The following is a 72,089-nucleotide window of genomic DNA, read 5'->3' as shown; positions in this document are numbered from 1 at the left end:
ATAAGCTCATTTGGTACATTCATTTCAGCTACGCACATTTTGGTCCACGAAAATGTTATCATATTCTTCGAACGACTTGTTATTTTAACAATATGGAAAAGAGAATTCGAAGAGTCTTGTCTATTTGTAAACTTTGTCAAAAGGCGAAACCATCTACTGTCTCCCATCGTGCTCCGCTGTTTCCTATCATTCCTTCTAAATTAAAAGAATTTGCTGCTGTTGATCTCTTGGGACCGCTTGTCAGAACATCTAATGGATTTGCGTACGTTCTAGTCGCTGTTGAACTTACTTCAAAATTTGTTTCTTTCACTCCGTTACGTAAAGCCACTGGACGGTCTGTATCCAACGCCTTTGTTAAAAATTTCTTACGTGAAGTTGGACACGTTAGTAAAGTCATTTCAGATAACGGACCGCAATTCAGATCTGCTGTTTGGTCACGCATGCTTCGGAATCATAAAATCAAACCTGTTTTTATTTCATTGTATTCACCACATTGTAACCCGTCTGAACGGATTATGAAAGAAATCAATAAGCTTTGCAGACTTTATTGTCACAGAAAGCATCAGCATTGGGACATATATTTACACTTATTTCAAAATGTGCTGAATGAAATGCCTCATGATTCCACTGCTTTACCACCTACTCTTGTACTGAAGAATGTAGAACCTCCGAACATAATCAGAGAGCTTGTACCTTTCCCGAATACACGTAAACTTCGACACAAAGACATAATTGATTTGGCTCTTAAAAATATAAAATCTGCAGCAGACAAAAGGAGAAAACTAAACGGTAAAGCAAATGCAAAGAAATTATGTACTGGTCAGAAAGTTCTCATTAAAGCTCATTCATTGTCACATAAGAAGAAACACTTGAGTCACAAATTCTTTCTAGTTTACAATGGACCTTACAGAATCCGACGTATACCACATGATAATTGCGTTGAAGTTGAAACTCTGCGTACTAGGAAGAGTAAAGGTTTACACCACATTTCACATGTAAAACCATTTATTGACAGATAATCTGCTTTTTAACTTAGCTTTGCAATTTTCACTTCACGCTACTTGTACAATTTGTCACACTGAGAAACATGCAACAATGTTTGAAGTTAAATATCCAGTCAAGAACCAAGAGAACTTATTTAAACAGAAATTACGAATGCATTGTTATGGTGAACAGGCGACACAGTGTTATTGTGTGTGTGCATTCTTGCTTGTCAGTTGCACGATTATGTAACGACTATAAGGCTCACATACTTGGAACATATACCAGCACTGCTATTGAAATTTTCATGCAACATTTTGGTTTGCTTGAGAGTGGATTCTGGATTTAAGGTACTTTCAGTGAGATACCAGATGAGACAGTGGTTAGTTTATGTGACAGCTACACTATTTTATCACGACGCTACTAATGAGCGACAATTTACAATGTTGCTTTTGCGATGTTTCTGTTTTATATCTGCACAGTTTTTCTGTATTATTCTGGAAAGTAAAACATGTTTTAGTAGTAACTTTTGTGGTATAGCTACAAGGAGACAGCCTTTTCTGTAGCACAACAATACGTTACAGCACAGTACTTTCTTCATCACGGCAATAAGTGTAATAAGTATGATATCTATACGCAAAGCATTTCACTTTGTTTATCATGAGGTCAGTACATTGACTTCTGCAGAACTTAGCTTTTGGAGGACGATAACTACGACACTTCCACAGAGATTATCTTACAGCAAGACGCATATATAGCGCTACAGGACACGTATTTGAGTGATTAATTTTGTACTAAAAACATTTATTTTCAAAGATATTTGAAATACTATGATACAAAGGTTTTCCGTAATACATTTCATTCCATTCTTGTAATCTGTAACACCTGAAGGTATAATTACAATAATCCTCAGGGGGGTACACGCTTACTTTGTGTACCATGTGTTTGGCAAGCACAAGGAGCCCTAGCTAATATGGTATTTGCTTATACAACTTTACACATCGGTACCATATTTCTCCAACACAGAATTATATAGCTGTCTGATCATTTAACTGAGAGAGACAAACATTTCTTTTTTACTACATCAGTGACAGATGTTTACGTAATTACACCGTTGGATAACTTCACACTTACGAAATTGTATTTTGTCTGTACTGTGTGAACTGTTCATATTTTTTCGGAACCATTGTGATACTATGAGAGCTTTGAATGATGTATTTGGTATGAGATCATGATTTGTAAAGTACGTTGGAGGCAGATGACACTATTGAAATGAGCAGAGAATATTTTTTATGGTTTGAAATTATTGCAGAAAGCTACGGCTTTTTTGAGATTTGACTGAGGTGTTATGATGTTATTTTTAAGACGACGATGTGTATTATGCTGTTGAGGTATGTTTATGTCAATAAGATGATGCTACCATATATGAGGAATGTGATTACGTGTTTATATGTATATGAATAATGAATAGAAGTTAGGGACTCTTGACTTGTGAAAAAGGATGTTGGAAACCAAGAATCGTACTTTAAGAGTTATGAAATGTGTGTGTAAATGCGTGAACGTATCACAATGCCGGCGAAGAATTTTTTGGACACTGTTATATTCATAGGATTTTGTTTCTACACATTTGCAACGTAAATTCTCGACCTGTGAAATTTTTATATGAGACTGTCACTGTAGCGGAAACTGCTGTCGTAAATATTTCCATAAGAAAGTTAAGTGACCACCTGCACGTGCGTCGTTGGCACACAGCTGTGTCAGACACCTGGAGAACAAGCCATTAGTGTGAGTGCCTCGTCAGAAGCACAGGTAGAAAAAAAAGAAAGGGGAGGCCATTGTCAGCGCTACTGACATTTCCTTGTTGAAAGCATACTGTGGAGCTTGTAATTTATGATATTTACTGCAATGCCTAATGAAATGACGAGAAATATTTTTACATCTGCACATCTGATTACGACAAGCGTCTTTCTACGAGAGTTGAGAGAATTTCCACTAACTTATGAAATGTCACATGACTATTGAATGATATTTTTATGCTTTGGTTTGCGTAATTGCTTACTTCATTTGATATCTGGTTTCCAGCTGTGTTGCAGCATTGCTTTTATAAAATAAAATGCATTTGCTAATGTGAACACTTTCTGTCAACAGATCCATTAAATAATAATTTTGTAATCCACATTCTTTAAAAAAGGAGCACTTGGAAAGGAAAGAACAATAAGAAGGGACTAGTAACAGTAACTGGACACATAATATTCTTTTCAAGTACATGGTAATATTTCTTTTCACAATAAGTTGTTGTGGTGCACCACTTTAATTACATAGACATTAAGATGTGAATATACATTTTCCTTTTCTGCATTGTTGTTTTTACTGTAATATTTTTTCTGCTTGAGCTATGTCATGTTTAGGTATAAGTTACTGCTGTTTGCCAGGCAATAGTGTGTTACTGAATTTGACTTTGTGTTACTCTTCTAAGCTTATTTTTATTGTTTGCTGCGCATTGCCTTATATTAGTTGTAATATTGCACTTGCTTTGCTAATTTATGCTGCTAGCTTTGCCAATTTGAATTTTTTGTCATTGCTGTTTGTGATAATTTGTTATGTGATGCTGCATTGCCTCGTCCCTTGGTATACATATCTGAGCTCAGTAGATTTAAGTTAGCTTAAGAGGGGTAGACTATATAAGAAACTAACTATGATGACTTGGAAGAAATGTATTGAGAAGCTATATGAAAATGGTTTGGGCAACAAAAAAAAAGGATACTGTACAGTGGAGAAAAACTATTTTTGACAGTGGATGTGAACAGGATACAGAAAGCAGGCTTAGATAGGACTTTTGGGAATAATGATGAACGAAGGGAGATCTCCATGCAAAATACTGCAGTAAAACAAACCCTGTCCTTTCCTTTTGTATTATCCCACTATGTGTTTGTGTATCCTTGTGTATTTGTTTTCTTCCTGTCTTTGTGTAGTTTCATAGAATTTTTTCTTCTTCTAATACTAAGCTATATTCACTATGATGAGGAATACTGTTATCCTCAAATATAATTGGCATTAATAATATGTTATTTACCTTATAAATATGCTTAGACATTATTTATTCTGTTTTGTTTTAATGCTCATGTGTGAAGTTGATGTTTCAAAAGTGATTCTGATCATTTATTTTTGTACTCATGTCATAATTCCTGTAACACTGATGTATATGTTTATTTCTATTCTGTTGTAAAGCCTGTACTACAAAATGTTATCTGTATTGTTATGTTTTTAATGATGTATTTTGTACCTTTGTAATTGTATTCTCATGTTATAAAATGGTAATTGACACCAGTTCATCATATTAGTAACTTGTAAGTTCCATTTCACTGCACACGTTTCTGTTGGTCATAGTATATGGACAATATGTGAGAAGTAGGGACTGTTAGTGTTTGCATGTGTGTTAATAATTCAGCAAGGGACTGGATAACAGTATTGCTGGTTCTAAGGACAAATCCCAAAAACTTTGTGCGTGCACAAGTGGTGGTTTATGGACTTGCTATATTAACTGCAAGACTCTTCACTGGTGATTGTGCACCCGCACAGTCACAACAGATGGCTGCTGGTCATCTCTACCAGGACTACAGTGTGCCTGTCCACACTTTCTACAAGGACTGCAGTGGGTCTGCACCTCTGGTGGCCCACCAATACCATACTCTCTACCAGGACTACAGTGGGTCTGCTCTGTGATGACCTACCTACCAATATTCATCAACTTCGACTGACTCTGCTGTGGGTTTAGAGTGTTGTGGCCCATTACCTGTCTGCATGTCAAGAGTCAGCACTGTCTTTCCGTTGGAAGGACAACACTACTTCTTCAAGACTGCATGGAAATCCACTACTTCTGTGTGCAATTTCTTTTACTAATGAGACTTTGTGAAAAACAAAAACTGTAATTACTATTATGATGAACAATCTGGACTCTCTTTATGGACTGTGAGAAAATTTTAGCTTTTGACCAACATTGTATATATAAGTGTGTGAATTGGATATCTTTGTTAGTGTAATTATGAAAAATTTTATCAAATCATTATTGGCCACTGGCCAAAAAAAATTGTAAAATTTTTTGTGGGGAGCATGGGGGCTATGTAAGTAGGCTGTTTATGTTTTCTCTATGTAAGTAGGCTGTTTATGTTTTCTTTATGTAAGTAGGCTGTTTATATTTTCTTATTGGCAACGTTACGTAGCGCTCTGTATGAAAATCACTGGCTGTGCTGTGTGCAGCCTGTGGCTAGTTTGCATTGTTGTCTGCCATTGTAGTGTTAGGCAGCGGCAGCTGGATGTGAACAGCGCGTAGCGTTGCACAGTTGGAGGTGAGCCGCCAGCAGTGGTGGATGTGGGAAGAGAGATGGCGAAGTTTTGTAATTTGTCATGAACTGCTACATATATTATGACTATTAAGGTAAATACATTGTTTGTTCTCTATTAAAATCTTTCATTTGATAACTATCCCTATCAGTAGTTAGTGCCATCAGTAGTTTGAATCTTCTATTTAGCTGGCAGTAGTGGCGCTCGCTGTATTGCAGTAGTTCCAGTAACGAAGATTTTTGTGAGGTAAGTTATTTGTGAAAGGTATAGTTTAATGTTAGTCAGGGCCATTCTTTTGTAGGGATTTTTGAAAGTCAGATTGCATTGCGCTAAATAATATTGTGTGTCAGGTTAAGCATAGTCTTGTACAATTGTTATAAGGGGACGTTTCAAGATGTGATTTCTGCTACAAGATTTCTGTTTTACCATGCTGAAATTCAACTGGTGCACTGAGTTAAATCAGCTTCATATAATCATGAGAATTGTTGGCACTAAATGCATTGACAATTGTAAATTTCTGTGTGTTGCTTGTCTGTTTACTTTCATTTGTTGTTTTGCTCTGTGTGTCACTTGTTGATTGTTCCTGACGAGAATGGCGTTCTGTTACTGTGGGGATGGTAGATTATTTGTTGCTCTTGCATGTTATCATCAATTAGGTTTTTTTATATTTTATGCATTTTCAGGGGTTTAGAATTCATGACTTTCCAAAGCAAATTTCAGGGTAGAAATTGAACAGTTGAAATCTCTCAGGAGTAGAAACCTGAATGCATGCTCACTAGAAGCAAGGCACATTTGCTCCGAAGTATCAGAATATTCGAAGTTCGTCACAAATGGATCAGTGTCAGATTGGTAGCACTGATCAAGTGTAAGTTGCGGAGAATTCTCAGTCGAATGTAGTAGCTGACCTTGCTGATATGTCGAACGCGGAAATTTCTAATTATGACGAGGATGTTCAGTCAAACAACGAGTGCGAAGGTGAAACCACAGCAGAGAGCCATGTAGAATCTGCAGGCTTGGCAAGACGTACCGTTTGAGTGGCAGATCAGACTCATGAACCAAGCGTTTCAGAACGATAGAATCGCGTTCGTCTAGTCCTGGAGATATTAACGGAGAATCTCAATTTGAGGCCTTCATGCGACTTATGCAGGAAGCGGAGAAGAAGAGGCAGGAGAGAGAGAAGAGAGCCATGAAGGAGATGGGGGATGTAATCACTAAGGAGACAAAGGAGGTACGGATTGTAGCTGAACAGCTTGTTGAAAGTATAGACTAGGTTACAAAGGAAGTCACATGCGTTAAAGAAGAGACATAAAGCCTCAAGAAAATGTCGACAGAGACGCAAGAGGTCGCGAACGACGCAAATTGCGAGGCCAGGGCCGCATGATAAGTAACCCAAGGTGCACGCAAGGACGTTTTGTTAGCTAAAGGATAAGTAAAACAGGTTAACACCGGAATGTGCAGAATCAAAAAGGTTGTTGCCCAGCTCCATAAACGGGGAAGCAAGAACAGGCACTATGTGACCCTAACAGCACTGATACGAAGGACGACACAGAAAAGTTTGAAATACTAAATGTTTTTCCCAAAACTGTTCCACAGAGGACGATCGAACGGTAGTACCTCCTTTAAATGGTTGCACGAAATAAGTCATTAAGGGATAGAAAAGCAACATAAGTACGATTCTACGTAGCGTAGGGGAAGGAACTTGACCGTCTGCTAGCAGCAGTGTACAGCAGATCTTTGGAGGAACGAAGTTTCCCTGATGGTTGGGAAAAGTACTGCTTATTCCAGCTTTTAGGAAGGGTCATGGAACAGATGTACAAAATTATAGGCCTATATCTTTGACATCTAACCGACGTTGTAGAGTTGTGGAACGTGTTTTATGCTCACATGTTATGACATTTCTAAAGGTTGAAAATGTTCTCTCTAGGAACCAAATTGATTCCGAAAAGAACGATCTCATGATCCCCAGCTCGTTCTGTTCGTCCACGACACCCAGAAAGCAGTAGACATCCGCGCCCAGCTAATGCCGTGTTCCTCTATTTTCAGAAGGCATTCGATTCAGCTCTTGCACTGCCACCTAATGAACGAAATACGAGCGTACTGATTACGAGACCAAGTGTGTGTTTGGACTGAATACTTTCTAGCAAACAGAACACAGCCCGTCATTCTAAACGGAGAGGAGTCTTCATATACAAAAGTAACTTCATGGGTGCCACAAGGAGTGTTGTAGAAACATTACTTTCCACAATATGTACACTATGTGATCAAAAGTATCCGGACACACGCAAAAACATACGTTTTTCATATTAGGTACATTGTGCTGCCACCTAATGCCGGTTGCTCCATATTAGCGACCTCAGTAGTCATTAGGCGTCGTGAGAGAGCAGAATGGGTCCCTCCGCAGAACTCATGGACTTCGAACGTGGTCCATTGATTGGGTGTCACTTGCGTCGTACGTCTGCACGCGACATTTCCACACTCCTAAAAAACCCTGTATCCATTGTTTCCGATGTGATAGTGAAGTGGAAACGCGAAGGGACACGTACAGCACAAAAGCGTACAGGCCGACCTCGTCTGTTGACTGACAGAGACCGCCGACATTTGAAGAGAAGTGTGTAATAGGTGGACATCTATCCAGACTATCACTCAGGAATACCAAACTGCATCAGGATCCACTACAAGTACTATGAAAGTTAGGCGGGAGGTGAGGAAACTTTAATTTCATGGTCGAGTGGCTGCTCATAAGCCACACATCACGCCGGTAAATGCGAAATAACGCGTAAACATTGGACGATAGAATAGTGGAAAAACGTTGTGTGGAGTGACGAATCACGGTACACAATGTGGCGATTCGGTGGCAGGATGTGGGTATCGCGAATTCCCGGTGAACGTCATCTGCCAGCGTGTGTAGTACTAACAGTAAAATTCGGAGGCGGTGGTGTTATGGTGTGGTTGTGTTTTCCATGGAGGGGGCTTACACCCCTTGTTGTTTTGCATGGCAGTATCACAGCACAGACCTACATTGATGTTTTAAGCACCTTCGTGCTTCCAACTGTTGAAGAGCAATTCGGGGATGGCGATTACATCTTTCGATACGATCGAACATCTGTTCATTATGCACGGCCTGTGTCGGAATCGTTACACTATAATACGATCCCTGTAATGGACTGGCCTGCACAGAGTCCTGACCTGAATCTACAGAACATCTTTCGGATGTTTTGTAACGTCGACTTCGTGCCAGGCCTCACCGACCGACATCGATACTTCTCGTCAATACAGCACTCCGTGAAGAGTGGGCTGCCATTCCCCAAGCAACCTTCCAGCACCTGATTGAACATATGCCTGCGAGAGTGCGAGCTGTCATCAAGGCTAAGGGTGGGCCAACACCATACTGAATTCCAGCATTACCGATGGAGGGCGCCACGAATTTGTAACTCATTTTCAGACAGGAATTCGGATACTTTTGATCACATAGTGTATAAATGACCTTGTAGATAACGTCGGAAGTTGCATGAGGCTATCGCGGATGATGCTGTTGCTTATGTTACCGGTATTGTGTGAAATCCGGCTTTCTATAGAATCGTTAGGTAATGTATAGAATGCCTAAAATCGAACGTCAAATTATGAAAAGAGTGATATTTTATACATTGCATAGGCTTTGTATACTTTGCCGGATTGTCTGCTGGCAAAGTATATAGTACGCCTGATCACACCATTTCAACCCGCCACCACTGTTCGCGGTGGCGTTCCGGTCTTCGTTCAATGGTTGCGAAGACGGTGTATTGTTGTACGACGTTCAACGACCACGCTACGGATATCACTGAAATAGTTCTTCAGTGAATAGCATCCGGCTGAAGTTCCACAGACGCTCTCCCGTCATCCTTTCCTGTTGTTCTTGTTCACCATGTCGGAAATACCAAACAAGGAATCACGCAATGACGATATGCAGCGACGGTTTTGTGATGAATTAGCTCATGTAAGAGCCAATGCTGCTAAAAACTGTCTTTTCCTAACCGAAACCAACTATCAAATGTTAGTCAACGATGTAAAAAAGGCTACGACGACCATGATGAAGCAACCACGGGACCACTGTCTGCTAAAACACTACGACGTAAAGATGGTCGAGAATAAGACTAAGTTGATCTATCCCGTTAAGGAAGGTACGATAGTTATTCAATTTTACATCGCGGACTCCGAAACTCGATAAGGCCCATTTGGCTGTTGATCATGGAGGGTGGGACAGTATGTTGAAAGAAATTTCACCCAAGTATTTCAACATTACCCGTCATGATACTGAGCTGTACATTCACCTTTGTGAGCCTTGCCAGAAGAAGCAAAAAGGTGTTACAAAAAGGTATTACAAAAAGGTATTATGGTCAATCCAACGGTTTTTACGGAATTCAGTTCCCGTTGTTAGGTCAATGTCAACGATTTTCAGTCCAATCCTGGTAGACGGCACAAGTTTATAATGGTCTACCAAGCTCATCTCACTAAGTTTGTAGCTCTCAGGGCTTTGAAATCAAAGAGAACAGAAGAAATAGCCCACAGCCTCATCGATTTATTTAGGGTGCTTGGTGATCCAACGATTCTACAACCCGATAACGGCCTAGAATTTTCAAACATTGTGGTAAGCAGTCTATAGGAGTACTAGCCTACCTCGAAGATTGTCCATGGCAAGCCGTGCCACTCACTTCAGAGGAGCGTCGAAAGAGCAAATCAGAACGTTGAAAATATGCGGTTTGCTTGGATGCAAGATGGAAAAACTAGCTGCTGGAATGACGACTGCGGCTGGTCCAACTTACGAAAATCAGAGCTTTTGATTATGGCATTGGAAGGTCACCATACGAAGCTATGTTCGGCTGCAAAACTAGAATAGGTCTCTGAACGCCGTCCCTGCCTACTCGTTTTATAAGACATAGAGACAGAGGATGAGCTGGAAAAAATACAGAAAGCGTACAAACAACACAACAGCAGGAACAAAAATGAAATGAATGACTGCAAGAGGTAAAGCTCCCTGCAAAAGACGTAGATGAAAATGCAATCCATGATGGAGGAAACTAAAACAGTGGAGAAGCCATCGTTATCGAAGAGTCTTCCGTTTCTCTGCTTATAGAAAATCCTTCTTTTGCGACTGCTTAAAAGAAACCAGCTTTGTCCATACATGTAAAAAGTGTGGTCGAAACGTTCATACTATCTGTGGACAGTCTTCTGTAGACCATGACGGCAACTAAGTAGAAGTTTATGGGGTTAGGATTTAGGCCAGAAAAATGAAAAGGGATTCTGACAACAACAAAAAATTCCTCCTGTGTCTCTAAGCGCGACAGTGCGAGTTCCAATTCTCGAAGTCGACAAAGTGCGGGGTGACTCACGCAATCTGTTATGAACGTGACGAAAGATGGCTTTTACCGACTTGCAACTGCAGAAGGAATCTTGAAGTAGCTTTACGCAAGATCAGAATTCACCGCATGTCCAAAGAACTTAATGAGAATCGAAGACTTTCCTGACCAAGAGCCGGCCAAGAGCCGGCCTCTGTGGCCGAGCGGTTCTAGGCGCTTCAGTCTGGATCCGCACTGCTGCTACGGTCGCAGGTTCGAATCCTGCCTCAGGCATGGATGTGTGTGATGTCCTTAGGTTAGTTAGGTTTAAGTAGTTCTAAGTCTCGGAGACTGATGACTTCAGATGTTACGTCCCTTAGTGCTTAGTGCCCTTTGAACCATCTGAACCACACCAAGAAACACCTCTCCGATCTGCAGCTACTTCTCTGTCCACAGGAAGCGGCCACCGATTCGTCAAGTGCATGTGCTACGCGAAATGCCAAAATATGAGGTGGTTTGTGTGAAAAAGAATACTGAGTGTCAAAATGCTTCTCTAGCCTTCCCTGCTACAACAAGTAGGTCATGGCAGTTCTGCTTTGTGTTTTACCGCTAACAATATTCTATTCGCATTCTTCTTCAAGTCGTGAAGTGTATGTACAAGACTAAACTGACAAAACGAAAAGTGTTTTTTTTGTGAAGAAGGAAAGTGAGTACTTGCTGTAACAAGTACTTCAGTTTCAGTTCTGCTTTCATTCTTTCCCGGTAAGAATATACTGTGCTTTATTTCGTAGTTTTGTTCATTCAGTTTCAAATACGTATTAATTAATAAAGGCTACTCATCTTGTGCGCTTTTAACACTTTGCGTAAATAGTCATGGTCATTCTAGCAGTCGTATAGAATGCCTAGGAAAAGTATGTAACATTTTCATAAGAGACTTACATAACTTACCTAAAACCACCAGGCATTCTATACATTACCCAGTCATTCTATAGAAGACCGGGATTTTACACAATGGCGGTAACATATACAGAGAAATGGTGACGCTGGAGAATTGTAGCGAAATGCAAGAAGACCTGCACAAGATCGACGCTGCGTGCAGAGAGTGGCAATTAACCCTCAACATAAGGAAACGTAACATACTGTGAATACATAGAGAGAAAGACCCTTTACTGTGAGATTATGCAACTGCACAACTATCACTGGAGGCAGTTCCTTCCATAAAAATCTAGGAGTATGTGTACGGAGGTGTTTGAAAGGGAAAGACCACATAAAATTAATCGCGAGTAAGGCAGACGCCAGACTGGGATGCATTGGAAAAATCCTCAGAAACGTAATTCATCAGCAAAGAAAATAGCTTACAAAACACTCATTCGACCAGTACTTGAATATTGCTCGATTATCCGATCCATATCAGAAGGGGCTGACAAGGGAAATAGAGAAGATAAAAAGAAAAGCAGCCGGTTTCGTTACAGATTCATTTAATATGCACGAAGGCGTCACAGAGATGATCGATCAACTCGTGTCGCAAACACTGCATTAGAACCATTCTACATCACGGTGTGATTTATTGTTAAATTTCCGAGAACGTACTTTCCTAGAAGAGTCAACGAATATCGTATTAACTTCCTCCTACGCATATATCTAAATTAAACAGATTCGAGCTCATACGGAGGCGTACCCACAATAGTTCTTTTAGCGAACTGTTAGCAAATGGAACAGGAAAGGTGGAAAGTGACAGGGCCTCACAAAATACCCTCCGCCACACACCACAAGGTGGCTTGTGGAGTATAGATGTAGATGTAGAACGATGTGCTTTGAAACATTTGCGCCTGCACCAGCATTTTAGTCTGTCGTCACAAGTGCCAAAGATCACCAGCAGTCCTAGTATATAGACCTGCCAAGCCACCGATCTCTAAGTCCCTGAGGAGGAGTGGATGTCCAACTTCGTGTCACCTACTCGTGTTTTCACCGTACTTCAGTCACTTTCCATAGAAGCTCACAACAGTAGCACGCTAGCAGCCGACCAACTTCGCCGTTCATAAGATGCTCGTTCGCAAGAACCGGTCCGTTGCAATATGCCCTTTGTCAAAGTTGCTTTTGTCAGTGGATTCCCCTATTTGCGGATCGTATCGTCCCTAGAATGATTTCCCATTCTTTTCTTTACTGTTATTTCAATTAACCACAAAGGGGAGGGGCTGGCAGTGGACAAATGTGCTCTTCAGCCAAAGGTTACATAAACCGTATTTAAAAGAGCTTAAAATATGTAGAAAGATGACAATAACAGATGATTTTGCAAAAAAACACATTGGTGGGCAATATTTACGATTTTTACATAAAAACAAGTGAGAAGAAACAAGGTTTCTTGTTAAATAGACATAAATGAAGAAATCTGAGGATTTTTGAAACTAGTTTCACGATTTTATGTCACAGTTAAAATATAGTCACTGATGAATGTGACTGATGCCATAGTGTACTGGTGGTAGTAGGTGGCACATAAAAAAATAATCATGATGAAGGTGCGTTGATGAGTACGACTATGGGGCCCTGTAGAACGGCAGGTAGCGACTAGAAGTCAGCAAGCTGGAAAAGAGGGAAGGATTAAATACAAGGATGGCGTGACATGGAGAGTTGTGATTAGGGTTGGAAAGAGGAGTACATATTGGGACGGATTTCACTGTTAGCGAGTGGGAGTTAGTTAAAATTCCGGCGGCAAAGGACGGATCAGGCATGGAGGTGCATAGAGGATGGAATACGGATGCAGCGGTGTACCTGGACTGGTTATTAGTGGGTGGGAAATAGAGTGCTGGGGCTGGGTTTTACGTTTAATGTATTAGGTCCGAAGGTGCTCTTAGAAGAGAAGAAGGTGTGGGCAGTGGATGAGTTCATACAAGATGCGATTTGGGGGAAGTAGGCGGATGTGGAAGGTAAGGCGCAATGCATGTCTTTCCAGGATTTCACGTGACTTACAGAACTTAGGCGATACAGATCTAGGCAGCGGTGGCTAAGATTAGGATGGGGCGAATGGGGGACTCATAGATGAGGATAATGGTAGAAGAATGTAGACCACAGGTGCGACCTGCTGTACGGTTAGTAGTTTTAGTCGGTTTCAGGCTTTGTGTTGGATGGTGAGAAGATGTGCGTTCCATGTTAGTTTTCTGTCGAGAGTTGGTGCTAAATACTTTATTGTCAAAGAGGGATGGGTCGGTTGTAGTTAGACAGATGGAAATCTGGACGACGGTAACGCCGAGTCGTGTGACCAAAGCTGGTGGCTTGGCTTTCCTGTAAATTTACTTGAAGTTTCCACTATTACACCACTCGTCTAGGAGATTTAGGTGGCGTTGGAAGGAGGCACGGGAGACTTGAAGAGTGTGGTGAATGGTTGGGTAGGCGGTGTCGTCAGTGTACTGCAGGAGATACGTTGAGGGCGGCGGTTTGGGAATGTCTGCAGTGTACACCATGTAAAGGAGGGATGAGAGGACAGAGCCTTGAGGCACACCTGCAGCAGGGTGAAAGATGCGTGAGCGAGTATGGTTGATTGTGACATATGTAGGAAAGTGTTGAAGGAAGGATGCTGTAAGAAGGACGTAGTTGACTGAGAGTGCATAGATTTGGAGCTTAAAGAGCAGTCCAGAATGCCATACCCAGTCGAAGGCGCTTTGGATATCAAGGGAGTCAAGTAAGATGGACTTTCGTTTATTCAGTTGCTGGAAGATTAGGTGGGAAAGGTAAAGTAGTTAGTTGTCTTTGGAATAGTTGGGACGAAAGCTGCGTTGGGTACTGGGACAGGGTAGGTGGGCTGACAGGTGCTGACGGATTCGTTACATAGTACTCTCAATGGTAATGCCGAAAAAACTTCCCTACTCGTCTCTGCTCCACTCATGTACCACGCCACGTACACCAACGTCATGTACAGCGGTAGTGACAATGTTTTGGCTCATATGTGTTTATCGTTTTATACCATTTTTTTATTAAATCTACAAATATTACCAACATTCTTTAGAGTAAGCAATGTTTTTCTGGAGTAAATCTGTCGACTTTTTCCTATCTGATCTTATTTTTGTGTTTCCCTCCCAGATACTATTACCATGCTTTTTCTTGTCCTCACCTCTCACCAGCTTATTAAATAGTAATGAAAAGTTATAAAAATTGGCCGGGTGAGAGTATGACCCGCGCTCTGAAGCTTTCATTCAAACTTAATTATGTGTACTGGTTTAATCACCTGAAACCTGCACATAATGAAAAGTTATAAAAATTGGCCATGTGAGAGTATGAACCGCGCTCTGAAGCTTTCATTCAAACTTAATTATGTGTACTGGTTTAATCACCTGAAACCTGCACAGCAAATATTGCGGAAATGGGAAGTGCTATTGATGTGCGGTTTTCACAGAATGGATTGGGCTGAACAGCCATCATGTTGGTACCACTGGTTTCTCATAGTCTGCAGAGGAACGTCTTCTAGCATCTGTGGAACATGGCCTGTTACGAGACTGCGATACGAGTTCGTTTCCAGTCTATGGAAAACGGGCCTAGGAACTGATGGTTCGCTATCCCACATCACACGTTTACACTCCATGTACGCTCATGTTCCACCTGATGAAGCTAACGGGTATTATCAACAGGCCAATAGTACGTGTTCCGGTGGTTTACCCGGCCATGAATGGTAAATGTGGCTTCATCACATAACAAGACAGATCTGGAGTATCCTGTCTTAATGCCTATGTAGACAAGTTAATACGGCTCTCGTAAACTTTACACGCAACTCTTGACGTGGGAGATGTGATAGGGATAGAACCTGTGTCGATGGAGAATGCTTAGGACACTAGCCTGACTCATGCCACTTCCTCGTGCGATTGCGAGGGAGCTAACGTGCAGATCAACTGCAGCAGCAGCAAGAATATCCATTTCCGCCTCATCTGTCGTCTTTTTTACCTTCTGTTACGTTGTCTAGATGTTACACTACGGCTTTCACGTAACTGGTTGAAGAGGCTGATAGATAACTGCCGAGATGGTTGACGTCTATTGGGATATCTCGCCACACCGTACAAGAACGAAGTGCATTCTTCCTAACCTCTCCACACACCATCAACAAGTCGGCTTTTTCTGTGTTGGTAAATCCCGTCATCCACTCACGGCCTACTGCTTTGACTGTCACTCACTAACTGAGTAACAAATCACAACGCTCTCAGAGAACACACAAGCACACTCTAAACAAACATAACATCGTAGCTAGCGAGCTAATAGGTTGAATGGCACAGGCAAGTGTCGGTGTGAAAACTTCTCAAAATACGATATCTCGTAAACGTCTCGCACTAGAATCCTGCAACAGACATCACTCACATTCTAATTTACCCTAATTTTGATTTGTTAATTTCAGTAGGCATTTTTCTGTTTAAAAAGTCTATTTTTGCCAAAAGACACACTTCCTAAGTATTATTACAAAATTTTTATTGGCTAATAGTACGAGCCCTTGAGTACCAATCCAGCCTGTGAAAATCGCACATCAATAGTAGTTTCCATTCGTGCAATATTTGTAGTGCAAATTTTAGGTGATCCGTTCTGTACAAATACACTCCTGGAAATTGAAATAAGAACACCGTGAATTCATTGTCCCAGGAAGGGGAAACTTTATTGACACATTCCTGGGGTCAGATACATCACATGATCACACTGACAGAACCACAGGCACATAGACACAGGCAACAGAGCATGCACAATGTCGGCACTAGTACAGTGTATATCCACCTTTCGCAGCAATGCAGGCTGCTATTCTCCCATGGAGACGATCGTAGAGATGCTGGATGTAGTCCTGTGGAACGGCTTGCCATGCCATTTCCACCTGGCGCCTCAGTTGGACCAGCGTTCGTGCTGGACGTGCAGACCGCGTGAGACGACGCTTCATCCAGTCCCAAACATGCTCAATGGGGGACAGATCCGGAGATCTTGCTGGCCAGGGCAGTTGACTTACACCTTCCAGAGCACGTTGGGTGGCACGGGACACATGTGGACGTGCATTGTCCTGTTGGAACAGCAAGTTCCCTTGCCGGTCTAGGAATGGTAGAACGATGGGTTCGATGACGGTTTGGATGTACCGTGCACTATTCAGTGTCCCCTCGACGATCACCAGTGATGTACGGCCAGTGTGGGAGATCGCTCCCCACACCATGATGCCGGCTGTTGGCCCTGTGTGCCTCGGTCGTATGCAGTCCTGATTGTGGCGCTCACCTGCACGGCGCCAAACACGCATACGACCATCATTGGCACCAAGGCAGAAGCGACTCTCATCGCTGAAGACGACACGTCTCCATTTGTTCCTCCATTCACGCCTGTCGCAACACCACTGGAGGCGGGCTGCACGATGTCACGATGTTGGGGCAAGAGCGGAAGACGGCCTAACGGTGTGCGGGACCGTAGCCCAGCTTCATGGAGACGGTTGCGAATGGTCCTCGCCGATACCCCAGGAGCAACAGTGTCCCTAATTTGCTGGGAAGTGGCGGTGCGGTCCCCTACGGCACCGCGTAGGATCCTACGGTCTTGGCGTGCATCCGTGCGTCGCTGCGGTCCGGTCCCAGGTCGACGGGCACGTGCACCTTCCGCCGACCACTGGCGACAACATCGATGTACTGTGGAGACCTCACGCCCCACGTGTTGAGCAATTCGGCGGTACGTCCACCCGGCCTCCCGCATGCCCACTATACGCCCTCGCTCAAAGTCCGTCAACTGCACATACGGTTCACGTCCACGCTGTCGCGGCATGCTACCAGTGTTAAAGACTGCGATGGAGCTCCGTATGCCACGGCAAACTGGCTGACACTGACGGCGGCGGTGCACAAATGCTGCGCAGCTAGCGCCATTCGACGGCCAACACCGCGGTTCCTGGTGTGTCCGCTGTGCCGTGCGTGTGATCATTGCTTGTATAGCCCTCTCGTAGTGTCCGGAGCAAGTATGGTGGGTCTGACACACCGGTGTCAATGTGTTCTTTTTTCCATTTCCAGGAGTGTAGTTCACCCCTCCTGGGAATCCATAATCTAGAGGATTTTTGCCTGTTATCCATACTGATACTGGCAAGAGGTCGGTTCCAAGAATTCCAAGACTTCCCAGAATGTTACACGATTTAAGTCGATAACAAATGACAATTTTCTTTAATTTGATTTAATTAATAATTACCGATTTTCAAATTTTTGCTTTACTGTTGCTGCGAAACCGTACTCGTTGCCAAATTTCGTGATCTAGGCCAACGGGAAGTATCCTATAGGTTTTGATGAATGAGTTTTCGAGTATCAATATACAGGACATAAATGGTCCTGTCTTTTCATTACACTGACTAAGACGCTTCATATTTTACATTCCAAGGGACCGTGGACCTTAGTATGAGACATAAATTTCAGCTTGAAACATAACCCTACCTGAGAAAAAGGGTTCCTAATAGTCGAACAGGCGGACGGACGGCGATCTTATAAGGGTTCCGTTGTTACAGACTGAGGTACGGAGCTCTTAAAAAGTGATAGATATCTCCCCTCTTCCTTTAACCACAGCTTCAGTCAACACTTTAAGTGAAAATAAAGAAAATCAATGTTATAAAAATAATAAATTCTAAATCAAAAATCAGTGTCAAACTGAAGACATAGCAGAAACTACGGAAGAATGTAGATGTATAGACAAAAATTACAGGAGACGATTTCGAAGTCAGACGATTAATACATACGAGAAGACACGTCAGATGGAAAATCTACATCAGTAAAGTTGACAATAAGAGACGTTTTTAAAGGTATCCTTGTTCAAACACTCAGTTTGGAGAGGTCATATTTTCCATCACGGTTGGACAGAGGTAACGTTGAAACGTCCCCTTAAAAAAATTATAAATGACTGTGCTTAAACTGACACACGATATTTTTAGCGCAACGCAATCTGACTTTCAAAAATCCATAGAAAAGAATGGCCGTGACTAACAATAACCTATACCTTTCATCAATTACTTACCTCACAAAAACCTTCGTTACTCGAACTACTGCAATACAGCGAGCGCCAATACTGCCAGCTAAATAAAAGATGCTAAGTACTGAAGGGACTAACTACTGATAGGCATAGTTAGCAAATGAAAGATTTTGATAAAGAACAAACAATGTATTTACCTAAATAGTGTTCAAAAGTCATAATATATATATCAGTTCATGACATCCAGTCTTACAAATTTACTGTCTCTGATGGACACACGTCCAGATCATCCGCTCTCAAAATTCCGCCATCTCTCTCTCCACATCCACCACAGCTGGCGGCTCACCTCCAACTGTGCAACGCTACGCGCTGTTCACAGCCAACTGCCCAACTCTACAATAGCGAATATTACAACAATGCCAACCAGCCACAGACTGCACACAGCACAGCCAGTGATTTTCATACAGAGTGCTACGTGGCGTTACCAATGTAAAAACCTAAACAGCTTACTTACAACGTTAACTTAAAAAAGAGTCGTTAAACATCAAACGGCATGCGGAATCGCACGACATCAATAAAAAAATGGCGCAATGCGAAACTGCGAAGCTAATGTTGTTGGAGATCAGTTCACAGTTTCAGGAATTGAAAAGCAAGAATGGAATATTCTTAAGAAAATATATGGCACACACAAGAAAACTGAAACTGATTGAACAAAACATCTGACCTCTACTCTGTAACAGACAGGTTCACTGATACTGTGCGTATGAAACGCTTGACATTTCGTGGCGATATTTGTAGAATAGAAATAATAGACTCTCAACATTATTTATTCAAATAAGGTAAAAATGAATTGGTTGGAACAAATTATGGAATATTTACGAGACATGAATATCAAAGGAGGAATCACAAAAATTTACCTAGCGTTTTGAATGCTGGTAAGGAACCACAGAAACACAAAAAAGCCGAAGAAGAAATCCAAGGAGACACGATCAGAAGAGCGGAAGAAAATATGCCTTGAAGTTACGAAATGATTTTGGGAGAATAAGAAGGGAAGAACCATAATGCTCCCCCATCAGTTTTAAGTGTTTTTTAACTGGGCGAAACAAAGAAAGAAGGATAGAAGACAAAAATCCTTTACGGTGACACCTCGTATTTACAACACGCATATGTTCAGTTTTTCCTCCACCGCTGATTCAAGTTTTTGCTGAGTGGCTGTGGGTACCTGACGGTTCGTTCGGAGAATTATGACCCCACAACTCTGTCCGCGACTACACCCACGTCGCTCACGGCGTCCCGCGCGCCGCAGCGTGATTGGCCAATAATTCCCGCGGCGCCCTCCCCCCACCCCTCCCCCTTCCCACCGCCGCCCCCGCCCCCAACCCTCCACGGCGACAGGCGCCGCGACGCCCAGCGTGGCCATATAAAAGCGCGCCGGCCGGCGTCCGACCGCAGACAGCGGCGAATCGGCATCTCGTCAACACTCCGCAGCCTCTCCAGCACAGCCCAAACATGGTCGCAAGGTACGTGTGCGTCCGCAAGCTGCTCACCGTGCTGCTACTCACGCTCTGGGGATTAGGGACGTTTGAAAGACTTCCACTCTGACCGAACGAAGTTATTACATTTCCTCCAACTACGAAATGCTCCCCTCTGCTTAACTCATGACTTTGTCTGTGTTAACGAGATCAAGTCCTTGATGTCTGGGGCTTCCAGTTAATATACACTCGAGATGAAGTAATTATCACTACACCTATATGATGTTCGTATGGCCATGTAAAACTTTGGTCCCATACTGTCATTTCATGTAAATACAGTAGAAGTTTCCCATGCGATACACGAGTACAGGAACTATTACACGACTTTTAACAAATGCAGAGACGCGAACATTAGGACTTCTTTTTTCAATTATTATCCGTTAACAATCGTCTCACGTTTTCCTTCCTGTCCTTATTATTAACTGTGCAGGACGTTCCGTACCCATGTCCTGAAATGTAATCCAACGATCCTACAGAGCGTCAAAGCTACAGACCCTGGCGCCTGTAAATGTATGTATATAAATGGTGATTCCGTGATAATGTTATACATTTTCTAGTATGTTTCAATTTGATGCGAGGGTCCCTGTACTGGAAACTAACGAGTCGAAAATTATTAGTGAAAACCGTTCTGATACCTCGGACAGTGAAGAACATGCTTTGGTAATGTTGTTGCTAAGATTGTAGGACAGGCGACTTTCAGAGGTGATATTATCGACCAAGAGAAGAAAAAATGTCTAGTAAATATGGGCACTAAAATGCGTACCTTTAGAGCATGAGCACTTGTACAGTAGCGGGGATGTTTTTCGCACTAGCGAAGATTAACACTTGCTCATAGCTCCTCAGGTAAGCATTTTAGAGTCCATGTTTACTGAACACTTTTTCTTTGCTTTGGTCCAACTACGAAAGTTGTCTGCCCTACTGTCTAAGCAACGACAGTATCGGTACGTGTATTCCACGGTCAGAGGCATGAGAACGGTGTCCTTTTATGACTTCCGATTCGTTGGTTTCCGGTGCAGGGAACCTTACCTCAGACTGATACATTTATCTTTCGCTATCAACCTAAAAAGTCTGTGACACCATTACGGAATCACCCTGTGTATACATACGGTTACATGCGTCGAAGCCTATAACTTTGACGATCTGATGATGTTTCCAGAGATGGGTTCATATGTAAAACTTAATCTACTAAGTCCCCTCTGCAGCCTCTAGAAAAATGTAACATTAATTGTGAAATGTCCTGTACAACACTTAGAAATTCTGTTGTGAAACGAAGTTATCACTATTGATAATAAATTTTAGTTAGATAGGTGTGAGATCGATTAGTACCTACAGTAAGGGCGTAGTACCCTGACAAAGTACGTATTTACACCACCCATCGAAGAGTTATCGCAGAAATACCTGCAATGCGAAAACTAAGTGCTTAAAATCTGAAATTTTTTATCTCTTGTTTTACCAGTTCGTTTTGTAATTTTGTTCTCGCAGTAAACTTTGATGTCTAGCAGCACGAGCTGCGAAAAATGTAAATTTTTACAAGAAGTTAAACTGCTACATGCTTCTTTCCTAAACGATTGTAGATGAGAGGCATTTATCCTCCGGCTATGTTACGTCAGTCAAGCTTATTGATATCACAGAAGAGAATCTTTTTAAAAATCTTCACTCCTCTAAGGGAAGTTTATCAGTTTGCCTATATGTTACCTCCTTTTCAATCACTTTCCTCATAAAAATTTATTTTGTATGCTTTGTATAGGCGACAGTACCCTGTATGTAGATTTATAACGCTCCACACTTGTAGTCTGACAAAAAATGTATACAATCGAAGCTCCAGTTACCGATTACAGGTAAAAAGAGTTGTGGATACAGCCAAAGTCCATTTTCTTATTTCGTTACGGATGTAACGGGGGCTACGTCAGTCTGTATTTCTACTTCAAAAATAAAAATATCTTTAGATTTGACATCACATTTTCACATTACTTCTGTTTTGAAATATTGTTCAAAATGGCTGCAACCTTGCAGGCACGTACACACTTAGCGACAAAATCGAACGACATTGTATATGCACAGTCGCAGTACGCTGCATAGCGACAGCGGCTATACAAAGTTCCGTGTCCAGACCTTCCGAGTCAGTTGCATTATAAAAATCAAAAAGCGATATTCCAAGAAATTGGTGTCTGAGCTTTTAATGTTACTGGAGGAAAACTCAATTTTCAGGAGGCGTTACTTTTGCATGAATCTTCTCGAAGACTTAAAACTGAAAGATGCTATGGTTTTCAGAATTTTTTTTTTAAGAATGTGCCTTGACGATTTCAAAACGCTTCTTCAGGTGGTTGGAGAAAAGAATTCTTAAGATTCCACTTCGTTTAGGGTAACCCTTCCATCCTCGGTCGTAGCTGTCATGCTCCAATTCCTTGCTAGTGGAGAATATTTCATCAGCTTGACGTACACATTTAGAATTTCATTACAAACGATCTCATATATCGTCCCAGAAAATCCTTGAAGCCATAAATACTTCGTTGAAAGGCTTTGTGAAGACAGGAAATTATACTATTTTTATTGACAGTATAATCTACTTTGACAATGATTGTTTTTAAATATAACTTTAGCAACTACATTTATTTTATTGCTTAAATTTGTCTAACAATACTTGTACAGTTTGGTTACAGGTGGTCTCTGAATTTTGGATGGGAATTTCACAATAGCAATGTATAAAGAAAGGAAGAGTCAGAAAAGAATGAGTGATTGCTATTTGCACTGTGGGATGTTGATGGCGGGGAATGGATTGGAGGTACTGTTATCTCAAATGATGTGGTACTCTGCCTTTGGAATCCGCCATCCTTACAGAATACTCCAATTCTCATTTTCGAAAAAAAATATCATCAATTTCTCGATGCGAGTTCTTCTGCTGTTTCTTAATTTAAATGCTGCGTGTTCTCAGTAAACTGCAAACTCATCGCTACTGCGAACTGCCTCTGTTTACGCCTTCATGGAGTGTACGGTTTACCACTCGATAGAATCCTTATCTCTGCTTTCCCTCCTTAAAAATGATACATATCTACGCCCATATAATTAATATTTCTCAGTACAGTGCACGCAAAAGCATGTGTACCGTACTGTATAAGCTATGAAATAAAATAAAATATGCCTACTAGAGTCTCCTTCGTCGCAGTCTGTATGCTGGCATCCCCTGGATTACATGCACTGCGGTTTAAACAGTAAGGGGGGGGGGGGGGGGTAACCATGCTTGTATGTCAAGACATAAATCCTCTTAAACTCAAATAATACTTATAATCTATTAATTATACAGTCTGCATAATCTTGACACATCCATGTTTTTGACGATATCATTGGGCATGTAAAATTTAAATCCGGTTAGATTGTACTTTTATCATTTGGACGTTGTTTCTCTACAGCGTAATGTAAGTTTTATACATATCTGTACTTACATTGTACATACGTAAGCCTTATTTTTTCACTTTTTATTATGTACGTCTATATATATTTACGGCAGTTTTCAGAACCACTTGAAATGGCCTATACAAAGACCAAACCGTTAGTGGCCTTAGTAAAGTTCTCAGCGACAGGTGGAGCGGTTTTTCATTAATTAAACAAACCTGTTTGACTTGTTTGGGGAAGAACCACTTGTTTTGACTCGTGTAACCTCTTGTGTTTCCTCTCAAAATGTGGTTTTAGTTGTGTAGTTTTGCCATGTCGTGTTGTGACATTTCCTGTTTTTTGGCCAAATACTCCGTAGCACCGTCCTTTTGCTTCCGTTTTTGTAGTCTTGGGATGTCACATTCCAAAGACGTGGCACAGCTAGAAAATTTTCTGTTATTTTCAATGTTGTCTTTGTGGCAACAAGTAGAAACTGACTCAGTAAACGTACTTGCTACAAGTAGTCGAACAAGATTGTCGCCTTTATCCCGTTTAGATGAGGAACTAGACAGACACGAAACATGAGAAAAATGTTGCGGAGCAGCCCTAAAACGTATGCCTCGACTTCGTCGCTAGGTGTGTATGCGGTTTTAGGATGTCTGCATGTTCTTGGCACTACCTTCATCCGTTCACCTTAAGTTCTCTGCCCCAGCTCTTCCACTCCAAAGCCCACCTTCACTGTATTTGCACCCAACTTCATATGAGAGTATGAATCAACAACAGTGTTACCAGGCTCACGAAAGCATAAGCTACAGATTTTATTTTTGGATTTTAAACAGCAATGTGCCCGGTCCTAAAACTGTCAGTGACTAAGAGCTAAAGCAATAAGTTGTTCCAGTTGTCGTTTTCGGAACTGTCAGTAAGCATCTTAATGGAAAAAAAAACTTTATGCTCTGATTTTCAGGCACGACACAAGCTGTCCCTAGACATGCCCCGCCGAATAACATTCACTAAACACGGTTCGACATAGAACTGACATAATCACACACATGAAAACATTTTTAAAATTTACTTATCTGCACGGTTAATTTTATGGTTGTTTGTACGATGAAAACAAATTATTCTGAAGATTGCGTAATTCTCTTTGCAGTGGCTGGGTTTAGGCTTACCAAAGTTGTCTGTGGTAGTTTACGTTAGTACAGGGATTTGAACTGCATGTTGACTGTCGTGCGTCAGGTGCATACTGGACCTGTTTACAATAGTTCTCTGTACGATGGCAGTGATCGTTTCTGTCAATTTAGCAACTATTGTTGCATTAAAAACCGGTCTACGAAATTACTTTGCTTTTCGAAGGTAGGAAGCTCTTTGATAACTGGTTCACTGAAGACGGAGAACAAAGTCGAAATGGGCAAGGATCGATAAAGATTTCGGTGATGTTCGTTCCGAAGGGATTAATCGATGCAGAAAAACCTAAATACGGATGTTGAAAAGCTTCTGAACCCCGACGCCAATTTTTACCCACTACGTTTAAATCTACAGTTGTTGCTATACTTGACAAACCTCTGAACAGTGCACTGTGGAAGGTACTCTGTGCCATTATTAGCGATTTTCTGTCCTGTTCCATAAGCGTATGAAGCGAAAGCAAAATATCAGTGGTCCTCTGTACGTCCCCTAATTCTCTTATCTCTTTGTCATGATCTCTACGCGAAATATATGATGGATAACTGTAGTGCTATATTCGTCAAATATACACTCCTGGAAATGGAAAAAAGAACACATTGACACCGGTGTGTCAGACCCACCATACTTGCTCCGGACACTGCGAGAGGGCTGTACAAGCAATGATCACACGCACGGCACAGCGGACACACCAGGAACCGCGGTGTTGGCCGTCGAATGGCGCTAGCTGCGCAGCATTTGTGCACCGCCGCCGTCAGTGTCAGCCAATTTGCCGTGGCATACGGAGCTCCATCGCAGTCTTTAACACTGGTAGCATGCCGCGACAGCGTGGACGTGAACCGTATGTGCAGTTGACGGACTTTGAGCGAGGGCGTATAGTGGGCATGCGGGAGGCCGGGTGGACGTACCACCGAATTGCTCAACACGTGGGGCGTGAGGTCTCCACAGTACATCGATGTTGTCGCCAGTGGTCGGCGGAAGGTGCACGTGCCCCTCGACCTGGGACCGGACCGCAGCGACGCACGCCAAGACCGTAGGATCCTACGCAGTGCCGTAGGGGACCGCACCGCCACTTACCAGCAAATTAGGGACACTGTTGCTCCTGGGGTATCGGCGAGGACCATTCGCAACCGTCTCCATGAAGCTGGGCTACGGTCCCGCACACCGTTAGGCCGTCTTCCGCTCACGCCCCAACATCGTGCAGCCCGCCTCCAGTGGTGTCGCGACAGGCGTGAATGGAGGGACGAATGGAGACGTGTCGTCTTCAGCGATGAGAGTCGCTTCTGCCTTGGTGCCAATGATGGTCGTATGGGTGTTTGGCGCCGTGCAGGTGAGCGCCACAATCAGGACTGCATACGACCGAGGCACACAGGGCCAACACCCGGCATCATGGTGTGGGGAGCGATCTCCTACACTGGCCGTACACCACTGGTGATCGTCGAGGGGACACTGAATAGTGCACGGTACATCCAAACCGTCATCGAACCCATCGTTCTACCATTCCTAGACCAGCAAGGGAACTTGCTGTTCCAACAGGACAATGCACGTACGCATGTATCCCGTGCCACCCAACGTGCTCTAGAAGGTGTAAGTCAACTACCCTGGCCAGCAAGATCTCCGGATCTGTCCCCCATTGAGCATGTTTGGGACTGGATGAAGCGTCGTCTCACGCGGTCTGCACGTCCAGCACGAACGCTGGTCCAACTGAGGCACCAGGTGGAAATGGCATGGCAAGCCGTTCCACAGGACCACATCCAGCATCTCTACGATCGTCTCCATGGGAGAATAGCAGCCTGCATTGCTGCGAAAGGTGGATATACACTGTACTAGTGCCGACATTCTGCAAGCTCTGTTGCCTGTGTCTATGTGCCTGTGGTTCTGTCAGTGTGATCATGTGATGTATCTGACCCCAGGAGTGTGTCAATAAAGTTTCCCCTTCCTGGGACAATGAATTCACGGTGTTCTTATTTCAATTTCCAGGAAGTTTTTCCGACAACAGGGTCGGCTTTCTTCCAGAGATTTCTCCTTAAATTCTCCGAGCACATATTACGCACTCGTATTTGGCTAAATCGGCCTGTTACCATCATAGCAACGCGTTTCTAAAATCGTTCGATATCTACTATCTGCTGTTGTGTCTACTTGATAAGGCCACCAAACGCTCGAGCAGCACTCCAGAATTGGAACTGAGGTTCCTCCTTAAAACAGTCGCACGAACATCAAAATGGCACATATCGTATAAATATTTGCGGGATAGAAAACATATATATTATTCCTCAAGTCAAAATCCCTTTTTCTCAACTCGTACTAAACATACATGGACGAATGAGCAATCGTTATAAAGGTTTCTTAGCCGTCTTCTGACACCGCAATTTTGCGCTAACACTTCCTGTTTTTGGAAAATATTAACATAAAAGAGGCTTTTAACTATCATAAGCAAAAGGGCATCAGCTTCGTACCTGCATTTTACGAAGCTAACTTATTAATCTCGAATAAGAGGCTTTCCTTTCAAATTATTTTATTACAAATATAATTTTATTTGTTTTAAAGCACTTATTAAGTGGATAATTTGTATACAGTATTGTTAGAGATAATAACCGTAATCCTGCGGTAATCCATTATCTCTGCCAGTCGTACAAGTTGACTTTTCTAAACGAATGTACTTTCCGAAACGTCAAACATATTAGTTATTATCGACTTGAACTGTGGTTTACCTATTGTTACTAAGGCCTACCGTGCTTACATACAGTACGAAGTGCAATTAAAATCTCTGTACAGATAGAGATTATCGTGGCCTTAGTGTTAGTTAGTTGGTTGCGTGTTCCATTGATCAATCCCACGGTACGGTAGCCGTTATGATGTGGAACGTGTCACGCAAGAAGCGAACACTACGTTCTAACCTATACATTTCACACTTATTTACTTCTTTGTATTTTATATTCGCTTTTATCATTGCACTTCTCTACAACAACACGTAAATGTAAACATTATGGTCTCAAGTCAGAGTTACAAGCAACTGATGACGATCAAGTATTGTCATGAGCAGTGAATCACACTTCTTTACTTCTTTAATTGTATGTTTGTATTTGCTCATTATTTATTAACTTTTGTCAACGACAGGGTGGTGGAAATACTAGTCATAAACAGTAAATAACAAGTTTACGATGCCAAGAAAAACAACGTTGGGAACTGTCGATGAGAAGCGTTGCTCCAAACGGGTGGCTGCAGCTCAAACACATGCTGAGAGAGAAGGGAACCTCGCTACCCTACGAAAATTATGTACACGGCGATGTGTATACAAGGATGTATCATAAATTCATCATTATTATTTCATGTCGTTCGGTTCATTTTTAACGATGTTTTCTCTTCATTCCCACAACTACCCTTGTCCCAACGACTTTACTTATTCCAAACACCCTCATTATTTAAAACTATAAAAATACGAGTTTCGCACGGATCTCCTGGTAAACTGGAAACGCTCAACAGAGGAAAGGCATGGACCTGGTGGGAAACCCCTACGTACAGTATGCAAAATTATTCGTTCTTATTCTAACGGCATTCTGTAGTAGGTCGCTGGATGAACGAAACCTTCCGGGTAATTGGAAAAACAGGCAGGTCATTCCCGTTCCCGAGAAGAGCCATCGAACACATGCATGAAGTTATAGGATCACATCGATGACGTCAATTTTTTGTAGAATTCCGATGCACATATTGTACTTACCTATCATGGATACTGAAAATACGAGTATCTTGTGTAAGAATCAACATGGATTCCGTACGCCCACGAGACCCACAAGGCAGCAGATACCGGCGAACAGGCTGACTTCCGGAAAACAGTTCTGCATTGCCATCCAATGAGCAGAATACTGGCGTACTGAATATCAGGCCAGCTTCGTCATTGCATAAAAGAGTTTTTATCAAACAGAACACAGCATTTTGTTCTTTGACGGAGGGCGTACTGTTCAAAGAGTACATAAAGTACGAGTGGAAAACTTTAGAAGCTCCGTGACTATTCGCAGATGCCGCTTTTGTGTATAGAAAAGTTGCAAGAATAGAAAAGTGTAAAGAAACATAGGAAGATCTCCAGATAATGGACTTGTGCTGTCAAGAATGACGATTTACCATGGATATAAACAAATATAACATACAATGTTTCAGTGCCTGCGTTGTTCAGAAGTACGGTGCAATGTTCCTTAGGACATGCATGTATGTTTGAAAGAAAATTGCGCCGCACTTCTGAGCAACACAGCCACTGCCATATCGTATTTATCCGCCGACACCTACACGGATGTACATAAAATGAATGTACGACTGCAGGCTGCGGACACACGGTTGATGATATATGGAAGTTTGCCAGTGAGTCGTGCTCGGATAGCCTAATGCTAAGGCGACCGCTCGCGAATAGCGGGAAATCCGGATTCGACTCCCAGTCGGGCACAAATTTTCATTGTCAGTCATTCCACTATACAGCTGATGGTTGTCCATTTTCGCACATGTGAATACATTTCATGTAAATATAATATGACTCCTATAAATAGGCAGAAAGACACATCAGCCAATGAATCCCTGGAAAGAGTCACAACTGTTATTATCTAAGAATATGCGTACGGATCGATTTAAAGCGGGACGAATACATGAAATTAATCATAGAAAAGACAGATACCAGATCGAGATTCACTGGTAATATCCTCAGAACGTGTAGTCTACCCACTACGGAGATAGCTCTAAACTCCTCGTTCGCTTAATGCTTTGGTATTGCTCCTGAGTTTGGAATCCTTAACAGATAGGACTGATAAACGAAATACACAAGATACAAAGGACAACAGCTGGTTTCGTCAAGGGTTCGTTTAGTAAGGGTAAAAGAGTCGCAGTGATGCTTATTCAGCTTCAGTGGCAGACGTCACAAGAGAGCAATTTACTGTTAAAATACTCAAAGCGTACATTCGTAGAAAAATCAATCAACATTTAGCTTTGCTCTAAATGTATCTCAAGAAAAGACCGTGAAAGTAAAATCAGAGATAATACGTAGGATTACCAACAGTCGTTCTCTCAAAGACTACAACAGGAAAGTGGGGAAGCGAAAGTGTATACGCAAAATACCCTCTGCCGTACACCATAAGGTAACTTATGGAGTGCAGATGTACGCACTGAACTTTGACAGAACTTACCAATAAATGGAAGTCTGCTATTGCTCTCTCCTACAACTGATTTTACCTATTCATCGCATTTCATACAGTTTGTTATTAATAAAAAAAATAAAGCAGCGCCGAACACAACGAACTGTTTCAACACCGCAGCAGTTTACTGGCTATGGTGCTATTGCATGTGGTACTTGCCTTCACCCAACTTCTGAAATGATTTACCCAGCCAGTTGTAGAGGAACCTACAGTTCAGTATGGACTCTGAATCACGATGCAATTCGGCATTTGTCATATTAACAGATGGTCATCATTGTGAACAAAGCGATAAATGAAAGGAAATAATATTCCTCTTCTTTCTCTTGTACCTGTGTCCCGAATAGGTTCAGGGTCGGCAAGGTTCGGGAACGGATTTGGCGTGGTTAATGTAATGGATGGCCGAATGCCCTTTATGCCGCCACCCGTTACCCCGTAAGGCGGATTAGGCGTACTCCACCCTTCCGCTTGTAGTGTTAATGTTGAGGCGAGCGAAAATTTTCTAAATGTTGCGAATCGTGTAACTGAGGCGAACATTGGGTACTAGCCTTCTATTCACAAAGTGGGAAGTGGGAAACCGTCCTCGAAGCGGCGCCTTAACATAAACGGATATCCGGGCGGGTGAATGTAAGGAAATAACCGTAGGACTGGTTTTTCAACCTTTCCTTGGGAAATAAGTATGAAAAGTGTTCATTTGAAACAGCACTTTGTTGATGACTCAGGACGTCCACGCAAAGACGCCACCTCTTTTCCACTACTGCAGGGTATTGCATTTACTGGACATTCTGAATGTTGGAAAATTACTGAGCAGCTCGGTTTCAAAACTGACTCCTATGGCACTACCAAAGTATAAATGTCATATCGTGTAACATTTTATGGTTGACAGCAAAGCCCATATCTGGCGATATAAACTAAGGAGGAGTGAATGCTGTTAAAAGGTTTATGCATCGACATCGTATACAAGGCACCATGTCATTTAGAAAAAAAAGGGGGGGAGGGGGGAAGGACGCAGACGTGACCTATTTAAGGAAACACTGTCATCCACCTGAAGTGAGATAGGCAGGGAGGACTAGGAGAAACACGAATAGAAATAGCTGGATGGCCATCTGAAATCTGCTCGTTCCAAATATGGATAAGTTAATAGAAATAGGTGATATGTGATGTGTAATAGCACCAAATGGTCTTGCATTCGACAAGAGATGGCTCTAATTCCCCGGGCTGTTGCCTTTTTCTGTTTTCATAGTCTCTCAAGATTTCTTTGAGACAATGTCCTCACAGTTCCTTCGACTAAGGCACAGCCAATTTCTTCCTAGATTCCTGCCAGACTGGGCTATCATAGTCTCTGAGGCTCTTGACGTCGAATGACTCCTACTTCCACAAACTTGCTTTTCAATCCTATCCCCCTTCTCTTCATGACAATCTCATCTAGCGAAGTACACAGATTTTATTGAAAAGTAATCTACATCACTAAGTTTTCTGGGAGTCTTTAATCTATTGTGACTCTTTCCCTTGATCTACAACACTGTTTATGTATTAAGGTAGAAGCTTGAGTGAAACAGGCGTCGCTTGCCGACGAGGTAGAAAAGGATCAAACGACCTTTGAGGCGTTTTATGTACGAGGTATTAGGTGTGGGAGAAAAGTAATGACATTGGCAACACTACGAGCGATCTAGTAACGCCGGCCGGATTGGCCGAGCGGTTCTAGGCGCTACAGTCTGGAACCGCGCGACCGCTGCGGTCGCAGGTTCGAATCCTGCCTCGGGCATGGATGTGTGTTATGTCCTTAGGTTAGTTAGGTTTAAGTAGTTCTGAGTTCTAGGGGACTGATGACCACAGCAGTTAAGTCCCATAGTGCTCAGAGCCATTTGAACCATTTTGATCTAGTAACGCTGTTTGGTCTACTTGAATAGATCCTTGTGTTCATATCTTCAGGATGCTCAGTCCGACTTTCAGCTCCGTACATAGTCTCTAATCACATCACATCACGTGATTTTTCAGAGCACCATTAGTAAAACTGTGTTTTTGTTAAATTACGAAAATGGGACAGCGGAATTTAGAGCAACGTGGTATCATCAGGTTTTGTGTTACACTTGGGGAAGCCGCGAGTGTTACTTTTGAAAGACTGGAAAAGGCCTATGGGGAACATGATTATCTAGAGCACAAGTTTTTCGTTGCCAGAAATATTTTTGGAAGGCCGAAAACACGTTGAAGACGAACCTCGCCCAGGGAGCCCAAAAACCGACGTAAACGTCGAGCATGTACGCGAGTTGTCCTTGAAAGGATCGGGAGACCGAACATAGCAGAGAAGTGGATGCTGCCTTATGACAACGCTTCATGTCATATGGCCATTTCTATCATGAAATTTTTGACCTCCTGTTGTTCTGTTCACCAGATCTCAGTCCTTGTGACTTTTCTCTTTCCCCGGAATTGAAAAATGCCTGAAGAGGACGTCACTTTAGGACTGTGGAGATCATGCAGGAAATGTGACCGATATGTTAAAGGCCTTTCAGCGCTGCTACCACGATTAGGAACAACTGCTCCGCCGATGTACAGCTTCCGAAGGGAACTGCTTTGAAGGGGACAATATTGTTGTTTGAAAAAGATAAAAACTTTGGGAGATAAAAAAAGTCAGTCTCATATTACTTTTCTCACACACCTCGTATAGGATTACTTTCTTTATTAGTTGCACACAGGAAGAGATACGGAACATAGGCCAACAGAACAACACGACAATAACATGACTACGCGTAGCATAAGACAAAAAGTTTGAAACGAAATCTGATAGATGATTCACAGTTGTTCGATTACATGATTGGCTGTCACTCATCACCACTGTCAAAAAGTGCGCGTCTGGAGTGCTTTAAAATGGAAAGACGATATACAAGTAGTAACCCAAAACACGGATGCCAAATGAAATTAACTGAAAGGATTCTCAGGATTTAGACTCTAAGTCCTGAGAATCCTTTCAGTGAATTTCACCTGGCATCCGTCTAAGTCTTAGAGGGTGTTAAGAGAAAGCATTTCCCTATTTTCAGAGGATGCGGCATGGATCAAAGCAAGACAAAAATGTCCAGTAAACAAGGATTCTAATGCATAGGGGAGAACGCTGTTCCTTCGAACACTTTTGAGACTTTGAAACCTGGCCAGCCCTGTAATAGAAGTTAAATGTATTTTCTTATTCCATTTTATTTGTTCACTTTATCTGTGCAGCAGTCTTTTTGTACAATTATAAAAGTTGCTGTGGAAAAGTAACGGTCTTCCGAATGTGAAAATCTGCTCCAAGGTCCACGTCATGTACCTAGGAACAAATATTCATTCGAATCTAAAAGTGTTAAGATCAAGAAAATCTTGTCAATAAAGCATTTAACAGTCTGTGTGTTACATTATTACTCTACTACTTACCAATAATCAGTGAATAAAATAAATTATATTATCAAATACCAGTTACGTTTTCAAATAGAAGCTATTTGCAACTAATACACCTTTCCATTATCATGACAGAAAAAATTGTTAAGACATTAAAGAAACTCACTTCATTTCCAGATATCATGTATTCAGCAATAGAAGACCTCGTTTTGAAGGTTAAGATGATACACAACCTACGAAGTACAGCTTAACGAGCCACATGTCGTATAATAAGTTTTAAAAATAGGTAGCATTTTACTCACCATAAAATTTTGTAACTGAAGAATTAATGATATCTTCCAAATAGCTGAAACATATCATACATTGCTTATATGTGTGGAACTCGTAATATCAACAAACGCCACACAAAAAACAACCTCATATCTCACAACAACAAACACAGTGGAAAATATCTGAAACTGCTAATGGCACTTTTTAGCGCGGATTCGTTCATGTGATTCTAAAATCAGTCACTAAATGTTAGCACCAACCGGGGAACGTCATGTTTTCCTAGATACAATATCATCTACACCTGAAGAGCTATGAGCATTTACTCATTTCGCTACTGTGAATCACATCGCGTCTACTGCAAGCTCTTTGCTGTTAAGAACGACCTACAGAATGCAGTAAACAAATGAAGACATATTCCTCTGTTATTGTCCATGGATACAGCATGCAGCAACCATCTGTCAGTGTTGTTACTGTAATGCGCATTTACAGTTCTGGCTAAGTGCATTAACTACAGCAGAACTAGGTTGTGTACAATGGAACTAGGTCGTGCTGGGATAAGTTTGTGAAATGCTTTTACATTGTAGTTTTATCTTTGCACTTACCAGCATTATGGAAGCCTATAGTTCCACACGGGAAATGACAGATCTGTTGTGACCTGGCAAATGAAAGCAATCGCCTATTCAGTGTCTTGTACGTTGAAAGATATCAAGAGTGCTGGATGCCATCTGCACAGTTATTCAGCCGTCTTTTCAAACAACTGGTTGTCTTTAGCTTCGTAACTCCAACGGCTAATCTTGACAGACTCGCACCTCGTACCACACACACTCCTGTACTGGTGGAGCGAGTATTGAAACGAGCAGGAGAGGATCATGGAACAAGTGTGCGCAGCATCTATCAGAGTCAGCCATCGTCTTGTCTTGGCTGTCTCGCGTGGACAGTTGTCGCACTCATATCGTGTAAAGCATGTCCAAGCTCTTCGGTCAGGAGACCAACCTGGTAGAAACCTGTTCCGCCAGTGGCAAAGATGTGGCGAAGGTACACTTTTCACAACGAAGATACTGTTCACAGGCCACGCTAGCTTCACGCGAGATGGGATTGTCGATTTTCGTAATGCAAATTCACACGCAGCTGAAGAAGCAAGGCACCAGCGCCGATTTTCATTTAATGTATGGACAGGAATTCTTGGCAGTAGACTAATAGGTTTACTGGTGTAAGGTGTCGTCAGTTCCTATCAAATGACTTGCCTGTCCTGCTACAGTAAGTATCAATCCAACAACAGTTAGATAAATGGAGCGCAAACCAGTTTTTTTCCGAAATGTCCGAAGACTCCGCCCACAGACATTTAATGGACAATGGATTCGTCTTGGCCGTCTAGTACGTTGACCAGTTCGATCCCCAGACCTTAATGCATTGGATTTTTTATTGTGGGGACACCTGGTATCTTTGGTGTTTGCAAGTCCTATTATTGATGCACAAACACAATGGGAACACGTTATCTATGCCTGCCAGCGCACCCGTAACCAAGCTGAAGTTTTTCAGAGAGCGCAAGATTCCCTAATATGTCGGATGGAAACATGCCTTACTATGAAAGGACTCCACAATGATTATCTTCCCTTAGCGATGGTTCACAAGTACAGGTCGTTTGGAATAGCAAACAGATTACATTAGAAGCTCTGCTTTTTCAAAGTCACATAATAATGTCTTCTCGTTAGTTTACTGCGTTCTATAAGTCGTTCATAATAGCAAAGAGCTTGCAGTTAAGGAGATCTGTTTTACAGAAACGAATATGAATAACCGGTTATAGCTCTTAAGATATGTTTATTGGAATTTTATTCTAGTCTTGGTGCTAATACTACCTCCATAATATGGAATAACTTCTTTTTAACACCCTTAAAGGGGTAGGTTTTCAAAAAAAAATTGACCGATTCCTATTTCCTTTTTGTCAGTCTGAAACCCTCACCAATTGGGATTAAGAGTGCAGATAGTGAAGATGCAAAGAAGAGCAGCAATTTTCGCCACTGGTTCATTCAGCCCCTGTGTCAGGCACTTAAACAGGAGTGTTACGTAACATGCAGATCTTTACTGTTAGAATTCTGAGATCGAATACCGCCCCACATGTACTCCAAAGGGGCCATGAATGTAATAGCAGAAAACTTTTAGTTCTCAGGGGTGCAATGATAGTGGTATGCAAAACACTCCCTCCTCCTCATACCATATAACCGTTCCTCTTAAATATATTTATAATGGACAAAATCACTCAGTAAAGTTGTCAGGCATCTACCAAGAAGTAAATTATGCTGGAACAAATACACACAAAAGCTCTGCAGTACATTGGCAACTGTTTCATGTCCTTAAGGAAACTGAAGGATTTTGTGAGTAAAGAGCTCATACTTATGGCATAATATGCCTTTTCCATACACAAGTTATGGGATACTATTAAGCGATATTTCTTTGGAGAAACTCTGCTGGGGCCATCAGATATATATTCAGCTTCAGTGAATTAACTTCTTGAAAACAATACTTTGTTGAACATAAGATACTCACAGTCCCCAGGGTACTTATGCATCATAAACAGAATGTCCATGAATATGAAAGTAGGTCAGATGTGCATTTATATGGTACCAGAAACAAGAACTTACTAGACATTTCTTGGACTCAATTGAGTAAGGTAAAAAATAATTTTCAAGATGCTGGCAAAACGTTTTTCAACTGAATACCTTGTAACACAAGGGAATTACATTGAAAATAAATTTAAAATGGTGGAAGAGACATGGCTGATAGAAAAAGCGTTTTATAACACAAACGAATTTATATACACTGAAAAAATAATGAACTTTTATTAATTTGACTGTAAATACAACCTTATATGTGGCCTGCATAAGCTATGTAACAAAACATGTGATAGTCTAAATTATTTCACAAGCCTGTCAAGAAATAACTGTAGAGAAATACATTTAAAAATTTCTGTTCTTGTGTTTTTTTGAAATACCATCTGAATGTTTCTGTTACTCTACACAGAACTTTTTTTCGACATGTTTCATTTTCTTCCACTAAGAAGAAAGTGACCTATTCAAGATTTGATCCAGTGTAGATGGAACTATCCATTGCCAAAATAAGAAATTGCTCATTGGTCGTGCACTTTGGTAGCTGTAACTGGTGTGCACTGATGTTACTGTCTAGGCAGATCAAGCTCTTGTGACTATTGAATTTACGTTGCCTGGATCTTTTTATAGTGGCATCTTCTGTCACAGACTGTTTCTCGCACTGACGGTGACGGCATGGTGTTGCTACCTGGTGGCATCCCAGGTGACCTTCTCAAGGGACTGGAGTCCAGGAAAGCGCAGTCCCGAACCTACTTGTGCCAAACATGCTGCCTCCATCTGCCAGATCCTCGTGGTGAGTTCTCCATAATCTTTTTTTCTTTTTTCAATATAGTAAAATTTCAGTACGCCAGTTTGTTAGCATAGCATTTCTTATTTATCATCACATCAATGATCCATTGTCTCCACAAGGAGGAGCAAGAAGAATAAGAAGGAAAATATCAGTATCATCAACTCTATGATATCCACTGCTGGATGAAGACTTCCTCTAGACACTTCCATGGGTCACTTTCAGTAGCTACAGGCACTTATGTTAATTCTGCATCTTCTCTAGTGTCATCTACTTGCTTTCCATGAGGTCACCATTTTGGTCTTCCCCTAACTGTAATCCAGCAACAAACTTTCTCAGTTCATCTACCACCCATTAGTTTGACCACAATTCTGCACACATCCATGTAATATTCATTGATGTCACAATCACGTATTTCATACCAGCGTGTTTCCTGACCCATTTGTGTGTTTTTTTCCATCTCTTCTAGCGATTTCCAACAAGCATCTCACCAACACACAATGAGCAAATACCATTTTTTAAATTGTTTCCTCAATAAAAATCCATCCTCACTACCATAAGTCAAAACTAGCAACACATTCTGAATGTGAACTTTCCACACATTGGATACTTAGTTAAGAAAACCCTATTTAGTTTTCCAAAGATACTATAGGTCCATTTTGCTACTGAATTAATTTAATTGGCTGTCAATACAGTTCCTGTCTTCAAAAACAAAACTTTTCAATATGATAGTTAAACAATAGTTTAGTCTTAATTCGACTGTTTTAAGACCTACTGTCACAGTTACTTTATTACTTTTTCCATTCATTACTGACATTTATCTGTAGCAAAGGCAAAGAATATCTGGTCTTTAGTAATATGGAAATGGTAATAAATGTTCATTAACTCGTATTCCTGCTTCATGTACACTGTGTGAGAAATGAACACTTTCCATCTGATTTCTGAGAATGCTTTTGATGAGATGAATCTCTTTGTCTGTCTCCTCTTCTAGTTCTGAATTTATCACTATCCTTGTGAAATATATTCTATGCTGTAGCATTTATGTATACATTCTTCAGTATACTAACATAAGTTGAATATGTGCTAGTTTCTCATTGCTGTTGATACATATTTTGTTGAAGCTGAGACAATATGTTTTATTAATCTCCATGAATCCTACCAAATACCACTGAAATACTGCAATTCATCCACAATATACACGACAGTTAATTTGCTAAAACTTAGAAGCAGTTTAGTTTTGTGTCTCACAGCAGATCTTCAGTCTGAACGTTTGCTCTTGCAGTACATTGCACACAGCTCCACTCTGTCATGTTCTCTGTTTACAGTAAACTCTTGGTATGGAAGTTCACTTTTAATAAATTAGCAATTTGTTTTTATTGTTGTAGGGACTTCAGTAGTCACCTGAGGCTGTAAAAATATTGCATGCAATGTGCTGTAGATATAAGCATCTATTCAACAAATCTACAATCTCTAAAATATAGAATATGTTATGCTGCTGATCACTAATTACAATACTTTACAATAATGCATAAACTTCTATTGCAACATTTTTATACAAAATCAGAAATTCGTCAACTCCATAATCAATCTGTTTTAGCAGGAATTGTTTATTCTTCTTTTTGAATTACTAGGCTTCTGGTATGCTTAAGTATGACATAAACTGTCCTGTAATGTAGTCTTCTTGTGAAAACCAATTTATTTGTCAAGATCGCAATGTTAACACAATTACTGGATTACTAGTTTCTGCAATGTGTATTGCCATCTTCAGATCCATGAAACTGGGCAGTGGTAGTTACATCATACAATACTTATATCACTCTGTCAAATTAGGATTAATCAATATGCATAATTAAGTTGAGGCATTGCAATAACATTCCATGAGTGCTATCAAAAGCTACATAAAAATTGGAATATGAATGACAACATGTACATACATTCTAATAACACACCTGACATATCATTGTAATGGCTCAGTTTTCTTTTGCATATGTATAGTCGTAATGTGACAAAGTGGTTTAAGCATTGTGTGATGTATCTATCACTGCCTGACATTATGAATCTGAATATGGCAATATATGTTACTGAAACTAGTACATAAGCCAGTAATTGTCTTAAAATAGCGATCTTGGCAAATAAATTGGTTTTCACAAGAAGACTACAGTACAAATTCGTGTATCACCTCCTGCACTGACTGACCATGTCAGGTAACAACAATAGAGGATTTTATTGAATTGTCCATAAAACACTTCTGCAATTTTGTATGAATATAATTTCATTGTTTTAGGTCATGTTAGTTCCTGGAATTGTGCTTGTAGGACATGTCATACTGTTGGTAGTTGTCATAGTTCTCATTGATGTGAAATACACAGTGCAAAATAAAATTCATTAGGCAAAGTCATAATTTTAACTTTTTTATAGCTAAGTAAACAATGACCTCTGTGTGCCATCTGTATGTTTTCCTAATTGTCTTCTTCTGTGATTGGTTACACTGCTTTAGTGACTCTACAGAATGATATATTGTATACAGCTGTGTGTCAAGGCATAATAAGCCACTCTGAGAACAGAAATACAAACACTGAAGTATAGACGATAAACCATTACTAATGTTCCATACTAATTTCTTCATATGACTATCTCAGGCTGGTATGGATCAGTTGTTATCCCAAGAAAATTAACAGCATTTGTATATGAATTAACCTCCCAACATATTTTACTTATTTTCACTCAATAATGTCTTATAGAATAATTTTCTGGGGTAGCTCATCACTTATAAACAAAGTACTGTTTGTACAAAACTGAGCAGTAAGAGTAATATATAGTATTCACCCAAGGACTTCATGTAGGTACCTCTTCAAAGACCTAGGCATTTTAACTGCACTGTCACAGTACATATACACTAAACTCTCGCTAATTCGACCTTCAATAATCCAGCCTGTAAGTAATTAAGTAATCCAGCCCACAGCCAACCTCTAGCCGCTCAAGCAAAAACGATACATACAGTAATGAATTCTCAAGTGCAACAATATTGTTAGTTAATTACAATGTTAAACAGTGTCATAAGAGTGAATCAGCGTTCCCTACTGATGGATTTTAGGCAAACCGCAATATATTCAAATACCACACATGAGATATTCATATTCTGTCAGTGCTGCATGCAAAACATTAGTCCTATAGAAAAAATAAACAGGACATTTTTGTAGGAAATTTAATGTAGTTAAATTTTGTACTGAAATACGTTTTCGCTAGGGGCCATAGCTTTTGAGCTACTCAAGAAAAACGCACAAAAGTGACCTTCATACACACCACCACTCCAACATTCAGTCCCCACCAGTCAGGATTTCCGGTATGTTGTTTATGGCACTCACTCCTACCACTGTACAAAAACTTGAGACTGCACGAATTATTTTCCACATTCGCTGTTTTTTGCTCTTCGCTTACTGGCTTTGTTATCCACCAACTTACTTGAGCACTTAGAAAATGTAAAACTGACATTTGTGAAAATTTTACCTGATAATTTTGTGAATTTTTCAGTACAAAACAAAGAATTACTTTTTTGTGTACATCAGACCTTCTGACTACGAAACTACTGTGCTTGAAGGGATTTACATACTAGAAATTTTGACTGGTGAGGGATGAGTATGGGGGTGGAGATGCAGCTGAAGGTTTCTTTTAAATGTTTGTCTTGAATAACTCGAAACCTGTGACCTCCGGCAATTATGTATCCCAGTACAAAACTTAAAAATATTAAATTTCCTCCAGAAAGGTACTGTAATTTTTTTCTGTAGGGCTAATGTGCATAATGAGTGAGAGAATATGAAAATCTCACATATGGTTTTTGCAGAGGGGTTGCAGGTTGCATAAAGCCCATCGGTAAGGGCAACTGAATACTGCAGTATATATGTTTGAAATTGAGGCTTTCTTCATGGTTCAATGTCATGACTTCTAAATGGAAATACGCTATACTGAACCTGAAGCAGATACTCGAATTTAAGACGAGTGTGTCTTGGGTACTTCATAGAAAGCTATTAGCTGCTGAGTACAATGTTGGATGAGCAACTATTTATGACCAAACTTTAACACACGAAGAGATAATCAAAAGCATGCAGGAAAGTTACAATGAGAGTGATAATGATCCTTGTGTGATAAAACATACTGTAATCATATATCGCCATTGCAACAGCTAAAAATTTAGACATATTTCATAGTGAGTGATACTACTGCACATGTACACACCAAGGACGAAGTTTTCTATGAAAATGAATATTTTCTTTGAATTTAGTAAAACATAATACCTCTATTTTTACTTAATTTAAGACTCTCAATAATCTGGTATTTCCGCTAATATGTGCAAGGAATAGCTGGATTAACAAGACCTAGTGTATTCATTAATAAAATTCGCCATAAACAATCCATCAGGATTTGAGAAGAATAACCATGTCTATACCTAAAATGCAAGAGGGAAAATGAGCTTTGTTACTGGTATCCATTACAGAAGGCTCACAAACGATTTCTATACGCAGCAACAAAAATGTTTGATCATTTGCCCAGTTCCATAAAATATCTGACAGGCAGCAAAGCAAGATATATATCTAAATTAAAATCATATTCCTGGACTTGTTTTCAAATGTAGTTGCATGAGTAGGACTAAAAAATAATGTGTTCATTAATGTTAATATTAATCATGCAGTATACGTATCCTTGTAAACTAATCTGTTCCACATCATTTCTATAAAGGAATAGTTCAAACGATCTATGGAACATCATGAAACTCATTAAGTAACTGACATTTTTCGTAGATAGAAGCTGTTCACGCATTTTTGGCTTTTTTGTGTAAACTTCAAGGGCACAGCCAGCGAGAGGCAGGAGAAAGCAGCTGTTGTCCCTGTCCCCTTCTCACATACAGAAAAAAATAGTAAAAAAAATTTTCACAAACCGAACTCGCTTTCTGCCCCACCACAAGGGTATGGGTACCTTCTCCGAAGTTCCAAATTATTTTGTTTCTAGACCTTACCTGGACCAAAGTAAGAGGTAATTTGTTCTCGTGACATGACGAAGATCAGTGCAAAGCGATGTCAATAATGTGTACCATATTCCTAATTTAAAACTGTAAGTTTCGCTTTTCACAATATATTCTACATATTGCTTTAATGTGTGCAGGCCCAGGTGTATGGGGTGGCAAACTGGGGTATATGCCCTGGGTGTCAATTTCAGGGCACGCCGGATACATATCCTTGAAGGAAAAAAAAAAAAAAAAACATCTTTCACGAAGTGCATAGCATCCAGCCCATGTTGATCTATTGATAATTCATATGATTTTGAAACGTATACCTGTTCGTTTTTTTAACATTTTTGAACACATTCTAAGTTGATTTCTGAACGAATCATAAGTTGATTTTTGAATGCGTGCATGGTGTACCTGATGTCTCTGCCAGGGGAATTCCCGTCATACCAAGTAATAAAAAGAAATTTCCCTGCAGACATAAGGGAAGAGGGCTATTCGAGCTGAGCCGAATAAACCCGAACAGGTGGATACCAAAGCCATATGTGGCTTAATGGGTGTGTGAAAGACAGGTGTTATAACTGTTAGCGATATCCATGAATTCGGACCACCAGAGTGGAAATAAACGACTAACAGGAATAATAGGTAAGAAAGATTACAAACTATCTTCTCGGTGTACCCAAGAAAATGAAATTTTGACAAAATTTTTGCCAGATCGCTACACTACTAAGATACAGGTATACCGCCCCCTGTTAGCAGCCGCAGTAAGTTTTATTCTCGCAATAGCGCGGAAAGCACTTTGTACGGAGAATAAACGTGAGATAACTAAAGCGGTGTTTCTGGCAGTGTTACTGAAGTTAACCTGAGAAGAAAGTTTTGACAGTGGCAGGAAAACTTACAGAATTAGTGAAGACAAAATTGTTTGTGAGTTCGAGATAAGAAAACCTCACCCAGAATTGTATGTGAGGTGTATTTATTTTTTTAGAAGGAGGTGGTTGTATGCTAGCGTGTCAAACCGGCCGAATGGGAGCTGTAGAGGCGCCACAGGACATTTTAATTTCCATTGCACTGAATATAGGTTTGATGGCTTCCATTACAAAATATACACGTTTTAATTCAATAGAACGAAATACAGTGACTTGCGATAGAAGAATGCTGTGTGAAGAGGCGTGGTACTGTACTTTGTCACACTGAAGACCAAGTAATATGTCTTACATTTCCTCGAACATACATGTTTTTATATATCAACGTCTTCAAGAAGATGTACGTTACAAAATCAATATTTTTGAAAGATAGATTTTTTAAAAATGTTTGACTTCCGATCTCAAGCATTCGAATAGGCGAGGGGCACCACTATCAAGTGTCTGCTGCAGTTCAGAAATATCGTAGATCCAGTGCTGAATTTATGTGTATTTTTCAATTTTACGCTCAACTTCGTCTTTGAATCAATAGAGCATTGTTAAACAATGACCAAAGTAAAAAAAAAAAATACTAAAATGTCATCATTGTTCGATGGTATCCGAAGGATGCATAATGTTATGATGATCAAACTTCTATTTTCACTTATAATATTCAGCAAAATGGCTACAGGTAAAAACAAAGCAAAGCGACGTAAGCTAGTGTGTTATATTAATGAATATATAAGTTAATTGGAAATGCATTTTTTTCTTATCAGCTGTGTACTGTTTTGAGTAATATTACTACCATTGTGGCACATCTGTGTATTTTTATGATTTTTTGACCCGGGTGGACGTACAAATTATTATGTGGTGCACGAAATTCATCATTTTGAACGTTTAACGACAACCAACACTGTGACGTAATGCAATACCTTCGAAAATTCAATGTATTTGCGAGTGCCTGATCGAGAACGGAGAGTCAACAGATCCTTAAACAGCCTTGGAGAATTTGAATTAGAAATAATTAATTATAGTGATCGAAAACAGTTTTATTAGTTAATGTGGTTGTTACATCGATTCTCATTTTTCCTCCAGCTCAACGCGTCAGGAAATTTCTGTACGCTAGTTGCATTTTAAATGCTTAATGTATTAAGTTCTAAGTTCCACCTTAATGGCTTTACAGGAAGTTGCAAACTTTATAGAAAGAAATCAGATGACTTCGCTAATATAGTTATTGAACCCTAAGAAAACATTCGCAATTGATGTTTTTTTCAGTGTTTTACTTCACACAGCTATTGTTCGTTTTCGTGCCACATGAAAAATCTATGTGAAATGAACACTCACATTAATGTCATTTGTTATACAAGCCTTGGAAGAGCAGTTGTCAGGATGGCCGAGCGGTCTAAGGCGCCAGACTCAAGGTTAACCCTTGCCTACGCAAGTAGGTCCGAGCATTCTGGTCCTCATTTGAGGGCGTGGGTTCGAATCCCACTTCTGACAAAATTTTTATTTCTTTGTTTCGTTATAAACGTACTAATACCAATCAAATTTGCGTATTTCAGAACGAACTTCGTCAACTGGCAGCGTGTGAAATGAAGTCTCTGCTGCGATACCACGCTGAAGAAGTGAATGTTCCCCAAGAAATTTACATTGACGGAAATGGTGGAAGATAAGCTGTTATCATTTTAAAACGAAAATAAAGAAAATTGAATTGTTTAAAATATGTGTAAATAACTGACTGAATTTTAATTATACTGTTTTTTCCTCAATAATAATTTACAGGCAGAAATAAAACTGAGTTATTGTTTCTTTGTCAAAAATACTAATTTTATCATAGTTGTACCTATATAGTAAAAGGGTGAATGGCTTATGTGTACAATTGTAGACTAGACTACATCTCATTATCCCAGTTACTTTTTGCAGTTCAGTTGTTATATGAGACACTTTTATTATGTTTTTCTTGATGGATCAGCAAAGACTTTTATTATGTGTTCATCATACCAGATCACATAAAATTATTTCAGAGGCTTCAACATAAAAGTCCTAACTGATTTCTATTATTTACAAGAGAACTCTTTAGTTTATGAATTGTAGACTATATTCGTCTTCTATTTGAGTGTGTATCTGTGTGGTGTAAGGGCCATGAGTGATGCACAAATTTCTCTAACAGAAAAGATGTGATAGCCTGGACTTTATTTCTAGCACTACATTGTGTTTCAGTATATATTCAGAAAACTCATTTACAGCATCAAGAAATCTTTCTTGGTTCAGCCAGTACAGCGTAGCTGCAAAGCTTGTGGGGTGGTGATGTCAGTATATGTATGTGTACTCTAGCTCGTTAAATGATTTGTCCAAAAGCAAGCAACATTTTCATTCTTTTTGTGTGCTTTTCAATGACACAATGCTTCTGCTATTCAGTGAGTGGTCTCCTTTTTCTCTTAAATTATTTACATATTATTTGGCAACAGATATACTACTGTATCCCTAAATTACAGTTGTAAGTGAGGTCAAAGAGCAAAGCACGGTGTTAAGTAGGAAATAGATGGAATAGAGTTTAGCTTAATGGAAAAGACAAAGAAGATTAATATTTAATGTCCCATCAGTGGATACATAAAGTTGTGTGACCATGTTGGTTTGTGACCTCCACTCCTCCCAAATGACAGTCCATTGTCTAAACCACAGCATTACATTGTTTGGATCGAACAAGAGAGTAAGTTCAGCCCTGCAGTGCCCTATGGTATACGTACAAATATTTATTACATAAATAAGTACTGTTTTGTTTTGTTTTGCTTTAGGGTGCAAATACCTACTGTATATGCCCTTTCCAATGTAAAAGTAATCATATGGCAGCTAATGAAATAATTAACATATCATGTTTCACATGAACAGACAATGCATAACCAGATGTGCAAGAAGTTCAACTTAATATGAAGCACTTCACTCACACATTCAGTAAGTTTCTCTAATGGAAAACTTTACTGTCCATGGTAGAGTCTATATATTCATGAATGAAAAAAATAAACAACTCTACATCCAGCAAATAGTAATTGCAGAACAGTCACACCAAGCCAAAGTATGTGCCTGTGACAAGACAGCAATATACTGTGTTTTGATCTAGGTCAATGAAAAGGAAAATATTAAGTAGAAATGTTAGTCTGTATTTTTAGTGGAGTACGAGATGATTCCCACCAATCTATGGGTCATTCCAACAACTGGCAGAGAAGATTGAGAACCACTCTTGCACACAAAATTTCAATGAAGCTTATAGATTGCAGCATTGTTCCTAGAACTGATTATGGCTCCTGATTAGAAGTAACTACAGATTTTGAAGGTTCTCAAACAAACTAGACTGTGACTTCCTGTACTTGCACTATAGGTTGAAGGTAACTGATGAAATGTGCAGTGAACACAAGAGTTCTTTTTATATTAGGTGAGCCTCCATCCAGTCCAAGAAACAATAGCTGTAGGAGTCCCAGAAAGGTGAGAAATAAGGTCCACTGAAATACCCCTCACAGATGAGAGTAGTAAAATCCTAGTGGTTAACAGCCAAAGCATTTACAACAAAGTGCCAGGGTTTGAACTGCTTCTAGAAAGCTGTGGAGCTCACATTATATCAGGTATAGAAAGCTTGTTAAAACCAGAAATTAATAGTCATGAGTTATTTGGAGAAAATTGAAGCATATATAGAAGCATAGGGTAATGGTAAGTGGAGGTGGTATATCTATCACAGTAGCTAGAAACTCAAATCCACCTATAGAGAAATTGAAAATCAATGTGAGATTGTCTCACAAAGACTAGTATCATGGGTGGGCATAAACGTGTAATCAGTTCCTTCTATCCACCATCAGACCCACCTTCAGATGTAACTGAGAACTTCAAAGAAAACAGAAGTTCACTTGCATGCAATTTGTAAGTAGTGGGCATTACTGAATGTGTCTTCTGACACCTGCCTCTTACGGGTTGTTCAGAAACCCACGTATGATGGAAATGTATTGGATCCAAAAGCAAACAAATAAATGTGACCTCTTTGAGGATGTTCATAAGTAAATTGGTATCAGTGACCATGAGGCAGTTGTAGTAACAATGATTACCAAGGTACAAACAGTAACTAAAACAAATAAAAGGATTTGTATTTTCAGCAAACTAGATGAAGAGGCATCAGTGTCGTATCTCAGTGAAGAACATGAAACATTTAGATCTGGAGAGGAGTGTGTAGAAGTACAGTGCATCAGACTAGTGGACTGTGCACTTGATAGATGTGTACCTAGTCGAAGAAATTACTGTGAAATGGGTGTGAAATAAAGTAGAGGGCTGTAGATTGAGAAATGCCAAATGAAATGTGTTAGAATGTGAAGAGGACAATGCATGAACCCTTGAACGACTACTGAAAAAGAATAGTGTTCATTGGACACTCACAAAACCTGAAGAAATTCTGGTCATACGTAAAGGCTTTAGTGGCACCAATGACAGAGTCCAGACACTTGTGGATGAGACAAGATCTGAAATTAAGAGCAGCAAAGCAAAAGCAGAAGTACCGAACTTCATTTTCAAACATTGCTTTGCACTCAAAAATCCAGGAGTATTGCCCTAATTTAATTCTTAGCCCAGTGTAAAGATGAGAGATATTTGTCAGTAGCACTGAGAAACAGCCGAAGCCACTAAAAATGAATAAAGTGCCAGGGCGTGATGCAACTCGTATGAGATTTTACACTGAATTTGCAGCCAAACCAGCCCTTTTTTTAAGTGCAATCTATCATAGAGCCTTCAGTGGATGGTAATTATTGCTGAAACAACTAGTTTTCGGTCACATCTGTTAAAACCGTGCAAAATAACCGGTTTCTATAACAACCAGTTTCTTATTGCTATTGTTTCTGGTAATAAATGTAGACATCAAATAAAGATTGCATAACTGTAAGACTCCTTCAGACTTTTTCATTATATGTTTCAAGACTCAAAGTAACAAATATAATAGATAAATAATAATAATAAAAAAAAAAAAAAAAAACATGTAGTTCCTCCGGTGTTTGCTGCTTTCCTCGAAAAGTATTGAGTGGTTGAATACTGCAAAAAATCACCATTATTGTCCTATTTATTCTGCTTAAAATCATGTTGTTAGCAAGGATCATATCACTATTTGGTTATCATTATTTGGGCATTATGAATAGTCATTGCTAAAGGTTGAAAACTGATGTTTGACAACTCTGTTTTTCGTATTAAGAGAGCTGCAAGCAGATAAAGGCATATTATGCAGACACAGGCAGCAGATCAGCAACTTTCTAATTTTATGTTAAACTATGCATGAATTGTTACAACCTGAACTGGGATCTTGTTGCTTTCATGAGGTCGAGCAAAGAGCGGGGCTGAATGATCTTTTGGTGTACCAGGGCAATAATGAATTGCCATTCAGTTAACAATTGTTTTATAGTCACTTTGTCTTCTTTCTGGTGCTGCCTAGCAGTGACCAAGCTGAGTCCATCCTGCTTGAAAGTGTGAGGTGGCACATCAGTGCCCAGCAATAGAATTGTTAAGTTGGCAATTTATTGCTGTTGCCATAATTTCCTTTCTCTTTTATTATTTCATAGAAATGGCAAACAAATATTTAGCTTCCAAATAAAGTTTGTAGTGTTTTCTTTCTTTTTCTTTTTCTTTCAAATGAAAACCCCATTTTCCAATTCAATATATTTATTTACTTTTTAATGGGATTTTGAGTACAATTGATTTTTGCTGACAAAACTACAAGTGCTTTCCCAAAAATTTGAGATGAATAATTGAGATAGCAAGCGAACAAAATATAAGATACACTGCACCAGGAATAATCGCATGACAGTAGTTAAAACTTCAATAATATGTTAATCCAGTGGCCAGTACTCACTGTCCAATCTGTTCATAAACACTTGTTCTATAATTTGTGGATCTGTAAGTCTACTCCTTTCGTCAGAAACAGTGTCATTCAAAGATGAAACATATGTCAGAAGTCATGGAACCTTCTGTCAAAGATAAATAATAATAATAATAATAAACAATCTTGGCTACTTCCTGAACATGTAATAACTGAAGAGGGTTTGCATTTATTCTGACTTCCTCCTTGTGAAGTAATGGTGGGGATTTGCTGGTTTCATCAAAGTAGTTATTTACCTTTTGGGTCAAATTTGCGATACTGGTGATGAGGGTTCATGCAAAAATTATTATTTTTTTTTTTTTTTTTTATTTTTATTTTTTTTTTTATTTTTTTTTTTTTTGAATTGTCAATCTGATAATGCAGAATTGGACAGCACAGAGCTTTGTAAAACTTTTACACTTCTGTATTTAAGTTTTCTTGGAAGCTTTTTAGGTAGAACTTTATCTGCACTTTGTTTATGATTGAGACCTCTTAGTGCATTTGTGGTAATGGTCACAAGGATAATAACCCTACTTCCTGTAATGTACTCAGTTCTAGAAATTTCTTTTTTGTCCATGCTGAAAGGCATTACGATGCTCGGTACCCAATATTCCTGACAGCTGTTCAGTGTCTGCACCAGGAATCATCCTTGGTGATTTTTTTAATAAAGGGATAGGCTTGAGCAATTAATGATGACAATTTACAAATCTCTTCAACACCTTGTTTGGACTGACTGAACCAAAAACGTTATGTATCCCTTTGCTGTGCTCTTCCAGTCTTGCTCCACCTTCAGGTTCTACATGAATACTCTGCTTTGCAAATGTGATAATTGATTTTATTTCACTTATCAGGCTTTTTAAAATTTCTTTATTAACATCCTCTACGCCCTCTATTACTATGAAGTGTAAAATATGGGCAGAATGATAAAGCAATGCTGTACCAATTCTTATGTCATGTTTGTTGCTCATTTTTTAAAAAAAAGTATTATACAAATACAAAAAATTTGCACCGGTGCTGTGGTGAATTGGTGTATCAGAGTTTTTACCCAGGTATTATAAAAAAATAAAAACATCTATTGTAACAGAGACCAAACAAATACCAAAAAATACTGGTTTTTCAGAACTAAAATACTGTTACCAGTTTTTACCACCCCTAAGTCCTTTGAACAAAAACAGTGTCAGTTAGTTGGAAGAAAGCATGGATCACACACCTACCTACAAGAATGATGGCAGAAGTGATCCACAAAACTATCATCCAATATCCTTGACATCCATTTGTTAAAGTATCTTACAACACATTCCAAGCTCAAACAAACATGATATCTGGACAGAATGGCCTCCTCTATCCCAAAAAGCATGGATTTTGAAAACATCACACATACTTAAGCGTGAGCCTGCCTGGAGCCACTGTCGGTGCAGATCTTGGTGGTAGTAGCAAATACTCCAGCGAGGCCCTGGAGGGCTGACGCGGAGAAGGGTTTCGTGTGGACAGCCGTTGCACACGAGTCAGTCGATCCTAAGCATACTTCTCTGGACAGAATGGCCTCCTCTATCCCAAAAACCATGGATTTTGAAAACATCCCACATACTTTTCTCACATGAGATCCTGAAACCGACAGATCAACTCATTCAAGAAGATGCAGCATTTTTTGATTTTGAGAAAGCATGTGACCCGGTACCACATGTACTCTTATTATCAAAAGTGTGCTTGTATGGGGTATCAAGCTAAATTTGTGATTGGATTGAGGTATTTTAGTAGGAAAAGTCGTAGGCATAAATAGAAATAGCTTTAGGTATATCCTTGATGTTCATGTTATATAGTAATGGCCTTGCAGACAATATTAGTTGTAACCTAAGACTTTTCACAGATGGCACTGTTGCCTCTAATGAAGTATTGTCTGGAAAATGCTGTACATATATTCAATCAGATCTTGTTAACATTTCAAGGTGATGCTAAGATTGGCAAATAGCTTTAAATGTTCAGAAATGTCAAACTATACACTTCACAAAATGAAAAAGTACTACAGTATGAATGAGTCACTGCTGGAATTGGTCAACTTGTACAAATTCATGGGTGTAACACTTTATAGAGATATGAAATGGACTGATCATGTAGACTCAGTCATAGGTAAAGCAGACAGCAGACTTCGAGTTATTGGTAGAATACTAGGTCAATGCAGTCAGTCTACAAGGAAATTGTTTACAAATCACTCATTCACACATCCTAAGATATTGTTCAAGTGTGTGGAACCTGTACCAAAGGGGACTCACAGGGGATACAAAACATATACAGAGAAGAGCTGCACAAATGGTCACAGATTTGTGTAACCTGTGGCAGAGTGTCACAGAGATACTGAAGAAACTGAACTGGCAGACACTTGAAGATAAATGCAAAGTATCCTTGAAAGTATCTGTACAAAGTTTCATGCATCTGCTTTAAATGAAGACCCGAGGCGTACACAGCAACCCCCTACATATTACTCCTATAGGGATCCTAAAGAGAAGATTAGATTGCTTACAGCTTGTACAGAAGCATTGGAACAGTCATTCTTCTCGTGCTCCACATGTGAATGGAATGGGAAGAAATCATAAAAACTGGTACAATGGCAAGTACCCTATGCCATGCATTTCACAATGTTCTGCTGAGTATGGATGTAGATGTGGATAATGAGGAGCAAAGACATACAGGGAACATGAAAATTTAAGTAATTGCAAAATACATTATTGTCTTACCAGGAACACACTCCACTTGGTCATGTCCTCTGTTCATACTTGAATATAATAGTAAATAAATATTCTGTTTATTCATTCACTTGTAGGCATCCCATGCAAGTAATGGCATCACTTTGTATTTCCTGAGCGTATGTACTGGGTAAAAATGAAAAAGGAAGAAAAAGGCTTGAATCAGCCGCAGCCTTTTTAAGGAGCCATCCCAGAATTTGCCTAATGCAGAAACCTAATTCAAAATCACCAGACAGGGATTCAGGCTGTATTCCTTCTTAACACGAATGCAGTGCATTAATCATAGAGTCCCACTACTTGCATGTCCAAAAGTAGTGGGATAACGGAGAAAGACACAATAATAATATTGGAATGTATCACCAGAATCACGAGAGGGTTTTACCTGAAATGAAAGGCCGTGGCAGCCAGCGACTGTGGTCATGTGTGTGTGTGTGTGTGTGTGTGTGTGTGTGTGTGTGTTTATTCTATGTATGGCCCATTTGGCTGAAAGCTTTGACCATCTTTTGTTGCGCCTATCTGTGATTCAGCATCTCCTCGGTATCGTGAGTAGCACCTATCTGTTTCATAATACTGTTATTATTCCATCCTGGATTTTCCATTTTTTCGTTTCACATGAAATCTATGTATTTTGTGTATTCTGATGAAGGCCTGTTTAACTGAAAGCTTTGCTTGAGTGTCTTATGTTACGTCCGTATGCGACTCAGCATCTCCATTATATGGTGAGCAGCAGCTATCCTTTTCAGAATACTATTTTTACTGGAATGAATAATACAATTGAGGCATTTCTGTTACTTTTTATTTTGCAATGAAAAAAATGTCAAAACACTTACATTTTTCACCAAGAGAAAGCTATTCATTTGATTTGGTAGCTTGTACAGTAGTGTAATGTAGTTCTAAATGAAGCTGCGAATTACAAAAGTTTAGCATGATGTTCACTATCTAGAATGTATCTATTTAGCCTGATTCCACATGTACAGTTATGCTGGTTAACACTGTGCACTTGTCACTGCAAACAACCCCATAGTCAAAAATCACAATGTGGAAGGTTTAGAGGTTGTTCATATGGGTGACTGATACCACTTGTCAGCAAATGTTGATTGCAGCAACTGCAGGGCATAACTTGTGATTTGTGGATATTTTCCAACCTGCATGGACATCTCACCACTGAAGAACCAAGCAAAACTGTGTAGCATTTATGTCACTGGACATGTGAATAAAAAAACTAAACTCCACCCAAAAGGCCATGAAGGCCTAACAGTACCACCCCAGCTGCTGTGTCATTCTCAGCCCACAGGCATCACTGGATGCGGATATGGATGGGCATGTGGTCAGCATGCCACTCTCCCAGCCATATGTCAGTTTACAAGACCAGAACCACTACTTCTCAGTCAAGTAGCTCCTCAGTTTACCTCACAAGGGCTGAGTGCACCCTGTTTGTCAACAGTGCTCGGCAGACTGGATGGTCACCCATCCAAATGCTAGTTCAGCCCAACAGTGCTTAACTTAAGTGATCTGACAGGAACCAGTGTTACCATTGTGGCAAGGCTGTTGGCACATACGAATAAAGGAAACAGAAAAGAGGCATTCAAATCTCCATTCAGATATCTCTATTTATGTTTCTGTAAAACTTTCTATGTGAGTACTTGGACAGCTTTCTAATGTAAACCATGGCCAATTCTTATTCTATTCCTGCTGTAACTCAGCCAGTGTTAATGACCTTGCAGTCAATGTCAACCTTCCCTCCTCCCTGCTTAAGTTATTGAACCATTGTCTCTCATGAGAAGTGGGAATAACCTGTTGCCTAAGAATGCTGCATAATATTAACTTTCATCAGAAACAGTTTGAATGTACTGCTGTTGATTTCTTTCTTTCTTCCTTCTTCTTCTTTTCTTTCTTTCTTTCTTTCTTTCTTTCTTTCTTTCTTCTTCTTCTTTTTAATATATAAAAAGGGAAAATAAATGATACAGTGAACATACATTATATTGTCACCACTGGCTGATGGAAAGGGATTATCATAATTCTTTGTGCAGTTTCTGTCACTTAGCAGTGGCAGCTCAATGAATTATTACATCAATTAAGTGACAAAAGCACTTTTTCTGTTTCCATTATTTTTATTAGTACGAAACTCCTGTTTGGAACGTACAAATATTTTTTGGTACCGGTTAATGAAGCTCCTGCATCTGTTGAATTTTATAAGAACACTTACTGAGACTGATTCTATGTGACCACCACACTGTTTACACACTACATTCCCAATTTGTAGAAGACATTGCTTGTATATTAGCCTTATGCACAAATTCAACAAATATTTAGGGTCTTCTACTACATGGGAGTGCTTCCACATAGCTTGTCAGTTCAAATTTTCTCAGCACAGAGTTCTATGAAGAAAAAGAGATTGATCCATTTACAATTCTGATATCATGCACTGAATGATAAGAGCACAAGTAGCATCTGTACATCTGGCAGTATGATAATGCATTTGTGTTAATGGACTGTTATCTTAAAAGAAAACCTCCTTCTTCTTAATAGGTTCATTCTCATTAGTTACAATATTCTACTTTAGTATTTACCACAAGAGGAATTTAAATTTAGATTGATTAGTGTTGAAATATTCACAGTCAACAGAGAATGAAGAATGACAGCATGCAGATCTATTTAAATAATGGCTGGCAGAAACTCTGGGACTGCTACAGCTCCACCTATCAATGGAAAATGAGACTATTGTAGCAATGCATTTTTCATGTGTTTAAAAAAGAACTGTCCTTTTATGAATATCGTACTCCTGGTAGAAATTTTCAAATCACAATTTTTTTCTTTTTCTGTTAGTTGTGAACAGCCTAATATAATAGTGTATAGGATCTTTTCTTTTTCTTTAATCAAATTAAAAAACCAAATTCATGTGCAGAAGTGAGTGTAATGGTAGTAACATAATCAGAAAGGATAATTTCACTTATAGAGTCTGTAATGGAACTGACAAATAGACATCATTTTGTTATATTATACACTACAAAGAAACCGTGGAATACTGCGTCATGATTTCGATAGTCCAGTGATAATTAAAAAAACCGCACCTTTTCTTGGATCCAGAGCAGCAAAGGAATCATCGCCTAGACAACGAGAAGCCAAATGGACAACGCAGACTCAGCAGCATCAACAAAGGAGACATCATGGCCAACTCTACTAAAGTACTATACAGCCATTAGCCACACGGTAACGGTGTCCTTATGGAGATAACTTTTCCTGCACAGTAGAGTGGGTTCGTGACAACTGGGGGCTCGTCGACGGGATTAAGACATTTATATGTATTGGATTGACGAAATCTGTTTTGCAGAAGTCTAATGACCACGTGGTACAAAGAAGTGCTATACATGGAAGTCAAGGGAGACGAAACGAAACAGTAAAGTGGGCTGACCACATGAGTGAAGACCCAGACTGAAAAGATAAGTACATTTGTGTAGTGCTGTTTATTCCTTTTATTATTTTGTGTGTGAAACTTCACTAAAATGACCATTGTGAAAGAGGAAAGTGGTGCTGAATCCGAGCAGGATTGTGAAAATGTGTTAGTCTTTGGGGTCGTAGACATACAATAAAAACGGAAGATGAGTCAGTCAAAGAAGCGGATCAAAGTCTTAATTCATCAGAACGTGAGACGTTGGACATTAAATCACTGTTACAAATGATGGAACAATCATTAGTTTTAAATCAGACAGTTGCAGCCCGCTTACACGCTAATGAAGATCAATTGCAAAACGTGAATCGGACGGTCGCAGACAGTTTTCGGGTTATAAATCAGGAAGTATCGCGTCTAGAAGGAGCTATGAACAAAAAATTTGATAATGTCTTACTTTGGGGTAAAAAACTTCGCAACGATATATCAAAGATAGACAAGAAACTTAGCAAGGCAGAAACAAAGATTTTGGCGGTAAAATCTAAAGTGGGAGAAGTAAAATCTAGTCTGAGTAACAAAATTCAGTCTGTAAAAAATGAACTGGCCACAGACAGACAGAAAAATGCTAAGTGTTTTGGTAATGTTAATAGTCATATAGATACAGTTTGTGTAAATGTAAAAGCTGTGGCAGTAGATCTTGAAAGTAGAGTAGATTCGAAACTAAATGTTGTGAATGATAAAGTGGAAACAGTCAGTAACACAGTAAAACTCCATGAGATTGAAACTAAGACAGATGTTAGTGAATTAAAAAGTACAGTATCAGAGTTAAACCAAAAGTTTGAAATATTTAGCAATGATGTAGCTAGCAAAAATGTTTCTATGAACACATGTACCTTATTATCCAATATTCCAGTTAAAAACTTTTCTAATGAGTGTAGTTTGCATCCTGTTGATTTTCTGCAGAGTTGTAGAGACAAGTTTTTGGCCAATATGAGTGAAAGTTTCAAAATTAAGTTTGTTAAAAAATGTTTGGAGGGGGAATCTTTGTCATGGGCCAATCAAAATTTTTCTATGGATATGTCTTAGGCAGAATTTGAAATTGAGTTCTTAAAACAGTTCTGGTCTGAAACTGAACAAGTCAGGATAAAGAGCGAGTTCCTGAATGGACCAAATTATAGAGAAACACAGGGGACTATGAAACAGTTTTGTAAGAATCAGCTGAAGAAACTTGTACATTTGAGTAAACCCTTTGATGAGCTCACACAGATAGATGCTTTAAAGAGAAGGTTGCCAACAGATGTGCAACGGGACCTAGTGTATGGACCAGATGACAACATTGAGCAATTTTTAAACTACGTGGAAAAACTTGACAGGATTATAGACAAAGTGGGGAAACCAAATAACTATTTCAATCACACACAAACAGGTGGGGATCATAGTTGGGGAAACACTAATTTTAACAGGAGGGAAAACAGTAGGCCCAGCAACCATAGTTTTCATCATAGGGAACAAAATAGTCACAATATTAATAATAATTTCCATTCAAGGGAAAACTATAATTTCCATTCAAGAGGACAATCTGGGAACAATCGGAACAGAAGTAATTACAGGGAGTCTGAAAACAGGAATTGGCGTGAACATAGTGACACCAGGAGTCAAAATGCTATGGGAAGTCATGAAGTAAAAAACTACCATGCGCTCCATTGTCGGTCCACAAGGTAGGGGCGAAAAGCATAGATAATAGATGGACCAATAACACTGACTACGTTGCACCAAGAGATACATCTCAAGTAATTAGTAGTCATCTTATGAATGTGTACTACCCTCTAAACACAGTACCTGTTAAGAACGAACACATTGGTTGTAATAAAGACCCAGAGAAAATAATTGACTTAGTTGAATTTTATGAATGGGCAGAAGCTTGTAGTTTGTCAGAGGACCAGCAGATTAATGATTTAAATGATTTAGGGATTGATGCACTGATGAGGGAACCAAGTGAGCAAATTGTTGACACTGATTTATCAAGCAAAGAATTAAAAACACTTGGGTGTGAAAGCAATGTTTTAAGTTTTTGGGAGAGAGAGGTTGATGGTTGTAGCATTTGGGAAAATGAAGATTTAATGATACATGATGATGGTGAAAAATATTTTGTTTGCTTGAAAGAGGAAATGGAGGCTTTAGGTGTTGTGGGTTAAACTGATATGCATGTTGTAGGTGTACCCAAGGATGTTATTAACAGTTTAAGTGGTGTTAATGCCAGTGTCACAACCAATAGGCTCTGTAATCCAACATCTTATGAAGGAACCTGGGTAGTTGATAAAGATTCCCTGAACAGTAAAACTGACTGTGCAAGTACACTACCATTTGCAATGAACAAAGGTGAATTATTTCTTTATGATATGTGGCTAAAGAGTGATAGAATTAGAAATGATAGCAATTTTAGAAAAATGATTCTTAATATATCTCAAATTTTATATCCTGATTGGTGGCAAAATACTAAACATATTATTGTTGAACAACTGAAGGATAAATACCTTAGTGATGAACAATGTTATATGGGTGAAAATATTTGGATTAATGAAATCATCAATGCAAGTGACAGTGCTAATGATGTGTGTGTTAATGTAATGACCGTAGATAATAAAGGTGACAGTAATATAGGTACTTTTAAGTCAGGAAGTCATTGTTTTAGTGAAATTCAAAATGATTTATTGTATGAATATGTTCAGCCTGAAAAAAGTGATGACTTAGGTAGTCCATTCATTAGAGCTAAAGTTGGTACCTGGGAAGGCAAGTGCCCTATAGACACAGGGAGTCAGGTGTCAGGAATATCTGAAATACTAAGCAAAAAGCTAAAGTGTGAGAAAGGTTACATTGAAATTCCAGTCATTGGGGTGAAAATAAGAGGGGCTACAGGAAAACATAGTAAAACTGTGAGAAGTCAAACTTTGTTATCTTTTACAATTGTGGGAGTCACATTTACACATGGATGCCTAATTATACCAGGCCTCAGTGAGGACTGTATTCTCGGGATGTCATGGATTCGGAGTGTAGACGCAAGATTTGACTGGGGAGGACAAAAACTTATCATAACAACACCGAATGGGGGATGTATCTCCACCAAATGTGTCAGATCAAATACAGTTTTGTGTAATGATGAATTTAACACTATAAATCTTGTGAAGGAGAAGATATAGGTTGACAAACACATAACAGAGGTAGATTTGAGTGAAGTAGATTTCAACACACTGGTAAACACTAAGATTTCAGAAGCTAGCGGTCTAAATGATGAGCAAAAACAGGAACTAGAGTCTTTGTTATGGGAATACAGTGATGTCTTTAGCAACATTCCAGGGAAAGTTAGGGGTTACGAATGTGCTTTGCTAGTAAGACCACATGACCCATTTTTCATAAAACCATATGGTGTGCCCATAGCAAAACGTACAGCAGTTGAGAAAGAGTTACATAAGATGGAAGTGTGTGGCATTATTGAAAGGAGTATCAGTGCTTATAATAACCCACAGGTAGTTGTGTCAAAGAGGGATGGGGGAGTGAGAATAGCTCTTGACTCCAGGCCTTTAAACAAGATCTTATACAGGGAAACAGACCACCCTGAAAACATTGACGAGCTGTTGCACAAGTTCAAGGGTATAAAATTAATGTCAAGTCTAGACTTAACCACAGGCTTTCACCAAGTACTCCTAGCACCCAAATCTAGGAAATACACTGCTTTTCTTTACAATGCCCATTGTTGTCAGTATTGTGTAGTCCCGTTTGGCTTGAACTCATCGGTAGCAGAATTCATTAGAGCTTTAGACCGTGTGCTTGGGCAGGAACTTGTATCCAAATTAGTGATTTATGTAGATGACATTTTAGTAACTGGACAAGATTGGAATGAGCATGTTGGGCTTTTAAGACAGGCATGTGAGAAACTTAGAAGAGGGGGAATGACACTAAAACTAGAAAAGTGCAAATTTGCAGTACCTGAGTTAAAATTTTTGGGACATGTCATAACAGAAAAAGGAATTTTGGCTGATCCAGACAAAATTAAAGCTATTGCAGAGTTTCCTATACCCCGTAACAGAAAACAACTGAAATCATTTTATGGGCTATGTGGCTTCTACAGAAAATTAGTAAGTAAACAAAGCTTAAACACACCCTGTCTAAGTAACTTGTTAAAGAAGGACACTGTTTGGATATGGAGTAAAGATTGTCAAGAGGCTTTCGACATAATAAAAAAGGAACTGAATAACCAGAAACTGTTACACAGACCAGATTTCAATTTACCTTTCTGTTTACATACTGACAGCAGTGATTATGAGCTATGTGCTGAATTATTTCAAGTAAAAGAAGTCAATGGGGAGACAGTTCATGCTACAATTGCATTTGCAAGCAGAATGTTACTGAAGCATGAAAGGAACTATACAGTAACAGAAAAAGAGCTATTAGCCATACAGTGGTCATTTTCAAAATTCAGGACCTATTTACTTGGACATAAGGTAATAGTGTACTCTGATCATAAAGCCTTAAGCTATATTCAGGAATGCAAGCTCTATCATGATAGGCTTACAAGATGGGCATTGTATTTACAACAATTCAACTTCGAAATTAAGTATATTAAAGGCACTGACAACATAGTTGCAGATGCTTTATCAAGGCTACCAGTAGGAGGGGAAAGAGAAATTTTTGATCAGAATGAAGAAAAACAGTTTAAAATGAGGTATATTAAAGGGATCACAGATGAAAAAGTTGTTAGATCATTGTGTGATAAAATAAAAAAAAAAATGGCTCTGAGCACTATGGGACTCAACATCTATGGTCATCAGTCCCCTAGAACTTAGAACTACTTAAACCTAACTAACCTAAGGACAGAACACAACACCCAGCCATCACGAGGCAGAGAAAATCCCTGACCCCGCTGGGAATCGAACCCGGGAACCCGGGCGTGGGAAGCGAGAACGCTACCGCACGACCACGAGATGCGGGCTGTGATAAAATCAGGAGGAGTCAGAACTGTGATGCAAATTGGAAATTAGTAAAGAGCTGTGTAGGGAAAAAGAACTATGAAAAATTAGACAAGTACTATAAGGTGTTTAAAGGTACTCTGTTTAGAAGAACTGACGAAGACTCGGACAATTGAAAACTATGCTGGCCTGAAGAGGAAGCCGAGAGGTTAATTAGGTATACTCGTGAGAGCTATGGTCATTGTGGCATACAGGCATACAGAAATGTATGCAGAAATTACAAGAAAACATATGCTTCTACAATATGGCCAAGAAAGTTAGAAAAGAATTGTCAACTTGTGATAAGTGCCAACGAGTCAAAGTAAGTAACAGAAAAAGTCAAGGTGAAATGCAAAACATTATTCCTGCACTACCTCTAGACTTAGTCGCTGTTGATTTCTGTGGGCCTCTTCCAAGGAGTAGGAGCGGCCACTGCTACATTTTTGTCATGGTGGATGTATTTTCTAAACTAATCAAGTTGTATCCTGTCAGAAAAACCACAGGTAAGGAGATAGTTACAAAAGTTGAAAAAGACTATTTCTTAAATGTTGGGAAACCAAAAGCAATCTTGTCAGATAACGGTTCTCAGTTTTTGTCAAAAGTTTGGAAAGCCTTTGTTGATAAATCGGGAATCAAACATGTTCAAATATCTGTATATAATCCATTGTCAAACCCAGCTGAGAGGTATATGTGCGAGATTGGTCGTTTATGTCATACATATTGCAGTCATAAACATCCTACATGGTACGACCAAGTACGAGGCTTTGAAGATGTTATGAACAGCTTGCAGCACACTTCCACAGGGTTTTCACCTTATGAAATTATGTTTCATCTAAAACCAGACAACATTATCACTGAACTCGTAGAATTTCCACCATGCACAATGATGACTAAGCATGAACGTGAAGCCATAGTCAAAGAAACAATGATAAAACAGGGGGAAATGAGAAAAGGACGACATGATGGCAAGATCAAAGCAACCAAGTTTAAAGTAGGAGATTATGTTTTAGTAAAATCACATGAGAAATAAAAAATTCTAACTTCTGAAATAAAGAAATTCTTTGATATATACATGGGTCTATTCGAGATTGTAGAGCATCCACACCCTAATGCATACCGGTTGGTGTATCCTAAATCCAGGAAAGTTCTCGGGCTAAGGAATATTGTTTCGTTGAAATTGTATAAACAAAAAGGATAAGACTAGTCTGAGAAAGTTAAAAGACGACTCAACAAAAGTTTTTCACTGGAAATTTTGAAATTTTGTATATAAAAATTTGTCTGATTTTGATACAGTTTTGTGCCCTTGAAAATGTTTATTATTTGTTTAATATGTATTCACTGTATGAAGTGTTTGCAATGAATTTTCTGTGTATTATGCTAGCCATGTTAGTTTTTGATATTTCTGTATGTTTATGGAATTTGATTGATGTTTGATAATTTGTGTAATTTTAGTTTGTGTAAGTCTCACACCACACTTGTTAAAACATCATTTAAAATGCAAGCCACTAATCAGCACTAAATCTGTCTTGCAACAATTAAGTTTTTAATTTTTTACTCTTACAGGCAGAGTCCTAATTACTACACACTTAAGTGCTTGAAATGTCCAACTCTCTCAACCACTGCAAATGCATAGGCAGTAATATTTTTTAATTTTGATAGACACATACCATTCCAAAACTTTCATCTATGATTCTACCTTTGCACTTTTACTGTGAATATGAACCCTTGTAACAAACTGCCTGTAACTTTACTTTTGAAAACAATTTATTTTTTTTATCCTTGGAGTAATGTCTTTGTGATAAGATATTTTACACCCAATATGTTAATGCATTTGTATTACATGTTTATTGAATTTATTAGTATTTAAAGTATCTTTTTTTGGAACAGTTCATATCTGTGTGGTATTACTCAGACAGACACTGTAACTTCTCCCACTAGATAAACATTACCAGAAGGTTAACTGTGTGAGGGAATATGGAATAGTTGTGGGTAAACAACTAGAATTCTCTCGGATACAGATGTATTCACACTTAGCTTCTACACAGATACTAGTCCGGAGGCTAACTGCCGTTAGCGTCCAACATCCTCTCCCAAAGCCCTCTCCTCAAAGATAGCACACTTATGCACAGAACAAATATCGATATTTATGGTGCTCTACGCCACATAGCCCCCCCCCCCCCCTGCACAGTATGGAGTACATCCCTGTGAATGGGGGAGGGGTGAGAAGTTAGGAAGGTAATGCACAGTTCTTCTGCGTCAGGTGGAAGCGGTCGACTGGTAGGAGACCGGGGGGTGAAACCCGGCACGTCGACGGTGAAGTCAGAAAGCGACGCCAGCGGCTGAAGACGACGTCCCGTCCTGGAGTGAAGGTGTAGCACTGCATCAGCCGGCAGGCAGAGAATCACCTTGCCAGAAGGCCTAACAAAGGCACGCAAATTGCCACATGCAGCACTTCTGCTCAATTTAAAGCGGCGCATCACAAGAGATTCTGCACTTCCTCCGTCAATATTGTCACATGCGAGTACCACACACCGTATCGCCATCTACGACAACAGATAATTTATGTATGTCATCAGGGTGCACATGTGTTGTGAATTCTTTGATGGCACCTACGAGCAATGGTAGGGAGGCAGGGAGGTGTGGGAAAGCCATGGCAGGCGGAAGCATCTGCTAAGAGGGGGGTGGCAGCTGCACTGGACTGCGCAGGAGACAACCTCGGGCGATCAGCTGACAGACAAGGGAGCGTGACCGAAGGCAACGAGGAGCCAGCGTGGATTGAACGGCGTGACAAAGAGCTGTCACACGAAGATGGTAACACAATGGTAGAATCCGAGTGGTTGGCAGTTCGACTGCGAGGGCTGTGAGGAGTGAAGCCCCGAAAAGATTGGCCACTCGAATTAGATGAACGCGGAGAAGGAGCAGTTCTCGGCAGAGAAACACGCTGTGGAGAATCAATACCCAAATGCATGGTGTGGGAAGATGGATGGCCGCTCGAAGCAGGAGTGGGAGAAATAGGGGCAGAATCAGGGAGGTTCACCTGAGGCTCAATGAAAGCTGGTTTCACTCGGTTGAGTCAGACCGTGGTTACAGAGTCTTTTATGAGGAGATCCATGTTATTCTCAGAGCGTTTGACGACCTTGTAAGGACCTGTGTAGGGCGACTGAAGTGGGGCTTTGACTTAGTCGTCTCTGAGAAACACGTACTCACAAGAGTCTAGTGTGCGTGGTACGTACACGCGCGGAGGTGTATGAGCAGCCGGAGGTGACGGCCAAATTTTGCTGCAGTGCAAGCACACCCGCTCGAGAAGTGAAGGGAGTTCAGAGGGCCATGGAAGTGGGGTCGGAGTGACTAATTCTCCAGGCAAAACCAGAGGTTGGCCATACACAAACTCGGCTATAGAACCCTTGAGGTCTTCCTTGAAAGTTGCACAAAGGCCAAGAAGCACGAAGGGCAGTGCCTCTCTTCATAGTGAGTCATGGCAATGCAGGGCAGACTTTAAAGTGCGATGCCATCGCTCGACAAGCCCATTACTTTGGGGGTGGTATGCAGAAGTATGAATTTTGACAATACCACACATTTTACATAAGTCAGAGAACACTGAAGACTCGAATTGTCGCCCCTGGTCAGTGGTGAGGTAAACAGGTGACTGGTCAGTGGTGAGGTAAACAGGTGAGCCAAATCTAGAGATCCACGAATCTAAGAATGCTCAACTTACTGTCTCAGAGGTAATGTTCGGAATAGGCACAGCCTCAGCCCACCGAGTCATCCTGTCAATAGCTGTAAACAAGTAACGGAAACCCTCGGAGGGGGGCAAAGGGCCTACGAGGTCGACATGAACATGGTGAAACCGGCCTGGCGGTTGGGCAAAACAGCCAAGGGGTGGAGAAGTGTGCCTGGAAACTTTGTTCTGTTGACACACCATGAATGCCCTTGCCCATGACTGACAGTCATGGCGCATGTCTCTCCAGACAAACCGTTCAGCTACAAGACGGGTGGAGGCTTTGACACCAGGGTGTGCTAATGTGTGTAGTTTGTCAAAGACCTGGTGTTGAAGGGGCTTAGGAATGAATGGCCACAATGTACCAGTCGATTCATCACACCACACTAAGTCAGATATGCCAGGGAAAGTAGAGCGTACCGGTTGGAGAGAGGAGCTGTGGTCTGAAATTAACTGCATGGTATCGGGGTCTGCCGATTGCAACCAATGTAGGTCCGTTAAGTCAATTAAGGTTGTGACAGCACCAACACACGAGAGAAAATCAGCGACCACATTGTCCGCTCCTCGGATGTAGCGAATGTCATTTGTAAATTGCAAGATGTAATTGATGTGACGAAAGCGTCATGGGGGCGGATCAGCCGCAGGATTTTTTGTGGCAGGAACCAACGGCTTGTGATCAGTGAGCACATAGAAATCTCATCCCTCAACATCAGTTCTGAAGTGTCTTATGGCCTTGTAAATTGCAAGTAATTTTCTGTCGAATGCTGAGTATTTCTTCTGCGCGTTGTTTAGCTTTTTTGAGAAAAACTGCAGGGGGGTCGTAACATCGTTGTATGTCTGACTCAGTACTGCACCGATAGCATTGTCACTAGCATCAGTAGTGATAAACATTGTGGCGTCCGCCCGTGGGTGAGCAATAGTGACAGCGGAGGCCAACAGCTGTTTGAGTTCATTAAATGCCTTGTCCATGTCTCGTGTGCATGGTACCTGGCGGGTGCCAGAAGTTTGTGGGCCAGCGAGAGCATCTGTGAGAGGAGCCTGCACCGCAGAAGCAGCTGGCAAATGTTTCCGGTAATAATTAACTGTTCTGGTGAACCTGCATAATTCCCTATAGGTCTGAGGGCGTAGCATCTCGAGAACAGGCTTGATCTTGTCCTGTGGTGGTGTCAGACCATCCGATGACACAACATAACTTAGGAATGTGACGGATGACTGGTGCAATTGAGTGTTTTTATTGTTCAGTTCAATACCAGCGGCTGCTAAAATATCTGTCACGACTTGAACACGCTCCTCACTCTGTTCCAAAGTAGAAGCAAAAACCAATATGTCGTCCACGTATACAAAACAAAATTCTAGATGGGATAAAGTTTGATTGATGAAATGCTGCCACGTTTGGGGGGCGTTTTTCAACCCAAACGGCATAAATTTGTATTGGAACAGCCCGAAGGGAGTGGTTATGGCAGTCATTTCAATGTCCTCCGGAGCCATAGGAATCTGATGAAATGCGTGCTTACAGTCCAAAACAGAGAAGTACTTTGCACCTGCGAGTGCATGATTGAAGTCTGCGATGTGTGGGACCGGATCTTTATCAATGATGGTGCGGGCATTTCAACGCCTATAGTCTCCGACCATACGACAAGTACCATCTTTCTTTTGGTCAAACAGGATAGGACTAGCCCAGCAACCGGAAGAAGGTTCAATTATTCCCTTTTGTAACAAATCATCCAATTGTTCTTTTGCAATTTTCATAAATTCCGGCTTGAGGCGGCGTGGGCGTTGCGATATGGGCGGCCCATCGGTTAGACGTAACCGATGAACTGTGCCGTTAGTGACTACTGCAATACGTGGCGCGGCACGACAGTCAGATGTCCGTGAAGCGGAGCAGGCAGTGGCGGACGGGCCAAGCTGTGGCGCTGAGGGCACGGAAGTGCAGGTGTGCCACCCACTCGTAGGCTGCGTAAAGGCCACACACGTGTTAACATGGGCGAGGTTGGTACACTGGTTCTTGGTAGCGGGCCGTGCTGCTACAAGCGCCGTAGGCACGAGTGGGCGTGGCCGAACAGCAGATGGCCGTAGTTCATTGCCACGAGCTTGGCAAGTTAATTGTCCATTGGGAACGCAAGGAGCATGAGCACTCGGGCATACCCTATCATTACAAAAGGGGGTGCTGACACAGTTTACAGAGTTCACAACATTGTCGTTAACGTGCGCGGGCACGGGAACTGACCTTGTCTGTAGCCGACGAGTCGTCTGCTTGTAGTGCCGCGAGGCGTTGTTGTGTGGAGGCCAACTCGTGGTGTATGTCATGGAGATGCAGCAGCATTTCCATACGTTCCATCCGCAACTTCGAAGACTTGGCGCACTCCACTAGCCACTTGTTTGTCCAAGATTGCAGCTCCAAGGATAGGTTTACACACTTCTTAGCACAGCACACATGTTTGGTGTTAGCCGAACTGTTACTCAGCGAAGTGAAAGGAATATGTTTGTTAAGGGGGAGGTAAAACACAGTATTTTACACAAGATCTAGTGACAACTGATAGTGCTTGAGGAAATCAATTCCGACAATAGGTTCTTCAATTGTTGACACTAGAAACGTCCACTCCAGCTTGCACTCGGGCGAAAGTTTCACGGTATACAAAGTGGAACCCGAACACTGTAGGGTAAACAAGTTCACTGCATGAAGTACTGTTTTGTGTGGTTGCACTTTATTGGTTGCTAGGCAAACCGGCAGCAAAGAGACGTCTCCGCCAGTGTCTACCAGGAAACATACACCTGATCGTAAATCGCGAACATAGACTCGACCACACTTACTGTTATTGTCCGAAACGGAGTGCAACGTGGGATGGTGCCCGTTGTTTACATCGCAGGAGGTGGCACCGTAGCCTACCTGCGGTTGCAGTTTGGGTAAGAACACGGTGACTGGCATTTGCGAGCTTGCTCCCCGAATCTCGCGTGGAAGAAACAGTAAGGATGGGCAGGACTGTGCTCCTGTGGGTAGTTGCTAGGTGACGGAGTATGTGCTCCAGAGTCTTCCACAGAGGCCGATGCACTGTCATTGCGGGGAGTTGAAGGTGCAGGCAGGGCGGCTAGTTTAACAAACTTGTTATTAGCAGCACCAGACAAGGGTGTGGCGTCAGAAAGCGTCTTAGTGCGGTCACGTCCAGAATGCAGTGCACGGAGCTCACATTGCCTGGCGGAGTATGCTCTGTCGGCGGCGCGTGAACGTTCATTTACTGGCCTATCTTCATACGCAGAGATTGCAGTCTGGACAGGCAAAGGCAGCTTTTCAGTCCAGATTTCTGCAAGTGTGTCATCAGGCATAACTTGCTCATCAACGAGAAGACGGATGCACCGCCACAGCTGGGACGGAGACCTGTCGCCGAGATGCTCTTCGTAGATGAGCTGTCGCACATTTTCTCTCCTCGTTTTTGAGATGCGCTCCAGTATCGTCTGTTTCGCCACAGCATACTTCCCTGCTAGGGGGGGGTGCTTTGACCAGATCGTAAATTAAATCGACGCGGTCGTGAAGATGGTTCATGAGGCAGGCGAAGCGTGCGTCGTCGTCCAAAGCACAGACATTGAATGTTTGCTCAACCAGGTTAAACCAAAACTCCGGGTGAGCGGGTTTGAAGTCTGGTAATTTCAGCAGATTCGGCACTGCAGTCACTGCGGAGGTGCGCCTATTACTTCAGACGGAAGTAGAGCATGCAGAAGATTGCGAGTCAGAATTATTGGCGTCCCGTAATGTGGGAATCGCGAAATTCACTTGACGCCGGGGGGGCGGCTGAGAAGTGACAGATGCTTGAACGGTGTGAGGATCGTAGTCAAAATGTGCATTCTCATTGACGTGGTAGCTCGGAGAGAAGCCACAAGTGCTTAAGTATGCTGGTGAATGTCCGTTATGCACACAGTATTCACTCGACCGTGAGTGGTGGGGCTGGTTGTAGATGTCGGAGTAATTACTGTCCAGCACAGAATTGTTGACTTGATTAGAAGCAACACAAGGATCCCACACACGTCCACTAGGATGAACACTCGGTGTGATATTTGCTGTTTGGCGAGCATTGAACACCTGTTGACTAGCCGGCATGGAAGGATACACACGTGGCGGGAACTGATTCGAGTTTGAATTTACTACTGGATTTTCCAAAGTAGCAAAACCTCGCTCGACGCCACGAACTGTATTGAATTGTGTGTTCAACACAGGACTAGGAACGTTCCGACCAACACTCTGTGGAGAACACGTGGGAAGGTCCAGGCTAACAAAGCCAGAGTCCACGACCGTTGGCGGTTGAAAGAAACTGGTGGCACTCGATGAATTCCACTGCATGTTCTGGCTGGAGGATTCTGAAGATTCTTGCGGCATGTCCACTACGACGGCAGGAGTGCTGGAGAGATGTTGCTGGAATCCGGGCGGCGGTGAATGCTGAAAGGCCATTGTCTGGAGCTGAACAAAGGCCCTCGCGATCGCGGAGAAACCCGACGCGGTAGGCGTGTAAATAACCTTCGGGCGGTAACTCGGACGCGTATTACACAAAAACGGGGTCACCAGTGAGGGAATATGGAATAGTTGTGGGTAAACAACTAGAATTCTCTCGGATACAGATGTATTCACACTTAGCTTCTACACAGATACAAGTCCGGAGGCTAACTGCCGTTAGCGTCCAACATCCTCTCCCAAAGCCCTCTCCTCAAAGATAGCACACTTACGCACAGAACAAATATCGATATTTATGGCGCTCTACGCCACATATGTATCCTAAACATGTACTTACATATAAATATTATGTAACCAAAAGGTGATCTCTGTATGTGATTTTTAGATAACATGGCATTATAGTCAATGAAGCGATACAAACAGCTAAGCTTTGGAAGCAGACGCACTGCAGGAAAAGCAGAAATCAGATCTTTTAACGGAAGTCACCTATGTGCAGATGGACAATGTGGGACAGACTGTGAGTAGTGTGAAAAGTGGGCAACAAAAGAAAATAAAACAAGCCTGCAGTTAAAAGTTACAGTCTTTCAATGGTTTCATGTGAAGTGCTACAACATTATGGACTCTTCTAAGTGAAAATTGTGAATCATCTTTTGTATTTCATTTACTCTAAGGTTAAAAATTGTATGTTTTCCTTTACTTAGTATAACAATTTCAGTGTTAGCATAATTCAAAGGAAACAGTCCTATTAAAAATTTTAATTTATTTAAAATCATATTCATGGCAGTTCCATTATTCTGGTGTCAGAATTTTGTTCGCATTTTCATACTTACAAAATTCTTGGGGGGCTATTGTAATGGAACTGACAAATAGACATAATTTTGTTATATTATACACTAAAGTCGTGTTAAAAAAGCTTTTGCTTAAGATAATATTAAGTTAGGTGTTGCGATCAATAATTGATATTGGAATTGTATGTTCTTTGTAGCTTATGACCATGATCTTTGGTCTACAACGGGTTTTCGGCCACTTGAGTGTTGGCCGCGGTTGAGTGTAGTTGTGTATCTAGTTGTGACAATTAAAGTGTGTTTTTGATACAAAGAAACTGTGGAATACTGCGTCATGATTTCGATAGTCCAGTGATAATTAAAAAAACCCGCACCTTTTCTTGGACCCAGAGCAGCAAAGGAATCATCGCCTAGACAACGAGAAGCCACATGGACAACGCAGACTCAGCAGCATCAACAAAGGAGACATCATGGCCAGCTCTACTAAAGTACTATACAGCCATTAGCCACACTGTAACGGTGTCCTTATGGAGATAACTTTTCCTGCACAGTAGAGGGGGTTCATGACAACTCCCATCTACATATTTCAAAGAAGCTGTTGTTGACTGGAACGATGCAGGTGCTATGTGTTGTGAAAGAACCATTGAAACTGAGCTGCTTCCACTCAGCAGCATGTTGTGTCACTGGGTAGCCAACTCTGCTCCTGGCCACAATTTGATGGAAGCCACTCATTTGAGTGGACAGCAGGTTGGTGGCCATCCCTACTTAAAATGCTGCACAGAAATTACAGCAAAGCTGCTTTACAGTATGACTGATTTCACAAATGGCCATGCCTCTTAAAAGTTGGGATAATCTTGTTGTGAGAGGAGTTGAATGGAATGTGCTGAATGGGTGTATCAGACATATTTTGTACCTGGGACTTCCAGAGGGGCATACCATGTGGCAAGGGGTTTGGAGTAAGTATTATGCAAGGGTGGACTAGGATATTATGTACTATAGATTGGGTGTAGAGAGAAATACCACTTAGTGAAAGGTGGGAAGGACTATGGATAAGACGTTCCTCATTTTCGGGATCATGATAGTAATTGAAATCCTGGCAAAGTATATGGTTAAGTTATGCCAGTAAGTGATGATATAGCATGATGAGGAGAGTGCTTGTCTGCAGCAGTTTCCAGGCTTTAGTTGGAGAATTGAGGGTTTGTGTGGATACGACATGAAAAATCATTTCCAGACTAGATTTTTCTTAGGGTGGGTGGGTAATTCCTGTCTGTGAAATTGCTTGTAAGACCATCAATATTTTGGGCAAGCAGTGGCTCATTACTATGTGGACATGGATGGCCCCTGTGCCACATTCACCTCCAACAACCTCCAACATTGCCACCTAACTTCACTCATCCCACACTCACCATTCACACTCTTCTCTCCGCAGTCTTCCTCTTTTGTATTCCGCCCTTCCCAAACCACTCCTCCACATCATTGTGCACTGTACAGCATTTCTATCTGCTGCCTCACCCTTCCACCTTAAAGCCACCCTTCCCAAACCCCCCCCCCCCCCCCTACGCCCCCACTTCCTTTCTCATTTCTACACACACCCACTCCAAGTGATGGAACTTCAAGCTGCAGCATTGGCACATTGTAGTCAACTGAGGCTGTGTAGCCACAGATGTTTATTGATTCTCTATAGTACTCAAGATGGATTCATATCAAAGCTAGCAACAATTTCAGTATTGTTTGCAAGCCAATTGATGGCACACCACCTCAACTACGTGGTGAGCTTTACCTTTACTCTCTCCACATATGTCATTCATCAAGGATTTCCCATTACCATATTTACAACTATCTACAACAGATAGTTTTGAAGCTCAGCCATGACAGAAATACATTATATCTAATGACAACAAATAGGCCTGACTTCTTTGAGGATGCCCCAGCGACAACAAGGCAATTGTAATTCTACTAATGAAAATCTGTGACTTACAGCAAAGTAAATATGTAACCAGTGAAACTGGCAAAATAAAAAGTGTGTTGGAAAGATGTGAATTAAGATCACCATTGAAGACGGGCTCTGTAATATGTACTCAGTATGGACATCACCCAGGAAAAAGGCTATAGAATAGGTAGGTACAATAAAAGACAAAAAAAAAAAAAAAAAATTTTCTGGTACCAGCTAGAAGAAAGGCAGTGAACCACAAAAGTATAGCTGAAGGCAACGTTAATGTTCCAGCCATCAAAAATGAGATAGCAAAAGAGATTGTGCAATACTACCCTGTTTGAGAAAACTACCCTGAACTTGATGACAAATCAACTCAGAATTGACTATATCAACAGACAACTGAAAACTGAGTAATTTTCATTAACATATACATGCCTGCAAATGCATGTTTTCCTAGAAATAGGAAAGAAAGTATCACTGCTGGTGTTTACTTACCTACCGGGTACACACTGTTCAACAAAAGTGCTGCTAACACAGAGACCAAGGCATCTGGCTCGGGAGCAGAGGACCTGTGTTCGATTACCAAATGTAATCAATAATGAATAATAACAAGGTAGGCAAATAAAGTTCTGGATTAGTAGAGAATTAAAATTTTAAGCCTTGTTGATGAAAACAATTCTGACTAATCTTTCTGTGCATTTGACACAAGGGATCACAGACAGCATTCGTACACAGAGCAACGTTCAATTATAGCATCTGGAAAATCGTTGCGTGAAGTTTTCCTGTGCTTACAAGAAACTATCGATAAATTTGGTCCTTATGTTACAGAAGAATCAATAATTTAACTGACTCATTAAAAAATATTTACATTATTTGCTACAAATTTGGGAAATTGACAGATTCAGTGTACAAAACATCTTGAGAATGTTTTAAAACTTTACATTGCTGATAAGTTTTGTCTGATAATGCATTCGTAGGGTGGACCATCTTATACCATCATCTGTGTTACCAGTTTACAGATGATAAGGCTAACCAACCTGCATGGTCAAAGTAATACTACCAAACTGCAGACCTGTGTGCCAGTTGTGTGATGTTGATTTTATCACCAAGTTAAAATCTCTATTTCAAGGCTTCAAAATTGCAGTGTACTTCTGGAAAACCAGTGGGAACTGCCTACCATGTAGATGTAGTAACAATTCATAACATAATTCATTATCTATTTTGAGAATCAATTTTTCAGGTGATGTTATCATATACATTTTAATTCTTTATGAATCGAAGTTGTTTCAGAAACATATTTTTCTGTATTTTTATTATTTCTTATTAATTTACTTACCTTGATGCCCTCCAGCTCCTACCAATTTTGATACAGGAAAATGCACAAATGATAAAAAAAAAACCGGAGGAATGTATTTTGGAATCCAACACAGGTTCTCCGCTCTCCTACCAGATGCCCTGGTCACT

General features: G+C 40.5%; 1 protein-coding gene and 1 non-coding gene across 2 annotated transcripts; both read left to right on the top strand.

Moving 5' to 3' along the window:
* Positions 1-20,020: 20,020 nt before the first annotated feature.
* Positions 20,021-44,534, top strand: LOC126188007 (uncharacterized). Its single transcript, XM_049929424.1, has 3 exons — positions 20,021-20,086; positions 36,705-36,849; positions 44,304-44,534. Exons 1-3 carry the CDS (start codon positions 20,076-20,078, stop codon positions 44,412-44,414), a joined length of 267 nt encoding a protein of 88 aa, XP_049785381.1. The 5' UTR covers positions 20,021-20,075; the 3' UTR covers positions 44,415-44,534.
* Trnal-caa (transfer RNA leucine (anticodon CAA)) lies at positions 44,125-44,241 on the top strand. The gene is made up of 2 exons: positions 44,125-44,162; positions 44,196-44,241. It is a non-coding gene; the product is annotated as a tRNA-Leu (tRNA).
* Positions 44,535-72,089: the final 27,555 nt, after the last annotated feature.

This window comes from Schistocerca cancellata, chromosome 5, assembly GCF_023864275.1.
Source record: "Schistocerca cancellata isolate TAMUIC-IGC-003103 chromosome 5, iqSchCanc2.1, whole genome shotgun sequence".
Taxonomy (NCBI): Eukaryota; Metazoa; Arthropoda; class Insecta; order Orthoptera; family Acrididae; genus Schistocerca; species Schistocerca cancellata.
Note: the sequence above shows the minus strand (reverse complement) of the source record. Positions and strands in the feature narration are given on the sequence as shown.

What these genes read in the sequence shown, in the direction of transcription:
- LOC126188007 (XM_049929424.1), top strand. An exon ending in CCATCTGCCAGATCCTCGTG is followed by an intron (nt 36,850 to 44,303) that starts GTGAGTTCTCCA and finishes TGCGTATTTCAG; the next exon opens with AACGAACTTCGTCAACTGGC.